We start from the raw sequence: 71,600 nt of genomic DNA on the forward strand, positions 1-71,600 counted from the left end.
GAGCCGCGTCTTACTCTGCACCGAGGGTGGGGTCTGCCTTAGGAGTGGGGGGCAAGCCCGCCTGCCCCCTGAAAGGTTTAGGGCCACAGATGGCCCCAGAGCCTGCTTATGCTGCAGTCATCATGCCTGGGGAGACACCCCCAGCACTGAAGTCGCCTGTGACCCTGAGAAAGCTGGGGGATCATTTCTAGTCCCGACTCTGAACGCAGTGCCGACCTATGGGCTCAGCTCTCTAGTTTACATGGAAGGATTTTTTTTTTTTTTCATATGTTCAGGAAATAGTTACACATGAGTCAAGACAGCACGATTCTGTTCTCTCACTCAGCGCCAACATCCTAGGAGTATCTTAAATGTCACTTAAAAATCTGTAACGTTCTTAAGTAGATTCCACAGTTAATCAGGCAAAATTCCACATCTCTGTGATGTGATCTAAGCATCCGTAATTACCAAGGCAGCCTCCCGGACCTCATGCCATGTCACCCTGCAGAAGACTGAAGCAAAGCCCTCGTCTTAACAAGGGCACTTCTTCCCAGGCACCTCGTGGGATGTGAGAAGGAATCATTGTGAAAACAGTTTCACCTCTATTAACAACTCACTCTATAAAGACAATGTCAGGCTTAATCAGGACCTGAAGGTGTGGGATGTTAAATCAAATGCATGGGAAGTCTCTGAATTCCCAAATGCTGCTCAGGGGAAAAACAACATTGGGTCCAGGAAAAAGCAAAGCACAAAGTGACACAAGAATTGATGACAGCCCTGAGCACGGAGCCCAATTACCCGCCGCCAGTCACACCTGCCGGCCAGCGGGTCTCCGGGGCCTGGCCGGCTCCCTTCAGCCCCGCCGTCAGCCCTGGCTGGGACGTTGCAGGAGGCAGACAGGCTGCTCAGGTGTCTACACTGCCTGGCTGGCTGCATGTCGGCCTTGGGAGGCTTCCTGACATGCGTGCCGGGGCCTCCGTTCATTTTTTCTCCAGTTCACTCGTTCCTTCAATCCGCACAGGACTGTGACGCCTCCCGGACGCCCGTCTGTTTCAGAGCCCTGCGCACACCTGGCGGAGCCGTGTTCCTACCATCACAGAGTCTGCAGTCCTGCGGGGGAGACGCAGACGCAAAGCACACTTTCTTCTATTTATTGAGCTATAGCCGCTTCACAGTGCTGTGCTGGTCTCTGCCGCGCAGCAGCCTGAGTCAGCTGTGCGGATCCACATATCCCCGTCTTGAGCCTGCCTCTCCCCCATCCCACGCCTCTAGGTCATCGCGGAGCACCGAGCGGAGCTCCCTGTGCTGTGGAGCAGCTCCTGCTCGCTGGCTATGTTACACAAGGTAGTTAATGTGGGAAGGAGGCAGGGAGAGCGCAGCAGAGGGAGGGTGTGGTTTTACACCTGGTGGTAGAGGCAACAAGGAAGTGAGAACACAAAGGAAGCCTTGGTGCCCCGAGGAGAGGGAACAGAGGGCTGCTGGGGGGTGACCAGCTCGGGGGTGGGGGTCGCCCCAGAGCATGGAGGTCCGTCTGTTCTCAGCCTGGAATGAAGGGGGGGTCCCGGGCTCTGTTCTCAGCCTGGGGTGAAGGGGGTCCCGGGATCTGCTCTCAGCCTGGGGTGAAGGGGGGGTCCCGGGCTCAGTTCTCAGCCTGGAGTGAAAGGGGGGTCCCAGACTCTGCGCTAGGAGCCCCCCACGGTGGCCACACTGGGAGCAGGTAAAGAGGTGCGGGTGGTGTAGGGGACCCCTGGGGGCCGTGCATGCAGCAGGCAAAGGCGGGAGCCGTGAGCTGAGCGGATGGTGGATTTCATGAGATGGCCTTGGAGCCCAGGCATACTCAGGGTCGACGTACCTGGGTTCCTGATTAGGGTGATGACAGAGAGGAATCGAGAAGCCTCCACAGCTTTGCAGACAAGCGGCAGGCGCTCCTGAGGGGTGGGCAGGGTCGGGCCTGCGATGAGAGGACCTGAACGGTACGGGAATGGCTGGGAAATGTCCTCTGTGAAGATGGAAAAGGACGGGCAGGCGGCTTGAAACATAAGACAACGGAGCTCAGAGGTGGACACAGTAACCTAGGTGCCTCCTGGGCACCCGCGGGGCTGTGGGGCAGATGGGGGTCTGGAGTCAGACAGAGACGCTGGGCAGAGATCAGAGCCCCTGAAGCCTGCGTTCCTGTCTGAAACCGGGAAGACACGCTTGGTCCTGGAGGGACCCTGATCCCCAGCGTCGAGAGGGGCGGGCAAGAGCCCCGAGACGGAAGAGGGCAGGCACCTCACGGTTTCATCAGACAGCCGCCCTGTGACTTTGCCGAGAAGGCAAACGTGAGTAGAGCTGCCAGGCTTGGTGAGTCTGGTGGAAGGAACTCAGCAAAACAGCACGCGCTCAAAGCAACCTTGGCTTATTTTAGAAAGTAACTCATAATGCACCGATTATAAACCAATTTGGGTTTAATAGCAGGAAAATAAAGTTATTTTTATTATTTTAAAGGTGGAATTCTACACCCTTATCCCCCTGTTTACTAGGCAGTGTGGAGATGTAATCTCGGTGAGCTCGTGATAAGACCAGTGAATTAATCACTCCTTCAATCTGCGTCTTGGTGCCCCTGGCCGGCGCCCTGGGTCTTCCTACCCTGAGTCCCCCCAGGGCTCACCATCCTGGGCGGCCGTCGAGACTGGGGACTTGATGGCCGAGCATCCTCTGTTCAGCAATACAGCAGGCGGTATTCTTGTCCGCACTGTATACTAAGCTTGATCCTGAAGACACAGAAAAGCTTAAGAGAAGCTTACGCTCCTGGCCACTGTGTGGCCCTCTGCTGGGGTCACGTTCATGCATTTCGTCTTTTCTCTGGAGCCGGCGGCCCTCCCCTCACAGAGCTGCAGGTGACCTTGCCCCACAGGAGCGCTGCTCCAGGACCACCCTGCCTCCTGTGCTGGTCTCTGGAGCCAGGAGTTACTTACTCCCCTATGCAGTGGGCCACCTCCAGGGCGTGCACTGGGCTACCGCTGGGGTGCGTCAGGCCACCTCGGGGGACTCTCCCGTTTCTTCCTGGCACCCCAGGCGGAGCGTACTGGACTCTGCCCCCGACGCCCTCACTCCAGGGCACTTTGCACCCATCCTGCTGGGACACTCCTCGTCTGCTTCAGTCTCCCTCCGCCCCTTTCCAGAGTCCTCTCTGCATCACAGGGGAGAAGACTGAGGTCCAGGCTTCTGGTGCAGACTCTGATTTAAGGGAATAAACAAGGGAGGGCCAGAACAGGAGTAAGTCCAGCTCCCCCAGGTCGCCCCAGAGCAATGCCTTTGCCCGTCCCTCATGGAGCTCTCCAGGCCCCCCGCACCTCAGGCGCTGTCTCACCCAGCAGGGCCATGAAACACTGCCCCGGCTTGGAGCAGAGCGGCTTCAGAAATCCAGAGATGGGGCTGGGGAGGGGAAGACTGGGGCTTTGCGGGTGGTAGAAGCAAACTATGACCCGTAAAATGGACAAGCAGCATGGTCCTACTGTCCAGCACAGGGAAGTACCTCCAGTCTCCTGGGATAAAGCATCGTGGGAGAGAATATGAAAGAGAATATGTCTGGTAGTCCTGGCAGCTCAGGGGGTAAAGAACCCACCTGCAGTGCGGGAGGCCAAGGTTCAATCCCTGGATCAGGAAGATCCCCTGGAGAAGGGAATCGCTACCCACTCCAGTGTTCTTGTCTGGAGAACCCCATGGACAGAGGAGTCTGGCAGGCTATAGTCCACAGGGTCACAAAGAGTCAGACACGACTGAGCAGCCAGGCACACACGCGTGTAACTGAGTCACTGAGCTGCACAGCAGAAATTAACACAGCATTGGAAATCAACTATACTTCAATTAAATAAATGTTTCTTAAATCCAAAGATGGAGGCTTCCCTGGTGGCTCAGTGATAATGAATCCCCCTGCCAATGCAGGAGACATGGGTTCAGTCCCCAGGCTGGGAAGATTCCACATGCCATGCAGCAACCAAGCCTGCGCTCCACAAAGACAGAAGCTGCCACAACGAGACGCCCCGGCACTACAGCTGGAGAGCAGCCCCCACTCGCCGCAGCTAGAGAGAAGCCCGCTCAAAGCAATGAAGGCCCAGCCCAGCCAAAAATAAATAAAAACTTTAAAAATTTTAAAATAAAATCGTTCTATATTAATAAAGTCCAAAGGTGGACCTTCGTGGTCAGTGTGACTGCTCATTCTTTAATGTTTTTGCTGGAAGGTCATTGTAGGTTCAGCTGGAGCTGTAAGACCAAACACAGGGCGATGCTCACGCCCGCTCCTGGGGCTCCCTCCCCACCCGGTGGGTGCACCCTGAGGAGCTGAGTCTATCAGAGTCAGCATGCGAACACCAGCCTGGTCAGGAAACAGAATATTGCCCCGCCAGACCCTTGGTTTCCCGTTTCGCACATGTGTTCACTTCCACCCTACCCACCCCCCTTCCTAAACCCAACCATCTCGTCTCTGCTTTATGTGGTCATCTCTGTCTCTATCCAGGACCCGGGGAGACATGACAATGTTCAGACAAACCCCTGGGCATACTTACCCCGGATGTCTTATACCGAGGCCCCCAGGATCACAGCCAAGGTCTGGGAGACAGAAGAAGCCTACAGGTTATCTGGAACGCTTCCTACTTGAATGGCAGGCTTACTCTGGGGAAGAGGTTGAACGAGTCGGGGGATTTAGTCTACCAGCTCAAGAGCTAGCAGGAACTGATGACACTCACCATCCGTCTTTAGAGCTGACGGCGCCGTGGACCTGGCGAGATGCCCCTTTTTACAGCGCCCCTTCCGTCTGCGACGTCGACGCGTGTCCCTGTAAGCACATGCGTGTCCGGAAGTGAGACGTCAGCTGCTTGGTCTGCGTGACTGTGAGTTTATGTGGGTTCCTGACCTCTTCCTCTCTTTTCCCTACAGCGCTTTCAAAACTCTCCTGCCAAACTTTGCCTTTAGGCAGAGTCTGTTTCTCCTGATTTCTGTGTTTGAATTAAGGCTCAGATTCCAGGTTTGATTTCATCAACAGACGAGAAGACGGCCACATCCCTTCAGCCCCCTCTTCTACTCCTGAACGCTCATCGGAAGCAGGGCATCCGAGGGGACTGGGCAGGGGGGAAATTTGCTTTCCTCTTACGGGTCCTGACTGGGAAGCCGGAACGAAACTTAGGGCAGAAGCTGGGACAGGTCTGGGCTGATGAACGCAGAGTCCCAGTGACCGCAGCGTGACGGGGGCCCTCCCGCCGGCTAGCCGGGCGACTCCATTGGTAACTGCGTCCAGCCTCCACCGTCCTCTCCCTGCTTCCCCTCCTGCGGCAACGTGAAACAAGGCTGTGCCTCCAAGCAGAGACGATCCCACCCTCTTTAGCTCTTTCCATCACACGTCGTTTCATAAGCCGTTTTCCGTCTTCACAAGCAGGCCCACCTTCCATCCTGTGAGACACGGTCCCCCACGTCATGTTCCCAGGGGCCCATATTCCACTTTATGAATATTGGTTCATGAATGAGTCTAATAGAGTCCTCGGGTGGTTTTTAATTTCCATTATTATAAACAACACTGCGATGAACAGTCTTACAGCCTCATCTTTGCAGAACACATTAGAAGAGCCATCAATACTTCCTCAGGATAGAATGTCTTGAGCATCACATAAGGAGATCCGCTGATGGCCTGAGACTGGTAAGACTCTCCTTGCACATGTTCAGATCTCCTCCCTGAAAATGATGTGAATCTGAACAGCACCGTGTAGGCCTGCACTTTTCTGAAAGTCATGCCATTCCTGGGTTTGAAAGAAAATAGGAGGAGACTGGCCGGCGTGACGGCGACCGCCCCCCAGGGCTGGCGCGGTCACCGTCTTTGTGGTGCCCCCGGCCCTTCAGGGCTTCCCTGCTGCTCAGACAGTGGAGAATCTGCCTGTGATGCAGGAGACTTGGGTTTGATCCCCAGGTCTGGAAGATCCCCTGGAGAAGGGAACGGCTACCCACTCCAGTATTCTTGCCTGGAGAATTCTACAGACAGAGGAGCCTGGTGGGCTACCGTCCACGGGGTCACAGAGAGTCAGACACAACTGAGCAGTTAGTACTTCCCGCCCTTCACTGCAGCAGTCAGAGGAGACGCCTCCCAGCCGGGACAGACCCGGCCCGCCTTCCCGACCGGGCCCCCCTCCCTGGGCTCTCCCCGCTTCTGCTCCAGGCTCACCAGCGGCCCCAGCTCAGCTCCTAGGGCCTCTGCTCAGACCTCTTAGCACTGGGAGTTCTCGCCCCCCCAGCCCACTGCCCGCCGCCCCCGCCCTCTCTCCACCATCCGCTCAGAGGTGGGGCCTGCATGCCAGGGGTTTGCTGGGCCCTCAAGCCCCAGCACAGTCAAACCATTTTCAGAGAGTCCACTGAGGGACCTGTTCCCCACCCCGCTCCGCAGGACAGGCTCCAGCGAGGCGGGTGCAACGTGCCAGCTACACGCCTGCTGGTGCCAGGTGGGGGCGCCCGACGGCCCGCCAGGTGCCTGGGTGAGGGGCCGAGCGGGCGAAGGGGCCTTTGCCAGCCTTTCCACTTTTCCGTTAGAGCATTGAAATGTCTCCCTTTCTTTTGAGGTGAACCAGGCCTTGTCTCCTCCGTGTTAACCCTTTCCCAGCTGTGGCAAAGCCATTTCTTCCTCGTTGTCTGCAGTCAGATTATTTTAGAGGTCTTTAAGCTTTCCTTATTTGTAAGCCAGAGTCATATTTACTGTTTTCAGTCAACAGGCAGAAAGATTTACCGTTTTCTGCCTCTGGCTCCATGCTTAACACCGAGTTGCCACCACAAAGGCTGTGCCGACAGCCCTGTCTTTCTTTCCGGTTTCTCTGTTTACAGCAAAATCGTTAATCCTGTTGGGATTTGCTCAGGATCCGGAGCAGGGGTGACTGCTCCTTCCTGAGTTTAATTGGATCCGTTCGCTCCGCCCAGCTGTCCCTGCAGCTCCTCTGCACACCCCCCGGCAGAGCAGGTCCAGAGAGGGAGCCGCAGGCACACCCCCTCTCCTTAACCGGCTGGACTCTCCGCGGCCACCCCTGCCCACAGCCAGGCTCCAGGCCTCTGCTCCTCTGGGACCCCGTGTGTCTGTCTGCAGGTGGTTCCCCCACCCCACCCACCAGAGCACAGTGGTCAGCGAGTCTCCCAGCTGCCCCGGGAACCTGGTCGCCAAGCCAATGCCCCCTGAGGCCCTAGTGTGGCCCCTTCATCTCAAACTACAGAGCACGCGGGCAGCTGAAAGCGCAGCAGCCAACCTGCCCTCAGAGCCTGTCTTCTCTCGAGGAGACCCTGAGGCCAGCAAGGAGCCTGCCCTGCAGGCTGTGGGGTCGCTAGGCCGGGGGAGGGGCTTCCCTGAGAAAGGCTGTCGGGGGGCCCCCTCTTTCCTGCTCTGGCACATTGGGCGAAACGCTCAACGCAACAGACTTGGCAACTTGCTTTCCAGACTCTGGTGTGTTTCTCCCTTTTGTGGTGGGTCTTCATCCCTCTCAAATGTGGTCTAGGTACCCGGCCAGGTTGAATTAAATATTTGGAAATTAACCTTTATCATTTAAAACAAGCTATGTGGTGGTTCCCATGGAGTACACACACCCCTTTTCTGGGAAAGCTTCTGGAAGACCCCAGCATGTAACAGGCTGCCGGAAGCCCCCACCGGAGACATCTGTTTGCCTTTGTGTGGGGTGAGGGTGTGCACGTGCCCCAGGGCTGGGGGCCCGGAGGCCCAGGGCCAGCAGGTGAGGGGGGTCTGGGGTGTCAGACCAGACCAGCAGGCCCCATGGGGGGACACTGAGAGTGGGCGAGCCCCACGGGGCTCCCAGCCCTGACGTGCAGGCCTGGGGCTGCCCTGGGCCCGTGACTGAGCCGCCGCGGGAGGGCTCATGGACGTGCTGACCGGGGCCACCTGGGGAAGGACAGAGGGAGGCCTCGCACACCTGCATGAGCCTTCCCAGGAACTGGAACTCAGAGAGAACACGAGACATCTCTGAGAAGGCACACTCAGCGACGTTGTTCGCGGATCTGTCTGACAAATGAATGGATGGATTGTTTGTACTTGAACTGCTGTGTGTGCGTCTAACAATAAAATTCTGGGGACATTCTAGGTCAGAAATATTCACCCAAAATATGCATCATCCAGCTGCTGTCCTAGGGTTGCACAAATACCCCAAACAGCCTCATCAATCACGCTGAGGCTCAACTAGCGATGACTTGTCAGCAGAAGCACCCACAGAAGGATCCAAGAGTCGGAACCTCCTGGCTGGGCAGTGAGGACGCCTCCTCCTCTCTGAGCTCCCAGAGCAGCAGGGGGGGCCCTCAGGTGCCCGCTGGGGGGTCCCTGCCCACAGCCCCTCAGGAGCGTCCCGTGGTGCCCCGTGTGTGTGACTGGTCCTTAATCACGCCGTCGCCAGCATCTCACCCTGCGCTTACATAAGCAAGAGACCTTAGTCCCTCCCAGACAGCCAAGAGCAAGGCCACCCCAGAACCGTGGCTCTGGAGGCCAGGCCACCCGGGCACCCTCAGGGCACCGGACGCACGGGCCCCTCTGTGCTGTGCGCCAACACCCAGGGCACAGGCTCCTCTGGCACCTTGAGTCTCCACGAGGCCGAGCTTCACAGGACCGTGGCTTGGACGTCACTCTCGCATCCGCCCCGCCCCCTGCCCCTGGTTCTCCTGTGACGGTGGAGTCGCTCGTCAGGGGAGGGGGGCACTTCTTGGGTGTGGACGCTGCCCCGGCTCTGGACCGTGGAAGATGAGCAGACGGAGGCGCAGCAGGAATGAGGGGCCTGTGCCCGACGGGGCGGGCTGCCCTCCCAGAGCCTGTTAGCCGCGAGGGCTGCTGCTCCAACAGATGCGCTGGCGCACTCTTGGCTGGCCACAGCAGCTGGGCGTCCAGTGAGTGGGAAGTCCCTGCCGAGGGTCCTGTGCGGCGCGGCTGAGAAACGCTGGGCGGCCATGTGTGCAGCACCCGCAAAGCTGCCACAGAGCCAGTGACCCCGGAGAGTGTGAGTCATGTGTTCCTCTCTGTCTGCTCCCTTCCCAGGGGAGACGCAAGCTCGTCACACCAGCAGCAGGGACATGGGATCTGGTGGGAAGATCCCTGGACCGAGGGACCAGCCAGGGGACCTTGAAAAAGGGCCCATTCCTGTACTTTGATATGGGCGAGCATAGGAGTTACTTCAGGCCCTTGGACTACTGAAAATAGATCAAGGGCCCCAATTACCAGATTTGCTAAGAAAATGGTGAATTCAAAGCAAACTGTTGTTCTTGTTCAGTCACTAAGTCATGTCTGATTCCTTGCAGCCCCGTGAACTGCAGCACACCAGACTTCCCTGTCCTTCACCATCTCTTGGAGTTTGCTTAAACTCATGTCCATCAAGTCAGCGATGCCATCCAATCATCTCATCCTCTGCAGTCCCCTTAGGCAAGATGAAATCTAAGCTCCCCTGTCTGCTCTAAAATTCTGTCTTTACAGAGAAAAGTCATTCCTTTCTTGGTTTTTACTCTTATCTTTCTTATTTTCTTGTAGATTTTTCTGTGGTTCCAATTGAATATATTTTACTACCTGTATTATTTACGGAGAACACAAGAAATTTCAGTCTTAGAATATTTATTTTAACTGTAATAAATTTTGAATCATGAACAAACTCTTTAATTGTCCTCTAAATCTAGTCACAGTTCTAACAAGGTTGATGTGAAGGTACCTGTCAGTATGGCCACAGTAACGCTGAGTATCAAGCCACCCTTCAAACCTGGAGGTTCCTGTAAGATGTGATTATTCTACACTGACCAGTCTACAGGGTGACTGCAGACTGACCGATGGGCTTGTCCATCGCTCATGTCTGCTCCATGAGGGATGATGCTGGGTCCAGAGAAGAGGGGTAGAGACACCAGGAGCCGGACCCGGGGACCCCAGAGGTTCCAGAGCCAGGACACACGTGTGTCTGCTCACCTCTGACACTCAACTGGCCACAGCAGACACGTGGCCAAGGCCAGATGTGCTGAGATGGAAAGATGCATTCCAAACAACGCGGCTGGATGAGCCGTTAAATACTTGCTGAATAATAATTTAATGTCCGTGTGTATAACCCACCCACACATCAGAAGAGGCAGATTCAGAAGCTTCTGTAAACAAGCCTAATGTCGGGAAGGAACCATGGGCCGAATTGACATCAAACCCCGAAATTACAAACTCTGACTCGGCGCCTCGTGGAGGAGAGAGCACCAACTTGTGCCAGCTTGTCAGTTTGCAGAACACACTCGAGTTACTGTGCACTGCGCCGTCCAGGCCTGGGCGTCCCTCCTCAGACAAAAGAAAGCCTCCGTGAAAACTGGAAATCTTCAACAATTGTGAGACTGTGATTATAGTCAGCATTAGTCAGACGGATCCATTTTCCCATGTACATAATCATTCTGAGATTATTATTAATAACCACTCAAGTTCTGTCGGCGGCTCTCTTCATTTGTCAATTACATTTGAGAGTTGAAATCTAAACAGGATTACAGTTCACATGTTGGGGAAGAAAATTAGCCCAAAGTCAACAGTTCAGTTCAGTTGCCTAGTCCTTTCTGACTCTCTGCGACCCCAGGAACCGCAGCACACCAGGCCTCCCTGTCCATCACCAACTCCCAGAGTTCACTCAAACTCATGTCCATTGAGTCAGTGATGCCATCCAACCACCTCATCCTCTGTCGTCCCCTTCTCCTCCTGCCTTCAATCTTGCCCAGCATCAGGCTGTTTTTCAATGAGTCAGTTCTTTGCATCAGGTGGCCAAAGAATTAGAGTTTTGTCTTCAGCATCAGTCCTTTCAATGAACATTCAGGACTGATTTCCTTTAGGATGGACTGGTTGGATCTCCTTGAAGTCCAAGTGACTCTCAAGAGTCTTCTCTAGCACCACAGTTCAAAATCATCAATTCTTCGGTGCTCAGCTTTCCTTATGGTCCAGCTCTCACATTCATTGATGACTCCTGAAAAAATCATAGCCTTGACTAGACAGACCTTTGTTGGCAAAATAATGTCTCTGCTTTTTAATATGCTGTCTAGGTTGGTCATAGCTTTTCTTCCTAGGAGCAAGCCCCTTTTAATATCATGGCTGCAGTCACCATCTGCAGTGATTTTGGAGCCCAAGAAAGTAAAGTCTGTCACTGTTTCCATTGTTTCCACATCTATTTGCCATGAAGTGATGGGACCAGAAATGGAACAATAGACTGGTTCCGAATTGAGAAAGGAGCGCGTCGAGGCTGTGTACTGTCGCCTGCTTATTTAACTTATACGCAGAGGACATCATGAGAGATGCCGGGCTGGATGAAGCACAAGCTGGAATCAAGATTGACGGGAGAAGGATCAATAACCTCAGATATGCAGATGACACCACCCTTATGGCAGAAAGTGAAGAAGAACCTCTTGATGAAAGTGAAAGAGGAGTGTGAAAAAGTTGGCTTAACACTCAGCATTCAAAAAACTAAGTTATGACATCAGTCCCATCACTTCATGGCAAATAGATGGGGAAACAATGGAAACAGTGACAGACTTTATTTTCTTGGGCTCCAAAATCACTGCAGATGGTGACTGCAGCCATGAAATTAAAAGACGCTTACTTCTTGGGAGAAAAACTATGAACAACTTAGACAACATATTAAAAAGCAGAGACATTATTTTGTCAACAAAAGTTCGTCTAGTCTAAGCTTTGGTTTTTCCAGTAGTCATCAATGGATGTGAGAGCTGGACCATAAAGAAAGCTGAGTGCCAAAGAATTGATGATTTTGAACTGTGGTGCTAGAGAAGACTCTTGAGAGTCCCTTGGACTTCAAGGAGATCCAACCAGTCCATCCTAAAGGAAATCAGTCCTGAATGATCTTTGGAACAACTGATGCTGAAGCTGAAGCTCCAATACTTTGGCCACCTGATGTGAAGAGCTGACTCACTGGAAAAGACCCTGATGCTGGGCAAGATTGAAGGCAGGAGGAGAAGGGGACGACAGAGGATGAGATGGTTGGATGGCATCACAGACTCAATGGACACGAGTTTGAGCAAGCTCCGGGAGTTGGTGATGGACAGGGAGGCCTGGCGTGCTGCAGTCCATGGGGCTGCAGAGAGTTGGACACGACTGAGCGACTGAACAGAACTGAAGTGAACTGAATAGGAATGGACACCATGATATTCGTTGTTTGAATGTTGAGTTTTAAGCCAGCATTTTCACTCTCCTCTTTCACTTTCATCAAAAGGCTCTTAATTCTTGTCAAAAACAAGAGGATTTCCAAAAACTTTGGCACCAACTTTGTTCCAAAGCCAACAGTCCTATATGAAAACATTCTGGCAAAATCACATATGAATCCCTCATAATTTTCAGGAAATACCAGGACCAAGCTCAGGCCAGCAGACCCTTGTTCCTGAGTCTTTGGAAACCGTCCTGCAGTTCGCAGTGGCTGGATCCGTCACTACCCGAGGGCTTCATGCTCCTGCACCCTGACAGCCCGGATCTATCGTCACTAACGGGACCATCTCAGAAGTCAGCTCGCCAGCTAATTGCAGTCAGAAGAGACAGTCTGAGTTCAATTACTCCAAAACAGGCATTTGGGGTGTGACGCCCTCAGCATTAAACTGGACTCTCTGGCAGCGCTGCCTGGTGGGTCAGCTCACTGTGGCCAGAAGCCCCGCACACACTGGCGTCTTCACACCTACACTTCCTCATTCAAATCACTCAGCGTTTTCCTTGGATACTTTTATTCCGAAGGGAAGCTTGTATCACTGTGAAGTTACAGGTTGGATGACCTTGTTATATATTTTATGATACTTCTGAAAATAAAATTATCAGAATTTAAAAATGATTCTCCCGTGCTGCCAAAACTGTCCCAGGTGCCTCCAAGAGCCTCCCATTTGGTGGACTGATCCGCCACCCACCTCAGGGAACAGAAGTCCTGCCTTAAACAGACCGCCCATGTCTGTCTCAAGGATGACAGGCTTCTGGGTTTAAGCCAAAGCATAGGTGGCTTCTCACCAATGCAGCAAAGTTTTAATCTCAAACAATTGCCTTTTGAGTTGGTGTGGAGGCCCCACAGGGCTCAAGGCCAGGGGTGCTGCCTGCAGGGGAGGGTGGGCCTGGTCTGCAGCTGACCGCCGGGGTAGCTGCCGCCATCGCCCCACGTGCCTGCTCTGGGGAGGCCACGCAGCTTCCAGCTGATGCTTGTGATGGAGAAGCACTGGATGGGCTTGCTCTTCAGCTTCATTGCCTGTTGTGATCAGCGGTTTATTTGTTCCTCCTTGGAGACTTAAAGCCCACCATCGCTCCCTGTCTATGGGCCCTCTTCATTCTAATCTGGGTTTGTACATTCACATCTTATACAACAGAGATCTCTGGAAACTGGGTCAATCTCTAGGAAAACACAAACAAACAAGCAAACACACAAACGCATAAACGATCAAAGTACAAAGACTGAACAGAAACCAACAGCGTGACCGTGGTTGGCGAGAGCGATCTGGGCTGATTGTCACCTGCTTCACATACCGTGTCATTTTTCTGGTTTCCCCAAGTGATTTCTCCACCTTAGCAACATTATCTGCCACATAAACGGGGAAGCTCCCTAGCTTCCAATTCCTGAGGGATGCTCAATTCTGTCTGACCCTTTGCGCTTGGGTTTCTACCTCCCAAAAGTTCACCAGTGTTTTCCTTTTCCTTTCATCCCTTTCTGGTTGTTTCCTCTTCAAAGGAAGCCTTTCATGGCCTCTCCTCTGAGCCCCATCCGGGGCCGACGCGCGGGTGTTTGTCTTCGGATGGCGTGGGCTCAGCGCCTTATGTGCGGACTAGTCCAGCCCCACACTTGGCAGGGATGGTGCGATCCCACCACCCGGCCGCCCGCCTTGCTGAAGGCAAAGTACAGACACCAACCCTGCCCTGATTCAAGAGCAGCTCCCAGTGTCGACGAACTAACACGTGTGCTGTGCTGTGCTCAGTAGGTCAGTCGTGACCCACTCTGTGCGACCTCTCGGACTGCAGCTCAGTCGAGACCCACTCTGTGCGACCTCTCGGACTGCAGCTCAGTCGTGACCCACTCTTTGCGACCCCACGGACTGCAGCTCAGTCGTGACCCACTCTGTGCGACCCCACGGACTGCAGCTCAGTCGTGACCCACTCTGTGCGACCCCACGGACTGCAGCTCAGTCGAGACCCACTCTGTGCGACCCCACGGACTGCAGCTCAGTCGTGACCCACTCTTTGCGACCCCACGGACTGCAGCTCAGTCGTGACCCACTCTGTGCGACCCCACGGACTGCAGCTCAGTCGTGACCCACTCTGTGTGACCCCACGGACTGCAGCTCAGTCGTGACCCACTCTGTGCGACCCCACGGACTGCAGCTCAGTCGAGACCCACTCTGTGCGACCCCACGGACTGCAGCTCAGTCGTGACCCACTCTGTGCGACCCCACGGACTGCAGCTCAGTCGTGACCCACTCTGTGCGACCCCACGGACTGCAGCTCAGTCGTGACCCACTCTGTGCGACCCCACGGACTGCAGCTCAGTCGTGACCCACTCTGTGCGACCCCACGGACTGCAGCTCAGTCGTGACCCACTCTTTTCGACCCCATGGACTGCAGCTCAGTCGTGACCCACTCTGTTGGACCCCGTGGACTGCAGCTCAGCCATGACCCACTCTTTGCGACCCCATGGACTGCAGCCCTCCAGGCTCCTCTGTCCATGGGGATTCACCGGGCAAGAATACTGGAGTAGATTGCCATGCCTTCCTCCAGAGGATCTTCCAAACTCAGGGACTGAACCCAGGTCTCCCACATTGCCGGCAGATTCTTTACCGTCTGAGTCACAAGGGAAGCTCAAGAATACTGGATCGGGTAGCCTGTCCCTTCTCCAGGAGATCTTCTCCAGGAATGACATACACATGCAGGACAGGAATTCATCACCAACCCAGGTTTACCTCCGTGGGTGAGCACTCTCAAGCGTGTTGCATCTCCCTAAAACTTTCAAGTATTTTAAGGGACACAGGCATCTTTCTTGCAAGACTTTCCTGGTGGCTCGGACAGTAACGAATCTGCCTGCAATATGGGAGACCTGGGTTCAGTCTCTATGTTGGGAACCTCCTTTGGAGAAGGGAATGGCTACCCACTCCAGAATTCTTGCCTGGAGAATCCCACGGACAGAGGAGCCTAGAGGGCTACGGTCCTTGGGGTCGCAGAGAGTTGGACATGACTGAGATAGTATCACTTTCACTTTCAGGGTCTTCCAGGGGTTTGAGCTGTCCCAAAGGTTCTTGGCCCTGACAGGCAGGCTCTCCCCAGCAAGTCCAAGGTCGTGCTAAGGACAAGGCATTGCAAGGCAGCTCCAACCAGCAGACGAAAATGGTCAGTTACTCAAGACACCTGCAGAGATTCCAGCATGAGGGACTGGAGGGTCTCCATTCAGACCCACCAACTTGACGTCATGAGCAGACACTCTAGAACGAAGCCTCGGCACTGACCGGACCCAACCCCAGCACGTGGAGGCAGCACTCCTGGTGTAGCTGGTGTGACGGAGCCTGGTGTAGCTGGTGTGACGTTTCCGGTTTAGCTGGTGTGACGGAGCCCGGGTGTACCGACAGCGTGTGCGCGAGTCGAAAGGAGGGACCAGAGATGGTGGCTCACGAAAGTGGTCAGACATCCGTACGTTCACTTAATAAAATTATACCCACACCTGCTCTGGGTGTGGATGACAAAAGCAGATTAAATGCGAGAGGCGTGCTCTCTGCCAGCCTGGGGAGAGGAGACGTGGAGAGACAGCTGTGTGGTGGAAGGGGAGGACACGGTGACCAAAGCATGGCCCGCAACCTCACTTTCTCTTCAAAGTTCCAAGCGTCTCCTTGCACCAGGCATCCTGCACGGGTTTATTTCTGGCTCTGCAGTGGTGCCAGGCTGGACCCCGACCCGACACTGGCCCGTGGAGTCCGTCACGTCCCCGGGCTGATTTCTGTGGCCCTGCCTCATCAATAACACTTTAAATGGCTTCTAAATTGCTTCATTTATTAAATATTCACCATGAGAATGGAAAATTGGGTGATTCATTTTAGTGAAAGGGCTTTTTTTTTCCCCTAAAAACTTTCTGGAAAAACATCCCATAATGATTACAGGCCTCAGGCAAGTCCGATAGGAGAAGAGAGAGGCATCTTTTCAGGCCATAAATGAGAGACTAGGATCAAGGAGGCATCACTGTCCATTAACAAGACAGGGACTGCAGGCTGCGGGGTGGTGGGACGGGGGGGAGCCAGGGAATTGCTGTGGCTCCCTCCCTTCCACCAGGGCCTCCAGGCCCTTACAAGGGTGTACGCCACGCCGCGATCATCCACGGTTCCTGAGGCCGTTGGCTGGCCAGAGACCCAGGTCCTCAAGACTGGATGAGGGGGGCATCTATTGTGCACACAGGTGCCTGGGCCCCAGCGTCGCCCCTGGGCAGCTCATATAAGCAGAGTGCCCAGCGCTTAAATGCAGCTGCCAAGCCCTGAACAGCAGATCTATTACCCACATGCTTGAACCCTTCATTAGGAAAACAGAAAATATATACTGTAAAATATTAGAACATTATGGGAAAATATCTGTGATCTCTGCGCCTGCTTGCTGGCACAGGGCTCTGAATTCTCTCGGAATTTCCTGAGTAATTAGCCCATTTTTTGTTCTAGTGAGGCAACTCCAGGTGGTCTTCCCGATGTGGCCTCATCACCAGAAAGACCAAGCCACGATTAGAAACTTGACCTTTCAGCCCCTCCCTCACCCCCAGGACGGGCTGGAGACTGAGTTAATATTGATCATGCCCGCGTGATGAAACCTCCACAGAATCCCAATGGTTCGGAGTTCAGGGAACTGCTAGTCTGGTGAACACATGCCGACTCCACGAGGACAGACAGCCCTGCACTCAGGACCCTCGCAGACCCCGTGATCTGGCTCTTCCCCTGGGTCCCTGATCACATCCTTCCCAAGTAATAAACCAGTAAATGTGAGTGTCCCCTGAGCTAGGGAGCCACCCTAGCAAATTATGGAACCCGGGGACGGGGCGTGGGAAGCTCTGACTTAGAACCAGAGGTTGTGAGTAACCTGGGGACCGGCGTCTGAAGTGCAGGTGGGGCTGAGTCCTCAGCCCGCGGGATCAGACACTAACTCCAGGGAGATGAGGTCAGAACCAGGTCACCAGCAGGAGGCCCAGCTGATGTCACGGAGCTGCCCGCTGGGGAAAGCTCGCGCATGTCCGGGGTCAGAAGTGGGCGGGTGCCCCGGGTATGAGAATAAAGGACACTCAGGAGAAAGACTGAGTTTTCCTGAAATAGAAATGCTTTCCATCCACTACCAGGCAGCAAATATTTTTATAACCACGCTTTCTAACTTTTGTTTAGAATTCAGAAACGTTTGCAAGGAACCCTACTGAAATCATCCGTGTTTGGAAAGGGAACAGGTACACACGGGTTGGTAGACCTCCCTGCGGGGCACCAGGGAGCGCCCTTCTTTTCCAAATGAAGACGCTTGTTTGCCAGAGACCCTTCGCTGTTGTCGGAGAAGGAAATGGCAACCCACTCCAGTGTTCTTGCCTGCAGAATCCCGTGGACAGAGGAGCCTGGCGGGCTGCGGTCTATGGGGTCGCACAGAGTCGGACACGACTGAATCGACTCAGCAGCAGCAGCAGCAGCTGCCTTACTGTTGTTGAGTCACTAGCTCGTGTCTGACTCTCTGTGACCCCCTGGACTGCAGCCCACCAGACTCACCTGTCCGTGGAATTCTCCAGGCAAGAGTACTGGAGCGGGTTGCCATTTCCTTCTCCAGGGGATCTTCCCGACCCAAGGATCAAATTCATGTCTCCTGCATTGGCAGGCAGATTCTTTACCACTGAGCCACCTGGGAAGCCAGACACTGCAGAGTGACCAATCATGAGAAGGATTAATCCGCACACATGCAGACGCGATGTCACTGAAATGATCAGACGTCAAAAACATCGATTAACTTGAAATGTTTTTTTCTCCAAAATATAATTCACACATCATACAGCTTGGTCTGGATCACTGCAGCTTCATAGTAAGCTTAGAAACGGGGAAGTTTTAGTCTCCCAACTTTGTTCATCTTTTTCAGGATTGACTGGGATTCTCTGATAACTTGAATTTTTACAAGAATTTTAGAATCAGGTGTCTATTTCTTCAAAGAAATCAGCTGAGATCTGACAGGCATTGCGTTGAATCTGTCAGTCGGTTGGGGAGATTTTGGAGATAATTCTTAATTGATTTTCTCCATTATTTTTCTACCTTTTCACATATTTCTTTCTGATACTATTTCCTTCCCTCTGCTCATTTTGGCTATAACCTAATCTTAAAGTGGAAGACTACATTATTGACTTGAGATCTTTCTTCTTGCAACATAGGCACTTACAGCTATAAATTTTCCTCTAAATAATGCTTTAGCTGCCAATGCTTAGAAGACTTCTTTGAAGAAATGGACAAGATGCATCCCTTAAGTTTCAGTATTTGAGTTCTTGCTTTGATTCGTCTCAAAGCTTTTTCTGATTTCACTTGCTATTCCTTCATTGAACCATTGGATATTTAAAGATGTGCTATTTAATTTCCAGGTAATTGTGAATTTTACAACTTTCCCTGTTACTGACTTCTAACTTTATTCTGCTCTGGCTTGAGAACACACTTTATACAACCCCAGACTTATCAACATACTGAGGATTGTTTTGTGGTCCAAGAGGCGGTCTGTGCTGGAGAGTGTTCCACACACACAGAGAGCATCTGATGTACATTCTGCCGTTGTTGAGTGAAATTCCATGTCATTTTTCTCGTTCTGTTGTTTTGAGTTGTGTTCTTAGTTCTTTTCCTGAAGATTACAATTAGTAATCTCAACTTCCTCGACTCTGGTTCGGATGGACACCAGCTCCTCTGCTCCTGTAAGCTGTCTCCCCAGCTCTGTGCTTTTATAGTCACATACTTTACACCTTTATACACTGATGGCTGTCAACAAAGATTGATAATTATTGCTTTATGCAATTATCTTTCAAGTCAGTTCTGTAGATTAATGTTTTTCATCAAATTTGAGGAGTTTTCAGCCATGATTTTATCAGATATTCTCTCTGACCCTTTAGCTCTCTTCTCTCCTTCTGGGACTCCCATTATGAGTATTTTGATATATTTCATGGTGGGCTTTGAGTCTTTCTTCATTTTTTTTCTTTCTTCAGTTCAGATTGGGTAATCTCAATCAACCTGCTTTGAAGGTTCCTCATTCTTTCTTCTGCCTGTTCAAATATGCTGTTGAACAACTCTGGTGAAATTTTCGCTTCAGCTATTGCATTTTTCAACTCCAGAAATTGCATTTCATTCTTTTTTTTATATAGCTCCTATATCTTTACTGTTGCTATATATTTGGTGAGACATGATTCTCACACTTTCCTGTGGTTTTAAGACTTGATTTCTCTTTCTCAGTTCAGTTCAGTCGCTCAGTCGTGTCCAACTCCTTGCGATCCCATGAACCGCAGCACACCAGGCCTCCCTGTCCATCACCAACTCCTGGAGTCCACCCAAACCCATGTCCATCGAGTCAGTGAGGCCATCCAGCCATCTCATCCTCTGTCATCCCCTTCTCCTCCTGCCCCCAATCCCTCCCAGCATCAGAGTCTTTTCCAATGAGTCAGCTCTTCTCATGAGGTGGTCAAAGTACCGGAGTTTCAGCTTCAGCATCAGTCCTTCCAATGAACACCCAGGACTGACCTCCTTTAGGATGGACCAGTTGGATCTCCTTCCATTTATCTCTGCTTAAGCTTATTTAAAATAGCTGATTTTAAATCTCTGTTTCTTAGGTCCACAGTCCGGGCTTCGTCAGGGACCATTTCTATCGATCGTCTGTTTCCCTGGATATGGTTCCTACTATTTTCTTATTTTGCTTGTCTCATCGTCTTTGTTGAACCTGGACATGTTGAGCACTATAACACGGAGATTCTGGGAGCAGAGTCTCCCCGCCCTCCCCCGGGTTCGATGTTGTTGTTTTGCTTGTTGCTGCTGTCATCGTTGTTTATTTAGTATTTTCCTAATTAATTCTCTAGATTTAGTATTCTTTGTCATGTTTGGACACTAAAGTTTCTGCTTGGTTAGCTGAGCAGTTAGCTAATAACTTGGTCGAGATTTCTAAAACACCTGGAATCCATAACTCTCCAGGTCTTGGTCAACGGGTTCCATGAGCATGTCGGGACCCACCTTCAGCACTCGGCCAGACAGCTGACTGTTCTCAGCCTCCACTTCCTGCTGTGCAAAGCCTTACGGTCAGCCAGAGGTGAGAGTTTAGGGTCTTCTCAGGTCTTCCTAAGTGTCCCTCTGCCCTATAATGCAGGTACTTCCGTGATTTCAGGAATAACCCTGATAGACATCTCATTCCCCAGATTTAAAGTTTTTTAGTTTGTCTAATGTTTGTCTCCACTATTATCTACCACCAGGTAGCTGCAAAGTCATCTATTTCCTCTAATTGTTTTTGACAAACACTTTCCAGGAAAAGGCGCTTTGCGTCGTGCAAGCTCTGAGTTAGGTTAGATAAAGACGACCTTGCCTGTGGAGCCCTCTGGGACCACCAGACAAGCCCACCCACGGCAGTCCTCTGCAGATGAGCCTTGGGAGGAGCTCCAACCCTGTTCGACCCTTTCTGGTGAGTGCTGACCTTCTGGGCTTCACTATAACGGAAGCTGTTGGCTTTTAAGGCTACTGCGGAGCAGCAAAAAGAAAATAAGAGAACAGGACAAAATAAAATGCTCCAAAGCTTACTGTTCTGATTGGGATTCAGTTGTTTTATTGAATAAATGTTCTCCAGATTGCTGAAAAGATTTGATTCATTTCAAGTTTCTGAAAAAAATTGATTCTGACAACTCTTGCAACTTTCTCATTGCTCTATGGAAGCGAGAATTTGGGGAGCTTTATACTCTGCTATCTTCACTGACCTCATTCAGCTTGACTTTTATTGTCTTGCATCCATCTCAAAGGGAGACCCACAGCAAGTCTCAATGGACAGAGCCCCCAGCTCGGGTGAGCCCTGGGGGTCATCGCCTTCTGCACAGCCTACAGGGCCAGTCGTGAGGGTCTCCCCCATCGACGTGGCTCCACAGTCCTTCTCTCTCATCACCGGTGACTAATGTGAGCCAGCCTGACAGACTGGCTCCCAGGAGACGGCTCTCACCAGAACCCCGCCATTCCAGCACCCTCGTCTTGGACTTCCACCCTCCAGAAAACTGTGAGAAATAAATTTCGTTGCGTAAAAACCAGTCCATGGTACTTTGTTACAGCAGTCCAGGCAGATGAGCACAAGGAGGGGGAAACGCAGTGGCCCTATAGATTCTGGGCTTGCCGTGTCTCATGATTGCCTAAGCCAATTCCTTGAAATAAATTGGTTATATATAAACATCTTACCGGTTCTGCTGCTCTGGAGAACGGTCATACATTGGGTATAATGAATTCCATCGTGGCTTCATTTCTCAGGACTGCGGTTGGAGTCAGTGAAGAAATGGAGGTGAAAGCCTTTGCAAATCTCAGGGAACAACCCAGGAGTTCGGGGAGATCTTCTTCATATAATGGGACTATCTCCCACCTTTTCCTCTAGTTTTCACACTGGTTTTAGCTATTGTTGGCATCAAACGAGGGATGAGTCTTCGAGTCCACTACTGTGGCCACACCCGGGAAGGACCAAGCTCTCTTTGGTTACAGGAGGGCTTCTCGCCTGCCTTCCCCATGTGACCTTGGCCAGGGACGTGCGTCAGGCCACTGTCTGATGACGAACCAGCCTGTGCCCTCACTGAAACAGGAACTTCCGTCTCAGCTTCTTAATAACTCGATCTGACCGAATAGAACCGCATCCCGCCAGAAGTTGCTGGCCTTAGAGAGTTGGGGGCGGGGGGCTACATGTAGAAATTAGCGGTGAAATGTCACAGACTTGAACTATATTCAGTAACTGTTCACTGGGCCTGGAGCCATCAAGCCAAATGCTTTTCCAGAAGCGTGTGCTTTTGTAGAAAAATTCAGTGGGAACCAAAACTACAATAGAAAATCTCCAGGGTTACGGGTAGGCTTCAGTACTGGCTCTAAAGATGAGAAAGCTTCCCGGAGCCCAGGAACGCTGGAGGAGGCGGCGGAACAGATCTGGCTTCACCTCCAGGGCATCAGGGTCCAGAGAGGAAACCAGCCGATGTCTTGGTTTCAGCCCAGGGAGACCGGTGGGGCTCCAGCTACAGAACTGTGAGATAATAAACTACCAAACACCTGCCATTGGCTGCACCAGATCGGGCAGCCCCCCTCGGCCCTCCCCCCGACCCCAATCTCAAGCCTGCTGCACACTCGCGCTGCCCGCACGCTGCCTTTCTGCGGGTAACTTTCTCACTCGGCCGTGCATCCCCTCTCGGTCTTTGTCGCAGCTACGCAGTGTTGCCCCCGTTTATTCACCCGGTTCCTGCAGGTGGGCAGTTTGCCATGTTGCAGTAGTTTATTTTAACTGCAAACCATGCCGAGGCAACAGGCACGTGGGTCCCCACGTCCCCTCAGCCATCCTCCGTCTGACTGGGGAGCTGGGTTTCTGCCCGTTCTCCCAGCGCTGGGGCAGGCAAATCTGCCCTGTGAGCTCTGCAGCTCCGTGTAATTCCAAAACACTCCGTCAGGAGCTCACACACGTGTCACCGCTAATCGCCTCATCTAGACCTGGATTCCTGCCCCCTTCCTCTGACGCCCAGGGAGGCAGGTGCCGTTGACTCAGGACCTTCCCCCCAGGCTCCTCCTCCTGCCCTGGGTGGGGGGAACCCGCCCCCCAGTCGGCTCCTCTGGAATCCTGAGGACGCAGGGGACCAGGCGTCCAGGGACGGCGTCTGCAGAAGCAGCAATTCAGTCTCAATCGAGGAAGAAAAACATGCATTTTCTCTCTGTCTCTGCCGATTTGGAAAGTGGAGAAAGTTGATTTCAAGGGGGCCTTTGGGAAATAAGAGGAAACAGGTTTTGGAATAACTATGGGGAGAAAGGTGAGGGAGTAATTACAGCTGGAGACAGCAGCGGTGCTCAGAGGAAAGAAGGTTGATGTCCACATGGAGGCTGGACAGGGCCTTCCACGAGCGGCCACTGAGGCGTCCAAGCCCTGAAAGCCAAGAGCACACTGCCCTCCCCACTGCCCGTCAGACGGCCCAGCTTGGTGGGCGATGGAGGCATAACCCATGTGGGTATTAGTGGTTCCAGCCGGCCCGGAGTCTCCCCAGGGCCAGGGAGGCAAAACACGGGATGCTGGCTGGTTGGCAGAGAGAGTCCGTGTTCCTTACCAGTCCCCAGGTGACGTGGGCGTGAAGGACCAGAGACCCCGGCTGGTCCACGTGGCTCCAGGGTGGGCAGTTCCAGCTGAGAAGGGACTGTCTTCCATTTCACTGAGCAGACGTGGAAGCAAAGAAGAGGTTTAGGGGAAGCACGCGGTGTCCCCCACAAATCACCGGGGACTGACCTTCAGTGCTCTGTAGCCGCTAGAATGACAAGGGAATAAAGCAGAGACCACGACGACATGGTTCCTGCCATCCAGCTGCACCCTGGGGCCTCTCCTGACTGCAGAGCCCGGCAGGGTGACGGGGACGTCGGCTTCAGTCCGCACCCCTGGTTCCCTCCCCTGGGGCTCAGCCAGCCTCCCGGGTCTGGGCAGTGCCGGGAAGCAGGATGCGGCCCCGCTGCCCTGGAGCCCCGCAGGCTCCTCCCTTTCTCCTCGCCCTCTCCTTCTGAAGCGGTCACCAAAACCCGCGCAGGGTGCACGGGGTCCACGTGATGGGAATGGAGCTCGGTCTCCTGGAAGGGGTCGTCCACGCAGGCTGGAAACTGTCCCATCGGGAACTTCTTTCTGCCCGTCTCCCACCTCTGACCCGTCCCAGGTTCTGGTTTCAAGGGTCAGCAGGGAGGGACACGGCCTGCGTAGCTTTCATTCTCACACGACGGCAGTGCCTCCGAGACTCAGATCCGACTGTAAGTCCCCGCCTGCCTGGGGCGGCTCCAGGCTTCCAGGCCAGGAGGGCTGGACCAGGTGTCGGGCCGTACCCGTGAAAGACAAACCACCAGGGCCTGACCTTCAGTGCTCGGGGGATTTCCTCAGAGGCTCCGGACACACAGACCAGGGTAGGGACAAGCCCCATCCTGGTCCAGAAGGCAAGACACCATCCTGCTTCTTGGACGAGGGAGACAAAGGCCGCTTCTTTCTGATCAAAACGTCTGCAGAAGCCACTAGAACGTGTGTGGTTGGCACAACTCAAGAGTCTGCCCTCGCCTGCCCAGAGCCAAAGACAACCGAGGGCCCACCTGCACAAAAGCATCACTTCCTTTCATAACTTGCAACACTTAGACTAAACGTTTAATACGGGTAAACGTGATTAAAAAGAGAAACATCCTTAAGTGCAGATTTTCACTGCATTCTCCCAGAGTCAGGGATTCCTCTTGCTCGCCTGAGGGCGTGGCCACCAGGACCCAGGCATCTGGACATGGGGGACCAGAGGCAGGAGGGGGGTCCCCAGGCGCTGACAACCTTAGTGTGTCACGCTGGACACCACGGGCACCGAGCCTGGTGGCACCATGTCCTGACTCCAGGGCTCACCACACACGGGCCTCTCTGCCTGAGAGGGACCTGGGCAGGCCCTGCTGCCCCGCAAGCCCAGAAGCCCCCCTCCCCACACAGAGGCCCCAGGACCTGACCCGCGGCCCTGTCTCCTCCAGCCACCACTGCATCAAGCAAGACCCTCGCGGGGAGGGCACTTGTTACCTCTCCTTCCTCACAAACCTCGTGAATCATTCATCAAAGCGCGGCCCTTGTCTGTAGGCGCCTGCAGCTGTGCTCTTCAACCTTGTAATTGCAGGATGCCTCGCTCTGCCTTGCTTTTGATCAGCTCCAACGCCGGGGGCAGGTGAGGGTCTGCTGGGCGCTTGAGCCAGGGCCCCCCAGGGAGGAGGGTCCCAGCCTGAAACCCCGCCAGGCAGGGGCCAGGCAGGGAGGGATGGTTTGAGGAGCCTGTCTGGTTACTCCGTGGTTTTAGGTCCACTGAGCTCTTTGATCAGAATCCCAGGCCGTGAGGTCCCCAGACACCTGCGTGCCTGGTCCCTGCAGGCGAGGAACAGGATCCAAAGAGAAGCCCACAGTCAGGGCCGCAGGTCCCTGCCCTGTTCCTGGCCACGAGCGAGTTTTCCCAGAGAAGAGAGCGTGGGGTCAGGGTGTTTGGCAAGCGTGTGGTTAGACCAAGTTGGTGGGTGTGTTTTCCACAGGATGTGCCTGGGCCTCTCCGGTGTCGTGAGCATCGAGGAGCAGGGGAGGGGAGAGCCGTCCGGCCTTCACGTCCATCTGGTCAGGGGCCCATTCACCATGAGCGTGCCTGCCTCTGTGGGGAAGCAGAGATGCCGAGAGAAGCCTGGAACACAGACAGAAGAGCTCAGGCGACCCCCCTGCAGTGCTCCCAAAGGGACACCTGGAACATGGACCCCGAGTGTCCACAGGAGGGAGGCGTGCGAGGAGGCAGCCCCACAAGCAGCCAGGGGCGGGTCCGGAGGACTTGGAAGCGGACTGGGAGGACAGGGAGCCGGAGCAGACGGAGGGCCCCAAGAACTGGGTCTGAGACCGGGGGATCCCAGCCCCGCAGGCGTGGACGGCCCAGGAGGAAGGGCTGTGAGGCTCTTGGGGTCGCACCCGACATGCACCCGCTCGGCCACGGATTTCGGAACAGACAAGGCCAGTGCCCTGTGGGTGCCAGCCCCTCGGGGCCAAATGCCAGCTTGGGCGCACAGCTTCTGTGGACGTGAGCGTCAGCAGGCACGGAGGGCCGTGCCCAGGGCTCCTCCTGTGGCTCCTGGGAAGGCGCCAGGTGGGAGAACTCCCTCACCCTGTCCACCTCCTCCCAGTACCCTCCTCATCCAGACCGCAGAACTCGGGGCTGCAGACAGAGACCGAACCTCCGTGCACCTGGCCGACCTCCCGAATGATCAGTGAGTCCCGTCAGCCTGGCCCCGTCGCCTGATGCTGCCCACCCCAGGCGTCTCCAGAGACCCTCAGGTGACCCCAAGCCTCTGGCTGTCTCTGCTGGGAGGTCCAGTCGATGCCCATGTGCACCTAATACACACATGTTAGACCAGTCAGGGCTCTGCAGAGAAGCAAGGCATACATACATACATACATACATACATATACACGGATCTGTGAATTGCTACAAGGAACGGGCTCACTGACTGTGGGATTGAGAAGCCCAGCACCTGCCATCTGTGAGCGGGTTCAGCACATGGGTGGCCTAGGTTCCAAGCCATGGGGAAGAAGAAGCCTCCCTGTTCCAGACCAGCCAGGCAGACAGGGCAAACCCTCCTGCCACCCAGCTGTTCTGCTCAGGCTTCGCAGGCAGGACGAGGCCTCCACACTGGCCAGGCGTCCACTTCACTCCGTCCTCTGGTTCAGATGCTAATCTCTTCCCAGCACACCCTCAGACACACCCAGGACCAGGTTCAACCAAATACCTGGGCACCACGGGGCCCTGGCCAGATGGCACGTGAGCTGGCCTTCACACACCGTGTTTCAACAGAGCCCTTACTTTCCCCAGCCCAGCCCCACTGCCCTGCCCACACCTCCCCAGGCCAGTAGACAGCTACCAGTCCCTGGGTACTAACCACAGAATCCTGGGGTCCCCTTGGTCCCCACACAAACATCCGTCCCACCAAGTCTGACTTCCCACACCTTCTGAGCATCCAGGAAATGGATGCGCCCTGCGTCCCCCATCCACACAGCCTCCACTTCCACTGACCACCTCCCCACCCTCCCACTGCACACCTGCGCTCTGTTGACCCTACAGCAGGCAAGCCCCTCCCAGCGCGGGCTGGGCTACCCCTCTCCACTGTCCCACATCTCCCCGGAGTGCCGATGTCAGCCCCTGGTGCCCCCAACAGGGCAGCGTTAGGGACCAGAGGGGCCCCGAGGGTCAAGGGGTGGGTGGCATCCTTCCCCACCCAAGGGGGTGGACGGCGCCCTTCTCCACCCGAGGCGTGGACAGCGCCCTTCCCCACCCGAGGGGTGGACGGTATCGTCCCCCTGAGGGACTCACGCTGATGAAGAGACAGAGGCGGTCACCCCGGCAAGGAGGTGGTGAGGAGGTGCTCAGGAGTCAGATGGGCCAGGCGGGGCTCACTCCCTCCAGGCAGGTGGTGGAGACCCCCACCCCAAGGAGGGGATGCAGGAGCCCCGCCATGTGGACTGAGGGGCAGAAGGACCCATGGTGACAGGACCGCAGGGCCCGCACGGCTGCGGGGCTACAGGACCCAGGGAGGGATGGCCTCCACAGCAACCGCAGGCCCAGTCTCTGATGCAGGGGCACAGTCAGGCGGCTCACTCAGCACGGCCGGGTGGCCACCTTTCAGCCCCTGACGGGTCCTCCCCACACCTCACTCTGCGTGTCTGCCTCGCCCCAGGCAGCGTCACGCGCAGGTAGGAACGCGGAGCAGCACTGGGCAACACCTGGGGGAGGAGCGTGGGGGGCCCCGCCGCTTCCGGGCTGGACCGTCCGGGGGTGTCCGCCCCCCGAGGGCAGAGCAGCGGCCGTGAGCAGAGCCACTGTCCTCCGGGGGCTCAGGCAGCCACAGCTCTGTGCCAGGGCCCCCACGAGAGGGGACGTGCAGTGGGCACTGCTGGCCCCTCAGCGCCTTCCCCGAGGGACAGGCCATGCTGAGTCAGATCCAGAGGCCGGCCTCCATCCTGGGAGGACCCTGACCCCCCAGACACGCTCTCACAAGGGCCGCAGGGCACTGACAAGGAGTTTAGTGCTGCACCGTCTTCCTGTTACGTCTATGAATTCGACTGCTTACAAAGGGAGCACTTCACCTCCCTCTCGTGTGCCAGGGAGTAAGAGGACCTGGGCAAATGCCCCACCCGCAGAGCCCCCCAGGGAGGAGGGAACCCCGGGAGTGGTGGCCCCAGGCGGCTGGTGGAGGGCTTGGAGCAAGCCGGGTGCTGCACCCCCTCCTTCAGGGCTGTGGCCTTCAGCTGCCTGGCCCGGCTCTCCCCTCCCTCCAGACACTGCTTCTGCCCCAAAGCTGCAGCTCATTAAAATTTCAGGCCGACTGGTCTACCTAGAGCCGCCTCTTCCATTTTTAATATGCCTTCCGCTTATCAAACCTGCATAAGGAGACTCGCCCATGGCCCACAGTCCCTGTCTTCTAGCAATTTGTAACTTTTTCCTGTTAATTTCGCAGCAATGGAGAGAGGACAAGAATTGGTCAAACTAAATGAACTTCCAAATTACATGGCTCTGTGTGTCAGGGAGGAGGGATGATCTCGGGACGAATTTTGCCCAGATGGGCTCCCCATCCGTTTCCTGTCAGGGGTTAAAGACTGAGCGAGACCCGCAGGAAGAAGATGCCAATCCAGGCCTGTGTGGGGACAGGGCAGCCCCCTCCCCAGCTCTGTCCCAGCTGGGAACCCAGGCAGAGGAGGTGTCTAGCACCCTGAACATGGTGTCCAGTTGCTCGAGCACAAAGACTGCCCCCTGAGACTTCCTGGAACACCTGATGGAGGGCTGTCCCCCTCAAACCTCGGGAGAGGCTTTCTGAGGGTGGGCAGGGACTCCTAGCTGAGCCCCCTGTGTCCTGGGAGGCTGGAACCTGAAGCAGACCCAGATAACCAAGCCAATACCACCTGGGCCTTCGGGGCCCCTCTCAGGAAGGAGAGTCACAGACCCAAGACACGAGGCGGGGTGGGCAGCTTTCCCCAAGCCGGCACAACCTCAGCTGCCCCGGCCCCCAAGTCTGGGGCCCGGGGAAGCCCCAGAGAGGCAGGGGTTCAGCGAGCCTCTGAGGAGGGTGGGAGGGAGTGAAAAGGGGGGTCCCCTCAGGGCACGTGCTCTGGGATCTCCAAAGAAACCAGCGGGAAACAGATCCTTTGAATTACCTGCTTTTGCTTCCTTTTCACGTTAACAAGTAACGGCCCCTGAAGAAAAACTGGGAACTGCTCACAAGAAAGAACAGGCCCTCTGGAGATACCTGACTCGAAGCAAGACCCACCCCCACCAGGCAGAGCGCCCAGAGGAGCTCACCTCCACCCAGAGAGCCGCCAAGGCCCTTCCCACCGCACCCAATGCAGACTCAGGAGAGGCCCTGTCCCCCGCCCCAGGGACAGGGCGGGGCGGCTGGACCAGCCTGCGGGCCCCCACCACCGGGTCAGCCCCAGCCAGCCAGCCCCATCGGGTCAGCCTCATCCAGCCAGCCCCATCAGGTCAGCCCACTGAACCAGCCCCATCGGATCAGCCTCACTGGGCCAGCCCCATCAGGTCAGCCCACTGGACCAGCCCCATCAGATCAGCCCCATCAGATCAGCCCCATCCGGCCAGCCCCATCTGGCCAGCCCACTGGACCATCCCCATCAGGTCAGCCTCACTGGGCCAACCCCATCAGGTCAGCCCTATCCGGACAGCCCCATCGGGTCAGCCCCAGCCAGCCAGCCCCATCGGGTCAGCCCACTGGACCAGCCTCATCGCATCAACCTCACTGGGCCTGCCCCAGCCAGCCAGCCCCATCCGGCCAGCCCTATCCGGCCAGCCCACTGGACCAGCCCCATTGGGTCAGCCTCACTGGACCAGCCCTATCGCATCAGCCCCATCTGGCCAGCCCCATCCAGCCAGCCCACTGGACCATCCCCATCGGGCCCTCTTGCACTCCCCGTGGTCTCTGCATTCCTCCTGCTCAGTTTTTCCCTCACGTCCGGGCCACTGGACTCTGGAGTCTCCAGGGGTCATTCCAGGCTCCAGGCTCACAGGTCTCCCAGGGATGGAAGGCAAGACGCGGGCGCCTGCAGTCAGTGACAGACAAGGGGAAGTTCTGAAGGGAACAGGCTGGGATGACCATCCCGAGCAGGGTCGGGGCCGGGAGAGCCGGCGAGGAGGCGGGGGCTGGCACCCCCTTCTCACGAATCCCTGAAGCTGCAGGTCACACGGCAAACACACCGATGTCCCACGACCCGGCTTTGAGAAGCAGCGCAGCTCAAACACGCGGAAAACGTGGGTTTTAAAGGAGGAAAAGTCTCTAGAATATCAAAGATAACGAAGCTTCACCTGTCCGGGCAGGTGACGTGGAGCCGAGTAACTAAATAGAACAGGGACCTCCCTGGTGTCCAGGGGCCGAGACTCCACGTTCCCAGCCCAGGGCCTGGGCTTCATCCCTGGTCAGAGGACCGGAGCACTCACACCAAGATGGAAGCTCCTTCAGGCTGCAGCAAAGACCGAAGGCCCCTCATGCCTCAACTAAGACCCCGCACAGATAAATAAATATATAGGTTTTTTTCTAAAAAACCACAGGCACAATTCACACATGTATTTCTCTTTACATTTTATCAAAATCACTAGATTTTAATCAAAATTCATCTACTTTATGCTAAACTAAAAATAATCAACTTAAGGTTTAAATAACAAAATGTGTATTGAAATTATACACATGATAGACACATTTTCATAAAAATGCAAGTGAAAGCTTAAGAGATTAAAATATTTTTTATATTATTCCCAAAATAGGTATTTTATTTCAAACTATTAAGGATTATCTATTAACGGTAGAAGGCAAAATGTAAATTATAATAATGAATGCCATGGGAAAACACTAGAGCAATAAAAGTCTGTTATTTGTCCCAAAGAAAATCTCAGGTGATTCAAAGAACACAAAACACACCGCCATAAAGTCTGAATTTTTACCAACAATCTTTGCTGAGTGCTTATTACACTTCAGTCACTGCTTATTTAGTTCTCACGACAACCAGAGCGTTTAAAGTACAATGATCTCAATAAGAATAAATCCCGGGTCACTTTTTTAAAAAGCGAGTTCACTAGTATTAAGTGTTAATAATAAACTGTTTGTCTAATGCTCTATGTCCCCCTAGTTGTCCAAACATCGTCACTCTTGGAAAGTGGTCCCGCGGGGCCTGGCGGGGGGCGCGGCGTGGGCCGGGAGGCAGGAGGGGTCACGCCAAGGACAGCAGGCCTGCCGTGCAGCAGGGCCCCCGGGGACGAGCCTGGTCACACCTGAGGTCCCTGCATCTCCCACACCCGTGTCCTGTGGACAAGGCGCCCTCGCCGGGGCAGGCTGGGACGGGGTCTCAGGAGGCGTGCAGCGGGAACGAGGCCCTTGGGGCCCAGTCTGCAGGTGGAGAGGGGGGCAGGGGCAGGTCAGGGGCTGGCGCTGCGCGGGGGCGTCTCCAGGCAGCGGCTGGGGCCCGGGAGCCCCTCACCGTCCACCCGAGGTGGGGAGCCCTCCCCAGCGTCATGTCGGGTCTTCCTCCTCCTCCCTGGCAGACGACCCGCATTCTCTGGGTCCTGCTTTGTCACCAGCGAGTGAGCACCGCGCCTGGTTTGTCGTTTGGAGAGCGAGGCAAGGCTGCTGGGAGGAAGCCGCCCAGCACAAGCGGCCCACACGGGGTTATTTTAGGAGCCGCGAGCTGAGAGCTCTTTGCCCCAGCAGAGAAGAGGCCAGAGAACGGCTCATGGGAGACTTGTGGGCACAGCGTCCTGGCGAGAGAGCCCGCTTGGCACACGGACACGCTGGGGTGACGACTCCTTCCCGCCGAGAGGTCCATGTCAGCGAGGAGCGTGGGGCATTAGGACTGACTCTCTGCAGATTGAGCGTTGTCTCTGCTGGGGCTGCAGAGTGGCCAGAAGGGGCTTCGCCCGCCCGGGCCCTGCGGTGGCTGCATCAGGCACGAGGCGTCTGGACGTGAAGGGCGATGCTGCAGGCTCCTCGATCCCGCACTGAGGGGCCCCGAGAGGCACAGCGTCCCTGGGAGGGAAGCCGACTTCCCTGCTGATAATTAGGAAGGAGCCAGCCAGACGGAGTCCCAGGTTTGGGAGAATTAAAGTCGGCATCCCATAGAGAAAGGACATCATGATTTCACTTGGAGAAAAGGGGAAGAAGCCGCAGAGTGAACCAGGACCGGGGTCCACGGGAGGGGCTGAGCGGCACAGTCAAGGGCACGGCCCCCCGGGGAAGATGGCCCAGACAAGCCGGGGAGTGGGGAGACTGGGGCTCTGACCCAGCTCCACCTCCGAGGAGGCACTGTGGGGGCCCGGCCGGCCACCCTGCTCCAGGGATGGACCCCTGCGACCTGTACTCTGCGCCGGGGAAGGCAAGAGGGGCGGACATCTCTCTGCCCCTCCCCTCGAAAGCAGGGCCCCCAGGGGCAGCGTCTCAGGACTGCAGATGGCGCGGGGGCTCAGGGGGACGCAGGGGCAGGTCTGGGCCGGCAGGTGCCGCTGAAAGGAGCGCGAAGCCCCCTCATGGCCTCCTGGCCGACCGGCCCCAGTGAGTCAGCTTGCAGCCCAGAGAGGCCCCAGCTGCGTTTCTGGAAGCTTCCAGCTCCCTGGCCTTTGACTCCCATGGAGCCCTGGTCAGGCGTCTCTGGCAGCTCGCAGACAATCGGAGCCCCAGAGCCGCAGCGGCAGCCTCGTGAGCTCGGGAGAGCTGGCCAACAGTGCCCCCCGGTGGCCACTGTCGCCTCTGCCGCGGCAGGCTGCCTTCCCAGGTCCAGCCTCAGGGTGGACACTGGGCAGCGGACACCCTCTGTCCCGGGCAGGCCTACGTGGAGGCTGGTTGTTTAGCTGAGCGTCCATGTGTCCATTGTCTGTCCCGCTGCCTGGTCACAGCAGCTCTGGGGACGCCCTGCCGTCCTGGGGGCACCCCCGAGGGGCATCTAGCCCGGCCTGATGGATGAGTTCAGGGAGGGCTTCCTGGAGGAGGTGGCCCGCTCTGCTAAGAATGAGCTGGGGGCTCCCGGGTGCCTAACTCGAGGGGAATCAGTGGGGGAAGGGGCGGCAAGGCTGGGCCTGAGATGGGGCAGCGTGAGCAGGACGGGCCTCTGGAGGAGGGGGCGAGGAGGCCATGGGGGGCGGGGGTGAGGAGCCAGCTCAGGCTGCGTCCTCGTGACCTTGCGGGTCACAAGTGTACCCGCCCACCACACCTCACACCTTGAACTCACACAAGGTCGTTGGTTAATGGTGTCCCAATCGAGCTGGGAAGAAGCCTCTCTGTGGAGCATTAATGGAAAGCAAGTGATACGGCCTGGAGCTGGGTTCGCGGTGGAGCGCCTGCATCCATGTCTCCCCGCCCAAGGTGCACGGTGGGCGTGAGGCGTGGCAGAGGGGTACCTGTGGAGAGGGGCAGGGACTTTCTGAGCCCTTTCTGTACGTTTCTTTAAATCTAAAATGATTCTAAAGTAAGAAGTGTTATTTTTTAAATCTACCTACCCGCTCACCCCCTCCCCAGCAAAACGATGGCTTTACTGCTGTTGCGTCTAGGGGGAGGGGTCACTCTGACTCCCCCGCAAGGAGGTGCCCTCAGCCCCGGGCAGCTCCCATGGGTGACCTGGGGGGACGTGCCCGACTCCAGGTCTTTCTGTAGAATGACAGGAACCACCGGTCACCAGAGAGATGCCTGTGATCCCCCCTGGGAGTTCGTCCAGGCATTATTGTGTTCAATGATGCTGTGACCTCTGCATAGAAAGAAAATATTCAGAACACATTCCAAATGAAGCAACTGGCCACACAGAACCTACTCAATCTTGCTGGAATTTAGACAGGAAAATGTGAGCCATCAACTCACTTTAATGTCAGCAAATGTTGGATAATTCATTGGTGATTCATGGGCACAAATCAAGCTAAATCCACCTGGCTCTGAGTGGCCTTGGAGGGTCAGCCCCAGGCCCGGAGCTGCCCCACTCAGCTGTGGTATTGATGGCATGAACAACGCACCAGCCACCCGGGTGAGAGGGCAGAGCTGGGAGCTGAGTCCCCACGATGGTCCCCCAGCGGCTCCCCTGGAAGGCCTGAATTCCCTGGACTCTGTTTGAGCCCGGGCACGTCCATTGCTTTGTCCAGGGAGAAGGTGCTGAGGTATTCGGAGGTGGTGGGGCCAGCACTGTGACCCCGGCTCCCACAGAGTTCGGGGCAGCCCGCCTGATACACATGGACGACGGCACAGCGTGGCCGGGATGGGCCCTGTGCTTGCCTCAGCCAGGCCGTCCCTGGGCACCGTCCAGTCAGCCACCCAGGCCAGCTTGGAGCTCTCTGGACATGAAGTGGTCTGGTCACCAAGTCAAGGACCCTCTCCCTGGAGGGACACACAAGAGATGAGAAGTGACCTGGTCACCACGTCGGGGGCCCCCAGCCTGAGGGACACAGGAGAGATGGGAAGTGACCTGGTTACCATGTCGGGGGCCCTCTCCCTGGAGGGACACAGGAGAGACAGGAAGTGGCCTGCTCACCAAGTCAAGGACCCTCTCCCTGGAGGGACACAGGAGAGACAGGAAGTGGCCTGGTCATCAGGTTGGGGGCCCCCAGTCTGCAGGGACACAGGAGAGACAGGAAGTGGCCTGGTCACTAAGTCAAGGACCCTCTCCCTGGAGGGACACAGGAGAGACAGGAAGTGACCTGGTCACCATGTTGGAGGCCCCCAGTCTGCAGGGACACAGGAGAGCATACTGTGGTGGGTTCCCAGCATCTTTCCTCTCTGTGGAAGGAGACAGGACCACAGAGGTGACGTTCCCTGGGGTCACGCGGGTTGTACGTTCCAGCCCAGATGTCCCAGCCCTGATGCCGAGGTAGCTACCCCGTGAACGCCAGCAGCTGCTGGGGGAGGCTGGGGACGCTGGGCTCTGCCGCAGACAGAGGGCCTGGCCTGGATGCCCTCTGCTGTGAGGGGTCCAGGGAGTCACATGGGGTCCCTTTCCTAACAGGGCTGATCCGTACGGTCCATGGCCTGGAAGCCTGCCTGTCTGCGGCCTCTCGGGAGGTCGGGGCAGGACTGCAGAGAAGGGAGAGCCGGGTGCTACAGCGGGGCAGGCTGTGGGGGCAGGGTGACCGGCACAGCCACCTGCCCTCCTCCGGCCCTCTTCCCTCCCACCCCATCCCGCATCCCCCACTGCCTCTGGCTCCGTCCCAGCGCCTCCCCACAGCCCACTGCCAGGGGCCCATGAAGGCACTTTTTCGCTTTCTTTCTTCCTCCTGAGTGCACGCCCTCCATCCGCCATACTGCCTCCCGACTCCTGTCCCCACTCTTCTCTCCCTCCACCCAGGGTCCCCGAAGGCCCCCTCTCCCGGCCACACTGGGCCCCTCCAGACTCAAGCTCCTCCAAACACTGTCTACAGCCCAAAAACCCATCCCAGGGCTCCAGGGGCTGCGCTCTAGACCCCAGGCTGCAGAGAGAAGGTGATTCATGGAGTGACTTGCCAAAAGCACTCACTCACCCCCATGTTACCATCTCCCTGGTTTGGCTGGATGCAGAACATTTAATAAATGTTTAATGGCAACAATAAAGGATCAGCTCGGCATGGCTGAAGACTTCTGTTCAGGGACCCGGGCTGTGCTCTAGGTCAGTAATAAAATGCATCTTGGCAGGGCGACCGAGATGCATTTGGCGGCCCTGGTGGTCTTACTCAGGGCCACGGCCAGCAAAGAGGCCTGACGGGAGCCAGCAAGTGCCTGTCTGTTCCGCCTGGAAAGCTCTGAGTGCGGGGCATGACGGGGACCACGTTGTGAAAGCCGCCCCTCGCCCACTCAGCTGGGTGCAGGGTCCCCCTCCACCGCCTGGGGCTGCCAGGAGCCGGTAGGGTGGTTGACAGTCATGCCCTGACGACCCTGTGATGAGGCCGGAAGGGCTCAGCCAGGTCCCTGGTCCACAGCGCTCAGCGAGGGCCCCAGGGAGGGCACCCCCGGAGGGCCGTGGAGGCGCTGTGTGCTCCTCGGGCAGTGTCTCCTCTGCCCTCCTCTAATGAACTGGGTGGGGTCAGCTCGGCACTGTGAGCCCTCAGGACCCAGAGGGAGCTCGGCCCTGGGGACGGGGGTCCGGGGTGGTGGGCAGAGTTGGGGTCTGGAGACGGCTATGAGAGGCCACTGAGGTAGTGGAGGGCAGAGGGCAGAACCAAGACTCCCAGTGCCGGGGAGCATCAGACTCGGAACTGTGTCCTGACGTCCCGGCCCCCACCCAGCTGCGGGGAGAGGGCAGTGCTGTGAACAGGGGGCCCTGCCAACCCGAGCTGCCGGCGCTCCACCGCCCTCCACCCCACCTCTGCGTGATCCCCACGTCGCCCTTCTAAGGGAGCCGGACAGACACCAAGGGTGAGAAGACCCGGGCAAAGGGCCACCCCTGGGGGAGGGAACCTGAAAGGACATGCCCCCGCCCAGACAAGGACGGTGGGGCCAAGCCTGCAAAAGGCTTCCAGAGGAAAGAACGAGCTTCAAAATAAAAGCAAAAGGAAATAAAGAGGGGCTGAATGGTGCGGAGGCCACAGCCATGCCACGAGGTGCGAACCTCAGCGCAGGAGCCGCGAAGCCAGGAAACCGGGAGACCAGGTGAGGAAGGCTGAGGATTGGGAGGGGAGGAGGGAAACCAGGGTCCGAGCCATTCGAATTCCACGGGAGAAAGCAGGAGAGACACCCCTGGGGAATAAATGATAGGGGGCCGACGCTGTGGAAGGAGACGGCCGACCTGGAGCGCTCAGGGCCCAGGAAGGTCACAGGGGCCGGGCCTGAGGCTGTCCCCGCAGAATCCCCAAACAACAGGGACGGGAAAGCGGTGTACTTTGGGGTGGAAAGAACAAAATTGTGACAAGCCCTGAGAGCGCACGCTTTGATCGGGCCTCCCACGGGCCACAGCAGAGCGTCTCCAGACACCAGCTGCGCAAGACCAGGACCCAAGCCCACGCAGAGAACGTCGCGTCAGCACAGAACGAGGCAGGCTCCGGACGCGTGGGTCGCACAGCACGCACCACCTGCTCGCCGCCTCTGCGGAAAACGCAGGGACACCCAAGTCGGACACAGAGGAGCGGATCTGGCACACTGAGACGAGAACTAACACCAGCTCCTCTGCAGGCAGGCTGGAGACAGCTCACCGCCCGCGCGTCCTTCCAGAAGCCAGCTCACAGTCCGTGAGCAGGGCAGCACGTGCAGCCCTCACACAGGAACTAAAATCGCTGCGCGTTACACGCGTCGTGCGGCACTCGGCTTTCTTCACTGAAGATGTTCCCACAGCAGGATATAAAAGCCTCCTCGTTGCGTTTAGCAGCTGCACAGAGTTCAGTGTCACGAGCGGCCCTCGGCTCACATCATCAGCCTCCTCCTGGCGGACACTAGGTTGTCTCTCGTGATTAGCTTTTGCTGACCACCCTGTACTGAGCACCCTTGTTCCTGTATGACTGCTTACATGTGAGTGTATCTGCAGGCTAAAAGGAACAGAAACGCAACTGCTAACTAAAACGGACATTCTAATAAAGTCAGATTTTCCACTTCTCAGCATAACCGAGAAGGCTGAGGAGGAGTGGAGGAAAAAGGCAAACTGAAACGTCTCATTTGTGGGAGAAAATTCTAGGAGGGAAGCACAGGTCTGGACCGTGTCGGCTCCCTGGGCAGAGGAGGAGCTCCACAGCGTTAATCGTTAGCATCGCGGATTCCCATTTCAGGAAAATAAATCCCCTAGAGGAAAATGTAATTTGCAGTAGACAAAAAAAGTGTAGTAAACAATAATTTTATGAAACCTGCAAGAAAAATTAAGTAAAATGCATAGAAAGTGTAACACATGCGGCAAACGATACACTCCAATGTGTAAGCCATCCCATTAACGTGAGTGGACCACCTTCCCCGTTAAGGAACTGTGACTTTCAGTTTTGATCAACTAAGTGTTGTGGACACGAGAGGAGCAGAAGTGAACCAATAAGCTAGAGCTGGAAACAGAGAAACAGAGCCTCAAGGCCACAGAAAAGGAAGCACGGGCCTCAAGAAAACGCAGCGATGAGAACACTGGCAAATTAGGAATAGCGGGAAGATATGTACTATGCAAAAGTTACTCGACAAAGGCATTCAGCAGTGAAAGCTGAGCCATTCAGGGGCATAAAGAGGGATGGACTCTCATGATGGGAGGCAAACTTTGTGAAGAAGTCAGGCTCTTCAGTCTGTGCCTCAGAAGGGTGGCCATGCTTGCTGCGCTTACAGCGAGGATCCACCAGGAATCCTGCCGTGAAGCTGGGGACCAGGGAGGGCGGGACGTGGATCCCCATCCTCCTCCCTATAACAAGGTCCCTGCCGCACGGGGCTCCTGTGAGGACCACAGCAGACCCTCTGGAAAGCCCCTAGCACGTGATGGAGAAACCCAGGGGCCTCGGTAAAACTGGCCCCACCGCGAGCCACCCCCACACCCGCTTCATGACAGCGCGGATCGAGTACAGGACGAAAGCAACGGTAAGCAGAGACCAGGGGAAATCGCACCCAACACCAATAGACTTAACCAAGCAGATTCACGAGGCACGAACAGCGTTCACACCGGCTCGGCGAGCGGCTCGCACACCAGCCTCCGACCCGGACAGAGAGCTGCTTGCCGAAACTGTTGACAAAAGTCAGTGACGGCTTGGCCTCGCATAAAGCCTTTCGACACAAATTGAAAAGTCAGAGCTTGGCTGGTCTGATATAATCTGATATAATCTGATTAGGAAACAGTAAAACTTGAAACAATAATGCAGAGATGATCAACAGTATCTTCAGGGCTTGAACAATAAGAAATTTACTTAAGACGGTCCTTGGATCCAAGAGTTAGGAAACAGATGATGGAGAGCCTCAGAAGCTTTGAAAACGAGAATGCTTTCTGCCAAAACCAGCTGGACACAGGAAATAGTCTGTTGAAAGAAAAATCACCTCTAAAGAATTTCGTTATTTTCGAGGAAAAATGAAGATAGAGGCATTAGGTACTCCGCTAAACATATTAGGAAACTAACAAAATGAACTGAAAGAAATCAGGAGGAATGAAGTCAATAAACATGCAAGTTAGAATAAAGATACAGTAAGCAAAGAGGTGGAGAGTACGGCTTAGTCCAGACACAGCTCTTTGAAGTTAAACCTTTAGAAGCTCTTACGGGGAAGGAAGATAGAGAAAGAGGGGAGAGAAAGCATGAAAGGCGGAGGGCGATGGGGGGTCGAGAGAAGCATCACACACGAGGGAAAAATCGAGAGAATTAGGATTATGAGGTAATGACACATCTTACTCGGTAGAAGCATATTTACAAATTTAGGGGGGGGGAGAGATAATTTCTTAGAAATGTAAAAAGTTAACTAAATGTATCCAGGAGGACGTGGAAGAACTTGAATAGGCCAATTACCGAAAAAAACAAAAATTTGGCAAACTGATTAAAGAGCTACCAGTGAGAGAAAATCACCAGATTAGATGCGTTCAAACTGCATTTCAGCCAATCTACTAGAGGAGAAAAAGACTCGTCTATGTCACTTAAAGCATTCCGGAACATAGAAAATATTTTAAAAGAGTAACTCATCTCTGAATTTCACGTAATTAGTAAAACTCCAAAAACAAAATTGCATAAAGATATAGCAGAATGATTGAAACTACCAATACCATTTATGAACATAGACACAAATTTTATTTAAAATCAGTATCCATCAACAGAGGCTTCCCAGGTGGCTCAGTGGTAAAGAAGCTGCCTGCCAATTCAGGAGACGTGGGTTCAATCCCTGAGTCGGGAAGATCTCCTGAAGGAGAAGATGGCAACCCACTCCAGTATTCTTGCCTGGAAAATCCACAGACAGGGGAGCCTGGTGGGCCACAGTCCACAGGACTGCAGATAGTCAGACACGACTGAGCAACTGAGCAGAGACGCACGCTTACATCAGGGGATCAATAAGAAGAGGAAGAGGAAGATGTTATGACCACATGCACACCCTATTCTCCAGGTCCACCTGATGTAATAAGTGGATGTTCTACAGAGACTCCAGAGTCAAAGTGCCTACGGAATCTATTTGGACAGTAGGTATAAGACCCCAAACAGTACAGAATCAAGGCTTGTCTTGTAAAGACAGACTGTCTTGAGCCTCCCTACTGATGAAGATTGGAGAGAGGATGCATTTGCCAAATCTATAGCCTGAAACAAGCAAATGCCCTTGTCAGCAGGCAGAGCTGTCGCTGGAGAAGACACTAGGCTGGTGCCAGAGACGGTGGATCTGCTCCAGGAAACACAACGGTGGGAACCTCAGCATCTGTGGCTGCTGTTGAGTGAAGTGCATGGTTCTGCCGTGACCCACAGCTTCAGCTGAGGACAGAGTGAGCAAGTGGGGAGCCTGCATGGTGGCCCTGATCTCTGCAGTCCTCCTGGGACCAGGGTGACTGCGGTGGGAGCGGTCGTCCTGGTAGCTCTGCATCTTGGTTGAGGGGGCAGCAGTTACAGGTGCCCCACGAGGTCCTTCCTTTCTTCAAGAAAGAAGAACCAAGGTAACTGGATTCATGCAACCAAGGCTTCTCCCACCAGTCACACACTGGGACAGAGCAAGAAGTAAGGTCCATGGACCCTCTGAGCATCTCTATGGTCCATTTCATCCATGAACCAGCTCAGCCCCCCACCGCCACAGCTGGAAGACCACAATGGCATTTCAAGTCCGTTTACATCTGTTTAGACTCAGATTCCCCTCACTAGAGAGACTTTTCTGTAGCTCAAATGGTAAAGAATCTGCCTGCGAGGCAGGAGACCAGGGTTCAATCCCTGGGTTGGGAAGTGCCCCTGGAGAAGGCAATGAGTATTCTTTTCTGGAGAATCCCATGGAGAGAGAAACCTGGTAGGCTACCAGTCTGTGGGATTGCAAACAGTCAGATACGACTGAGCAACTAACACAATCCACACACAGTCCCTCACTAGCCGTCTTTGAGAAGAACAGCTATTTCTCTCCTTGTTGCAGAAAGAGCCTGAGAAGTACCTACAGGACCTTTGGAAGAACTCTTGGGAACTTGTTCCCAAGGTAGCTCAAAATGGGCCCTGGAATCCTTGCTCAAGGAGAAGGCCTCTCTAGGCAACTGGCCCTGGACTTGGGAACTGACTCAGGCGTGTGTTCCTGGGGAGGGCTTGTGACTTTCCACTGTGGAGCTACTGTGAGATATCAGTTTCCATCTGTTCTATGAGCTGAGCAACACACAAGCGTGCCACTCTCTCTTACTCCCAGGAAGACCATGGTTTGTTGTGGCTCCTAGCAGTGACCCTGATGGTCATTCTGGCTTTGCTGCTGACGTTGGGGGCAATACCCACATTGCTATTGAGGAGTATTGATACAAGAAAATTGGCTAAATCTTGCAAAAACAGTAAACTTCATGGAATTTTAATTTATTCCCATCCTCCTCTTCCCAACTCCTAGGTAGTGTTAAAAACCAACAGCCTCACGACTGCGGAAGTGGTGGACGCCAGCAACCTGGCAGCCACTAGGGCAAAATTGGCCTAAAACGCAGAAACTCCATCCGACAAGAAATGTCACTGTTTGATCCACCTGTCAATTTCTGAAAAGCTGCACTCTGAAGATGTGTCTGTGACTCGACTTAGAGCTCAATCTGCTCAAACAATCCTATGTCTAGCACATTTGTTGAAAACAAGCAACAGCAATTATTTAACATTGAAGCTGCCTTCAAGGGAAAAGGGAAAAGCTGGGGGAAAAGATGCCTGCCGGGAGATGTGAAAAGCTCCAACATAGTCCTGAGAATCCAGAAGACCGCACACATGTGCAGGCCCTGATTACGCCCTGACCTCTGCCTCTGGCTCACCTGGAGGCTTTGCACAGAAGGAGAAGGCTGAGGCAAAGCTGTCACCTGCCCGCCTAGACGGAGCAGGGGAGCCCCAACACCGAGGAGCCCTCAGCAACCACTGGAAGGCGCTGGTTCAGGGACATCAGTGACTCTCCATCCAGTCATTAGCTGCTCTCTAAGCTAATCCAGTGTCCGCATACAATCAAGAATGCAAACCTCACAGGATTAGTGCAGAAAATCCCCAAACTAACACCTAGTAAGAGGGAGGGGAGAGAGAAAACTGATTCTAGACTTGTTACATTGCATCATTTTAAATATTCAATTGTCAACAAAGTATGAGGCACACAAAGAAACAGAGGAAAAAGCAGTTAATAGAAACTGCCCTTGAGGAAACTCAGACACTGGACTTACTGGAAAAAGACTTTAGATCTCCTATTATCTTGTTCAGAGCAATAATGGAAAACTTGTCTCGGAAGATTCAATAAAAACATGCGAATTATGTCTCACTGAATAAAAAATATCAGTAGGAGAAAGAAAAGTGAAAATAGTCAAATAAAAATTCTGGAATTGAAATATAATAACTGAAACAAAAAAAAATCACATCTCCTAAATCCAACATAAAAACCATATGTTTTTCAATAATCCTCCAAAGATTGTGTCTGCTTTAGTAACTGATGATACACTAGGGTCATCATAACCACTCTTAGCTATGGGACTAAAGTGTTCTACTTGATACTTTGTGATCTTGAAAGATGAAAAAGTAGAAAATGATTGCCAAATATGGTAAAAACTCAGATTTTTTAAAGTAATATGTTGACAGTATATAGTGCTTAACAGAGTTTGTTGTCTGTTATTTTGAGTAACCTGGTTTTTAAAATAGTCATATTCATAACCATTGCTGAAACAGCTGTCTTCTGATGGTAAACACGCTGACCCAAGCATAAACACATATGTGTGCACACACACACTCGGACACACACATACACCCGAGTGCAATGCATTCTGTTCATTCCTGGCACAGACTGAAGTTTCTTGCACAACAAGCTAATTTTTAGTGAACATTTGAGGGACTTGGCTTATGAGAGCCTGGGGACCTTCCTTGTATCGACCAGGCAGTATTCAGTCTTCCCCAGAGAGGACACACCCGTTTCTTCCCAATGGTGCTGTAAAAATGCACATTCCCAGGGGGTGGTCTGCCCAGGGGCTTCAACCCCCAACCCAAAGCTTCCTAGGGAGCCTGACTCCAAGCTTGAAGCTTCAGGGCTCTGCGTATGAAGGGGACCCAGTGCTAGGAGGCATTTTGTTGTGGTCGTTGAGGGCCAAGTGGAGATGCTGGATCTTCACTGGCTTGGAAGAAAGGCCGTGAGTGTTGGTGGCTGGACACGCTGTAAGCACGCGGGGTCTGCGAGAGGGAGCAGAGAGGCATCGGTGCTGGACCTCGGGCGGTATCCGGGGGCGCTGCCAGAACGCAGGCCCGCTGAAGGTTACCTCCACCTCACACTGAGCCAGAACCTTGGGTCGGACGTTCCAGAACCTCGAGCTGCAGCGGAGCGTAGGTCCCGACGAGAGCCTCAGGGGAGATCAGATTCCCATCCTGGGCAGGCAAGCCTGGGGCCTGGACAGCCGCTGCAGGAAAATACGCCTTCTTCTCAGTTTGGACCAGCCTCCCTGGAGGGAGAGGGTGTGGGGTCAGGCGACACGGGGCCCTGCAAGCGGAGGGGCGGCCAGGCCACCCCTCACCTGACGTCCGGGCCACGGCCACCCCAGCTCCCTCGGGGCTGGAGGCGCTGATGCGGCCGCGCTTCTCCTCAAGTTCACTCGCTCTGAACTGTGAGTGGTGCGGGGCTTCAGGCTGAACGTGCCCACGGCTGCTCTGCCCCGCGGGATGGGGCGAGGCCACATCCGCCTTTGTTCAGGCCTCTTTCTTTCCAACTGCCAGCCAGCTGCGTCGGGCTCACGACGGTGACGCTCGCCCACCAGGACCACAACACTCAGTCCCCGTGGGGAATAAAGCCAGTTCCTTCAAACCATCCATTAAGGTCTGGAGACACTCCATCTCTGCGGGCTTCTGTGTTTCCTCTCTCCCCACGCGTTCTTTTCATGATCGCTGAGTGCTGCCTTTCACAGCTCATCATCTGAAGGGGACTGCGGGGCGGGCCTCATTGCAGGGTGTAGCCTCCGGGCAGCGCCCAGCGGCAGGGCTGGCTCAGCCGCCCCCACCTCTGTCTCTGTTCTCAGAGCTGATTGACACCGAGGCCCCTCGCAGCTCCCAGCAGCAGGGCTGGCAGACAATGCCCAGCCTGACCGCTACTTCATGCTGGTAATTCCGTGACAAAACCTATTTCCTCACTTCCAGTGTGCTAGCTGGGGGTTCAGGGTGGATCTTCTCCAAGAAGCTGTGCTCCCCATGGCAAAGCCTGAGTTATTATCAGCTTTCCTGATAATAGTAACAATTATAATAATAATAAGTTATTATTCAGCCTGCCCTGGAGGACCATGGGGACCACTCACCGCATCAGCATCTCATTTAAAATGGAGACTCCTTGCCTGGGACCCTGAATATTCATTGGAAGGACTGATGCTGAAGCTGAAACTCCAATACTTTGACCAACTGATACAAAGAGCTGACTCATTGGAAAAGTCCCTGATGCTGGGAAAGATTGAAGGCAGGAGGGGAAGCGGGTGACAGAGGATAAGATGGTTGGATGGCACCACTGACCCAAAGGACATAAGTTTGACCAAACTCCAGGAGATAGTGGAGGACAGGGAGGCCTGGCAGTCTGCAGTCCAGGAGACAGCAAAGAGTCAGACACGACTTCGCAACTGAGTAACAACAGCTCTTGCCTGGGGGACTGGTCTGCAGGTCCTGAACCCTGGGGTGTTGTGCTCCCTCTCCTCCTCAGGACGTGCAGGGATGATGGAAAGTCTGGGGGATACTGTGCATATTCCCCAGGGATCCCCCAGAAAAGTCATCCACAGGGGTGAGCCTGGCTGCTCAGAAGACGTCTCCTCTTCAAACACGGCTGTTCTCAGGTCCTCCTTGAAAATGCGAAACACGCCCAGTAACCGTAACTTTAGGGGCGTGGCTTAGTTTTGCCACTTCTCTCTCCAGAAGAGTACGGTAGTGAAAGTCTGGCGTCTCTGAACGTGGGGGGTGACACAGGACACACCAGAAGTCGTTAGCAGAGTCTGAGTCTTGTCTTCCCCTCCCCAGAGCTCGACACCGTGTCGGGCACCTGTAGGCCCTTGGGAGTCTTCCTACGATTAAGTGAATGAATGAAAAAAAAAAAAAAAGTGAATGAATGAGCACTGCCAGTGTGCTTCCCCCAAGAGCACGTGAAGCCACAGATGGGCCTGGAGGAGCAGCCCCTCCAGCCAAGGCCACAGGACGAGCCTGACCTGATGGACAGAGGTTGGGAATTAGAGACGGAGCGTCTAGACCCAGGAGAGGGTCCCAGCCCCACAGGGGTGATCCGACAGGAGGCTGGACAGGGGAGTCCTGGCCCCAGACCACAGCCCCAGGGCTGGATTCCACCCCAAGTTCACTGAGGGCCTCCGTGGGGCCTCAGGGCAGGGGTGCGTGCCTGTGGTTCTGGTGAAAAGGTCATCCCTGGAGAATCACTCAGTGTGTGTCCAGTAAAGAAGAAACTCAGGAGCACTGGGGCTCAAATTAAGAAGACTCTTCTAACCCTGAGCTTTTCAGATACTTGTGGAAGATCTTAAAAATCCCAGTCACGAAGTCGTGATGCTCACGGGCTCTGTCTCCTCTTTCTCCCCTCCCCCTCCCCCTCCCCCTCCTCCCCTCCCCCTCCTCCCCTCCCCCTCCCCCCTCCCCCTCCTCTCCTCCTCCCTGCTCTGAGCATAACACTGGTGACAGAATTAGCATGCATGCATGCGGGCTTCTCAGCCCCAGCCGTGTAACTGGGCCGTGGATGTTGGGGTCCCGCCTCGCCATGTGTGATGCAGACGCTGAGACAGGAGACTTGGGTCACAGGGCACTTCCCCTCCCGGCTGCCCGGCTGTGGGGAAGGCGAGCATCTCCCCAGCTCAGATCTTCCTCACCCCTGGGCCCTGTCCACCTGGGGAAGCAGACGATTTGCAGAAAGGCTGTAATCTCTCTCCTCCCAGAGCAGGGCGGACCTGCCCCTTGCCACCCCTCACAAGCATCAGGGTCACATCAGCTTTGTCCCAAAAGACGACATTGTTCTGTGTGCCTCAACCCACGTGGCCGCAGGATTCTCTAGGAGTCCAGCACCACGGCCTGGACCGTCTCCACACGGTCTGTGAGGGTCTCCCTGGACCACATTGGTCAGCCCTCGGACAGGGCCGCCTGGGTCTCAGGAGCCTCACCTGGATGCCTGGACCGCCGTCTTCTCAGGCTGGGCAATGGGGTGAAGTCACTCACACCCAGGAGGCACCCCCTTGTCTAGATCGGAGCCAGGACATCTTAGTCCCGAGGTGGCTCAGTGGGAGAGGGGAGACGTTGGACAGGCACAGTGGACGCGGTAGGGTCAGGGCGAGAGGCCTGTGGGGCTGGGCGTGGCGCCTGGGGGCCCCTACTGAGGACCGAGTTCCCTGCTCGCCCCTCTCCCTCCCTGCCACTGCTGCTGGGGTGCAGGCCGGGAGCTGACGGTTCCCCCTGGTCCCCCTCCTCCAGCCCGCAGACCATGCAGGGTCCTCATGACCCCAGTTGGCCGGTTTATCAGAGGCGAGACCCCCGCCTGCCCCGTCCCATCTCCACGGGACACGAGCTGCTTACCTGAGCTAACTAATGGTGGCCATAAATCCCTGGCCAATCGCATAATGAGATTTAATATTTGATGTCAGATTATTAGAATATAATGAATTTGCCACTTTAATATTGATGAATAATCAGTCCTATTAAGGCGATGGGGACAAGAAGTTAGTGGGAAGAGAAAATTAATTGCTGAGTTAATAGCACGTGTCCCGAAGCGAGATGGCCTTCTGCTCCATCTCGACTCACAGCTGGCTTCCAGACTGCCCGCCAGGAAGCCCGTCGGGTCTCCTCACCTGGGTGAAAAAAGCGTGACTGTCTTGGGAGGAAGACCAGAGGTGAGGAGAAGTTCTAGAAAGACTCGACTGGAACAGAGCAGAGGTCATTCTCAGGGCTGGAGCTGCGTCCCTGAGGTTCTCGCGCTGAGCCCTGGGGTGACCGTATGTTAAGGTGGGGCCCCTGAGAAGGTGACGAGGTTAATGTGCTCCTGAAGGTGGGTCTGGCCCCGTTGGGTTGGTGTCCTCATCAGAGGAGGAGACCCCAGGGGTCTGTCTTTGTGGGAGAGCTGCGGGGAAAATCTGTGACCCCCACGTGGTCCAGTGTGCTCCCCACGCCCAACGGGGGCAGGACGAGTCCACACAGTGAGACAAGGAGAAAGAGGCTCCCGGGAGCGAGATGGGCCCTACATGCCAGGATCCCAGGGAGCTCGCGGGCCACACGGGGGTGAATGGAACGACCACAAAACCACCCAAGCCTCACTGTGACGCCAGAACACTGGGAGGGGTTGACTTGAAATCCAAGACCCTTTTCAACTAGAACATTAAAGTCCCGGCCGTACGTGCCAAGGCCCAGCATGCCCCTGGAGGTGGAGCATCCCTGTGGGGGGAAAGGCTCCCAGGGCAGGACCCGGTGAAGCCCACTCGCCAGAGGCTGGACGGGTGTGTGTGGCCACCGCCAGGCAGGAAGGACTCTCCTTGGAGCCTCTGGAGGGAGTGAAGCCCCTGCCACACCGAGCTCTCCCCACCAGGAGGGAGTCCTGTGTTCAAGTCCTGCTCTGATGCCAGTGGCAGGAGCAGCCAGACTGCCAGGACCCCCTCCTGCTGCAGGACCAAGGCCGTCCGAGGACAGCAGTGACCGGGGAAGGGAGGCGAGGTCTGGCCAGGCTCGTAGGGCGGGGCCTCGAGCTGGGACTCCAGATAGGCTGACCGCCAGGCCCTGGGTGCTGGATAGATTCACATCCTCGGCTTCCACGTATGGATGTATGGGCTGCCCTGGTGGCTCAGACAGTACAGAATCCACCTGCCAACACAGGAGACACAAGAGACGTGGGCTCAATCCCTGGGTCAGGAAGATCCCCTGGAGTAGGAAATGGCAACCTGCGCCAGTATTCCTGCCTGGAAAATTCCATGGACATAGGGGTCGCAAAGAGTTGGACACAACTGAGCGACTAACACTTAAGACGTTCAGAAGTAAGAGAACCAGGAGTCGCAGTCTCGCTGATGAAGGCTGTGTGTCAAGGCAAGTCCCCGTGGAGCTGCTGGGGGGCTGGCGGGGACAGTGGCCTCAAGGGCAGGTGTGAGTGCCCCTGGGTCACAGACGGGCTGTTCCAGAGGATGAAATATGCCTCCCGAAGCGACTGCCAAGCAGTCAAGACATAAAACAAAGCTACTTCCCTCCGCCACGGAGGCGAAAGTTCTAATCAGAGCTGCCAACTTTGAAGTCGCCCTTCACATCTCACTGCCCACCTAACAGCCGTCAGCGCTCAGGCCTCCGCCCGGCTCGTCCTAATCACTCTGTGCAGCTCCCGCTGTAAACAGCCAGGGACTCGGGCAGGGCAGGGGGACAGCCTTCAGCAGGTCACTGCCTGCTCGCTGACACACCAGTCTCATCAGCGTGCAGTCAGCTCCAAGGACACGAGGCAGCCAAAAGAAACGCCCTGATTCTCTGGGGATTTGCCCCGAAAGCAGCCAGGCTGCGCCCCCAGGGCTGCTGCTCCAACTGCCAACCCTCCAGTGACCACGGGGAGGCCCAGCTGTCCCAGGACCCGACCCAAGTCACACGTCCCCGGAGCCGGGTGGACCCGTGAGCGGGGCTTAGGAAAAAGCAGCTGAGTCTAGGCTTTTGCAAACTTCCTGCAAAAGTGCAGATAAGAAGTATGTACCGTTTCACTTTGCCAGCCACGTGGTCTCCATCGCAATGACGAATCTCTGTGGTTGGAGGGGACGTTTGCTGTCCGTTGCGCTCAGCCTCACCCCAGAGAGTTGGAGGCTTCACTCAGCCCCCAGTCAGGGCTTCACGGTTCCGCGGGTTGGAGTCCAGGCCCAGTTTAGCCAGGGCCCATCCAGAGTCTACCCTACAAGGACCTGACCCCAGGCTCCCCTGGGTTTTGGGAATCATCTCTTTCCTCCTGACTTAGGACTGAGGCCCCCGCTCCCTACTGGTCACTCTCAGCTCCTCAAGGCTTCCCCCACTTCCAGCCACGTGGCTGCGGCCCCTTGGCTGTGGCCTTCTCAGTGCCTGGGACACCGTCACCCAGGCCCAGCGGGGACAGCTTCCCCTCCTCACGGTCCGTCCACAACCGGCCGATCACTGTCCCCACCCCACCCTGGGGAGAAGGTGTGAAGGCCCCGTAGCTGGAGACCGTGACGTCTGTCCACACACAGCACGTGCGTGCTAAGTCGGTCGCTTCAGTCCTGCCAACTCTTTGCAACTCTCTGGACCATGGCCCACCAGGCTCCTCTGTCCATGGGATTCTCCAGGCAAGAATACTGGAGTGGCTTGCCATTTCCTCCTCCGGGGGATCTTCCCAACCAGGAATCAAAGCCGGGTCTCCTGCATTGCAGACGGACTCTTTGCCACTGAGCCAGCAGGGAGGCCACAGACACGCATCCCAACCAACATGCATTTTCACAAGCAGGCTGCGGGCCGCAGCAGGAGGGTACAGGCCTCTGATTTCCACCTGATCTTCAAAACAAACAGCTTTGAAGGCGCGCTCATTTTATCTTCTCTGTAGACCACGGCAGGTTGTAATTGGAGCCATAAGATGGTGGATGATCAGACTAGACAAACAGGAACCAGAGGCAGGTTTTGCTTTTAACCAAGTGGGTGAAAGGATGAAAGACCCCCTGATGTCACACCTGGTGTTTGCTACACGGTCAGTAAGAGCGTCCGTGCAGATGTGCCCAGGCGGCCTCACTGGCTCTGGCCGGAGCCCCTCTGTCCAACCCCGAGCCCCGTGGGGCTGCTGACCTCCTTCCCAAGGCTGTCTGTCCCGGCCAGCTTCCCCTCCCTCCACTTCAGGGAGCCCTCCTTCCGTTTCACGGTTGCCATTTCTCAGGCCCCAATGTGTCTCATCACCAGGTCGGTTCATCAGAGAGTTGTTCCCGGCAGGAAGTTTCCCCTGCAAACTGGGCGTGGGACGGGGAGGTGGGGTAGGATTTATATACGGGATGTTTGACCAGAAGGCCTCACATCTCAGAAAACCTGTAACATTCTTAGCTGATTCAGGCAGAAATAGAAACAGCAAGCTCTCAAATGGGGGGAGAACTCAAGTATTTCAAATTTTGAAATGACTCAGCTGAGCTGAGGAAAGAATGCGGGGTCTCCCCATCTGACGTCTTGTACGAAGACCATCGCTCCTGCTCGCGTTGTTGAAGCAGGGCCTTGGTCTGGCTCCGCGGGGAAGGGGCAGACTGGCGGGTGCAGAGTCCAGGCTGGCTCTGCTCCTGCGGATCCAGCCCAGAGCCAGCCCACGCGGTCCCGGAATAGCATCTGAGGTGCAAGGCCGCCGGGGGGACCTCTCCACGCACTCGTGGGCACGTTGATGCCCATTAATTAAGATTCACAGGGAGCCCGCGCTTCTCTCTGGTCTGGCCTGGGGCTCCCTCTGGGCGGGGCTGCCTGCATCCCTCCCACCCTGCAGGTATTCCCTGTGGCCCCCCACCACCAGAGCGTCCCCTGGAGTGCAGCCCGCTACCCCGAGCCCCTTCCTGACTGCTCTCTGTTCAGCTCAGACTTGTCAAAACCTCTCAGCTCCCCAAGCCTTCCACAACCTGTCAAATATATCCGGGGTCTGAGTCCCAGGGGCCAAGAAGGGCTCCCAATTTCTCCCATTCCCTGACATTTCTATTTAATTTCTGAAACACGAGCTGGAATCTGAATTCTTTCAAGGGCAACACAGTTTATGTTTTCCCCCTAATTATCTTAGAGAAAAGTGAAGCAGGGCAAAAGAGCAGACGCGGCTCCTGACCTGGGGCCCCTCGCCCACCCGGGACCCTGGCACACGGATCTGAGACAAGGATCAGGGCACCTGGCCTGCATGTGGTGCCCGACGTGCCAAAGGCCCTCGGGGAGGGCAACCCGGGCTACTGCTCAGGGTCACGGTGCTTCTGACAGAAGCAGGGGCGTGACCCCTGCAGACCAGCCTTGCAAGGCTGTGCTCACGTGCTCCCGACCACGGCTAGGGGCCGAGAAGCCCCTTCGTAACTCTCCTAGGAAGCAGGACCTTGGGTCAGGAGCCCAAATAAAACACTGATGTCCAGGCCCCGCACCCCGTTTCAGCCGCCGGCAGAGCTCTGAAGCCCCCAGACGGGAGCACCGAGGGACGCGGGGCAGCCAGTCCTTCCTCAGGCCAGGGTTGCCATGGAAACCCTGCAGGCTGCACAGAGAATCCCCTGCTGTCTAATTTTAAGCTGGGAGTCACCAGTAAATACTCAAGAGAAATCACCTTCTGTTTGGAAAGAGCTTTGCTTCCATTTGCAAATCAGGGAAATATTCTTTGAAGACTGTTGATGCCGGGGTGGGAAGGAGGACAGGGGCACACAGACCTGTGACCTCAGCCAGGGTCAGGCCTCGGGAAGGAGACACCAGTCACTGATCATGGGACTAGCTGCCCCATCCACATGCAGTGTCAGGGAGCGGAGAGGCGGGATGACACTTTGTCAGGAGCCCCCCCGTGTTGGGAGCTCCCCCACATCAGGAGCCCCCTGCGTTGGGATCCCCCCCATGTCGGGAGCCCCCCCGTATCGGGAGCCCCTCCGTGTCGGGAGCCCCCCATGTCAGGAGCGCCACCATGTCGGGAGGGCCCCTGTGTCAGGAGCCCTCCGTGTCGGGAGCCCCTCTGTGTCAGAACCCCCGCCATGTCGGGAGCACCCCCGCGTCGGGAGTCCCCCGCATTGGGAGCCCCCCTGTGTTGGGAGCCCTCCCTGTATTGGGAGCCCCCTGTGTCGGGAACCCCCTGTGTCAGGAGCTCCCCCCATGTAGGGAAACCCCCATGTCGGGAGTCCACTGTATCGGAAGCCCCTCTGTGTCAGGAGCCCCCCTGTGTCAAGAGCTCCCCCATTCGGGAGCCCCCTGTGTCAGGAGACCCCCGTATCGGAAGCCCCCTGTGTCGGGAGCCCCTCATGTCGGGAGCCCCCCATATATCAGGAGCCCCCTGCATCAGGAGTCCCCCCGCGTCAGGAGCACCCTGCGTCGGGAGCCCCCATGTGTTGGGAGCACCCCCTGTGTCAGGAGCCCCCCATGTCAGGAGCCCCCCCGTGTCAGGAGCCCCCTGTGTCGGGAGCCCCCCATTGGTAGCCACAACAGCCACAGGGGACAGGGGACGTGAGGGTGGAGGAGCGTGAGGTGGAGGAGGGTGAGGGTGGAGGAGCATGAGGTGGAGGAGGGTGAGGTGGAGGAGGGTGAGGTGGAGGAGGGTGAGGTGGAGGAGGACTCCCGTGCGTCCGGCGCCCACGTATGAGAGCCAGCAGGAGCCCCCAAGAGCATCCAGCAGGGACACTGTGGGTCCACATGTTTGTTCCCCAGCACCTCCTGAGGGCCTGCTGTGACCTGCCAGGGGTTGCACAGACTTGGGGAAGCCCCGGCACCTTTCTGGGGACTTGGTGGAGCCTGGAAGGTGGGGGGCCACGGGCCCCACGAGGTTGTGTGGGGTCAGAAGGCAGGTCCCAAGGGTGACCTGTGGGAATGGAGTCCCAGATGTGCTACGGAACCTGATGGAGCTGAGACTTTGGCCGTGACCAGGTCCCCACCTGTCCAGACTGCCAGGACAGCCCTGGGTGACAGCTGTTGTCTTAATCCCAGAAGTGGTCTCGTTTAGATGAGGAAGCTTGTGGGTATTTATGTGAAGAAAATGAGAAATTAACTCAAGAAGACGCCTGAACCCCAGCGTTCACATCAGTGCTGTTTACAGCAGCCAAAGCACAGGAGCCACACGTGTCTGCCGACGGGTGAACGGACAGGAAGATGGGGTACACGCGCGGACTGGAAACCGCTCAGCCGGGAAAGAGTGAGTGATGCCACTGGGACAGCATGGATGGACCCTGAAAGCACTGTGCGAGGCGAGATGAGGCAAACAGAGAAAGACAAAATACTGTACGATTTCACGTCTGTGGATCTGAAAAAGGTAAAAACAAAAAGCTCGTAAATACCGAGAACACGTTGGTCGTGGCTGCAGGCAAGAGTCGGGCTGGGAGGAATGACTGAAAACGATCAGAAGGTTAAAATTTTAACTTTTAAAAGCACATGGCATCCTCTTCATATACTGTTGGGATTAACTGGCTAAATCTGTTTTTAGAATTCTTGCCTCCGTGGTCACGAGGGATGCTGGCTTTTAGTTTTACTGTGACACGGCTGTTTTTTTGTCCCAGGGCAACACTGGCCCCGTGGAATTAATTGGGAAGTATTGCGTCCTTTTTAATTTGTTGAAAGAATTTCTATGGAAACATGACAAATTCTTCCTTACATGTTTGGGAGATTTCACTATGGGCGTCCTTTGGGCCTGAGGTTCCCTCCGTGGGAAAGTTTCTAAGCTCAGATTCAGTTTCTAAAGCAGCTGTAGGGATGTGTGCATTCCCTGTCCTTCTAAAGCGATCCTCAGCATGTTGTCTTTCAAGGAATTTGCCCATTTTGTGTGAGGGGTTTAATTTATTGGCATAAGATTGTTGATAATATTTTCCTATTTGTAGTCTCTGTAATGACCCCTCTTTAATTCCTGATGGTGGTGCTTTATGTCTTCTCTCTTTTTATCCTGGTCACTGGGGCTACAAGTTCATCAATTGCATTGATTTTTTTCAAACAGCCAGCTTTTTGTTCCAGTTATTTTCTGTTATTTTTCTGTTTCACTCATTTCTACTTTGATTAGTATTTTCTTTCTTCTTTTCATTTTTCCTTAATGTGGAGAGGGTGATCACTGATTTATGACTTTTCTTTTTCCCTAATACAGGCGTTTAAGGCTATAAAAGTTTCTCCTAAGTACTCCTTTGGCAATAGCCCATGCATTTTGATTTTTTTCCCATTTTTGTTCAGTTCAAAAGACTTTCTAAATTCCCTTTTGATTCATTCTTTGATCCATGGGTTATTTAGAAGTGTTATTTAGTTTCCAAATATTTAGAAATTTTCTAAAGATATATATTATTAATTTTTAACTTAATCCCTTTGGGGTAAGAATGCATAGGCATATTTTGTACAACTTGAATCCTTTAAAACTTATTGAGACGTCTTGTACAACCCAGAATATGGTCCACCTGGGGAAATAGTCTATTCAGGCTGGAAAAGAATGTGTGTTTTGCTTTTAATTTGGCATGTTCTAAAAACGTCAATTGGGTCAACTTAGCTGGTAGCGTTGTGTAAGTTTTCTGTATCTTTGATGATTTTCTATCCACTTGTTCTGTAAATTATTGCGAGAGGCCTGTTTAGACGGCTGGTTGCAGCCGTGGATTTCTGTGTGCTGACGAAACTCTGAGGCCGGGCTGCAACTCCGTTTCTGGGCGTGTGTTTCCAGGCTTTGTGTTCTCAGGTCATTACCCCCCTTCTCATCACAAGGTGACCTTCGAGTGTCCTTTTCTCCTGACTCTAACAATGTGTATTTTGGGGGCAGTTTCCGTTTGCTTTTGTCATCATGGGTCCTATTTTCTTGTATCTCAGGATCTTCTCTGGACTCCAGACATTGCAAAGTGTTCTCGTAGCGCGATGAATGTTCCTTACTCCTCAACTCATTGCCGAGCTTTGCTCCGAAGCGCACTTAAGTCTTTCGTCCCTCAGGTGTTGCTTTCAGGGTTTGTTGAGCAGGACTGAGCCAGTGTCTGACCTGCGGGTCCCGGGAGCGCCCTGCCCAGCGCCTACTGGTCTTCAGTCTGTCTCCCTGGCTCTGGTCTGGCTGGGGAACGCAGGTCCCAGCCCTGGGTGAGCACAGGCCTGTGGTCCTGCGCAGGGGCCCCTCCCTGCCCTCCGGCACTGTGTCCCCATGCAGGTGGCAGCCAGGACTCAGGTGCAGATCCGTGTGACCCCCCCTCGGAAAACGTCCCCGCCCAGGAGCCCTCCCTGGCCTCCCTAAGCTCCAGCAGCATCCCCTCAGCCCGGGTGCAGCCTGGGGTCCCCTCTGGGGGGTGCACTCCTGGCTCCCCTGGTCTGGCTCCATCTCTCAGCAACCTACATGCTTCATGACCATGACTGTGTCTCACCCACACGGTCGTGAAAATCACCGTTTCACTTCTATGCTGCTTTATGTAGGGGTCCGTGGTCCTGTGTACCCCACTTTTGCAGAACAGAAGTCCTCACCCCAAAACTAGTAAAGACTCCCCCTTGCTTATCAGGTCTGCTTTTTCTCCCCGCCCCAACCCTCCCTCTATTTCTCCTCCACCGTCATCTCCTTTCCCTTTGGCTCCCTCCCCTGAGTCTTCTCTCTTGGAGACAGAGGCTTAACGACTCGTCAGGTTCTGATCGTCTGAGCGGGACGTGTGTTATCCAGTGACTCAGCCCGAGCACCCCCGACCCCACCCCGACCACGAGGCGTCCTCCTCTGCTCCACGTCCCCCCCAGACCGTCCCGTCTGCACCTCCCACCCGGGGCCAGGTCAGGCCCTGCCTCTGCTGCCATGTTTCTCCAGAACCCGTGTCCCCCCACGCTGCCCCCTCCTGCCCACCAGCCTGAGGACCACGGGGCACAGAACATCTCCCACTTAATCCAATGAGTTTCACAAGAATAAACTCCATCACTCACCTAGCTGCTTGCCGCTGTCTCCCGTGTGACTCTCAGACCCGGCAGTATGTGACCTGGTTGGGTGGGTGGGCTCCAACCAGGAGAAGCTCCGCCCGCAGGCACCCCCAGCCCGTCCCACTGGGCTCACAGGGTCCGTGGGGACTGACTCCAGCGGGCTCTCCTCAGCTGATCCGCCTGGAAAAGCCTCAGCGTCCACGCTTTGAAACCTCTCATGTTTTTCCCCTGGAAGCGTTCCGGGAGCACTGGGACTCACGGGTCTAGGATTTTGTTCCAAATGGGTTTCTGGGGCAAATTTGCAGCTGCCGTTGGCTCGGGCTTGAGCTGCTCCGAGCAGTTCCCTTCCCCATGTGCCAGCCGGCCCGTTACTCCACGGTCTTCCTGACTCCCCTGCAAAGACTGGAGCAGGAGCCAGTGTCCTTCCAGGGCAGAGGGGAGACCGTGCTGGGTGCTTTCATTCCCTCTGGCCAGGAGCATTTCCTCGTCTCCATTTTCCAGCCCTCCTCTAAGGGCTAACTTTACAGCTCTTATTATAATAGACTTTACATCCAACAGTGAAACTTTACTGCAGCATCTGCCCATTTTATAGATTCACGCATAAACATATTTTAAAATCCTTGGAGGCTCATAATGCAATATGAAACCCACACTCTATTTTCTCCATACATTCATAAAAGCAGCAGTTCTCTGGAAAACGTTATTAAGAACTTTGACTCTAGGGTGTAGGGCGTCTGGGCTGCGTGAGCAGAATCAGGTGGGTGTCTGCCCCGGCTGTGCAGGGGACCACCCTCAACACCCGCAAGAGGCAGCCCGGGGGACCTGGAGTGGAGCTGTGAGGAGGGATGGGGGCAGGGGAGGCGGTTCAGCTTCTGTTCAGGAAATGAGCTGCCACGTCACAATCCCATATGGTTGTTTATCATCAACGGGAGATCTCCAGCCAGACTGGAAGGAACTGAAACAGCACCCCCAAATAATTCTAGCCCCGTTTGGATTGTCATCTGGTCTCAGGAAACCCCTGAGAACCAGCTGATTCTACCACAAACTGGAAATTTTTCCCAGGTCCAAACCCAGCAGGTCTGTTTTGAGGTTGCATTTGGCGGTGTGCACCGCGTCTGTAACGGAGCAACCACTCGGCCACTTCCCTCCAGGGACCTCGCCTCGTCCTCCTGGGGGCTTGCAGCCAGCGCCCAGGTGCCACGGCCACGGCCTACGGCACGTCCGGCTTTTCGGGCAGTATTTTTAATGATCACAGTCTTAGGTGAAATTACTAGCCAGTTGTTAATACTGACGGTGCAGACTTAAGACAGTTGAACTTACGGTTCTTTGACTCTGTGGTGGTGTGAAAGGGATCGAGTAGAAACCATACTCACCTTTGGAACCTGGATCTTTTCGGGGCTAGCCGTCCATGGCCCAGTCCTCTCTCTCTGGGGGCCCACAGGGCCAAGGCCCATCAACAACTGACACTCAGAACCACTCTGGACCCAGACAGCCATCTGTATTCCACTTACAGTGAGAATTAAATTCACTACGTGAGCTACTCAGCATGTTATCATAAGACAGGCTTTGTGGCCACGGCTTCACCCACCTTCCGGGGGCGTGAGTGTCCAGGCCCATGGGAAACGGCCCTGGCCATGGCGAGGCTGTGGTGCTGGGCAGCTCAAGGGTATGAGGCACATTTCCAGCCCATGGTGCCTTCAGCTTCCAGGGGATGTCGTCGGGATGTCCTCCCCCGGCATTGAAGGGGAGGGTCTGTATCCAGCCCCTGCCATCCCTCTGAGACGTCATTCAGCCCAGTCTGTTCCTAAGTTCCTGTGGGGCCAGGGTGGCCCACACACCTGGGAGTCGAGGTCACAGAGCCGCCGCCCTGGGAGGACACAGCAGGGAAGTCGTGACGAGCTCTGCTCCCGTGCCCCGCGCCCCTGAAGGGACCGAAGCTCGGCCCAGAAGACAAGAGCTGCGTGATGACTCGCCAGGCAACACCTTCAGAGGCTCGTCATTAAGGGGCGGCGGGGGCCATGCAGGAGGTCCACGCCGGGGACATGAGTGCAAAGCCGGCCCCAGTCTTGGAGCCCCGACGTACCTGCAAGGCTCAGACCTCGGCTGACACACATGCCTCCCCCGGGGGCTCCAAGTGCAGGAGGCGGGACCTTGGCAGGATCCACAGGCAGACTCTTCCCTGGGAGAGGTCAAAGCATCGGGGCCTGGGCTGACACCACGGCAGAGCTAGGGCCGCCCCCCCAGCAAGGCCATCGAGTGACAAATCACGAGGCTGTTCCTCACTCGCTCTATTCACAGAGTGAGATAAAACCTTGAAGGGTCATTTCAGGGAATCATGAGGGCGTCTCCACGGGGGGTCACAGGGCTCTCACCTCCACGGGGGGTCACAGGGCTCTCGCCTCCACTGGGGGTCACAGGGCTCTCGCCTCCACTGGGGGTCACAGGGCTCTCGTTTCCACTGGGGGTCACAGGGCTCTCGTCTCCACTGGGGGTCACAGGGCTCTCGCCTCCACTGGGGGTCACAGGGCTCTCGCCTCCACTGGGGGTCACAGGGCTCTCGCCTCCACTGGGGGTCACAGGGCTCTCGTTTCCACTGGGAGTCACAGGGCTCTCGCCTCCACTGGGGGTCACAGGGCTCTCGCCTCCACTGGGGGTCACAGGGCTCTCGCCTCCACTGGGGTCACAGGGCTCTCGTTTCCACGGGGGGTCACAGGGCTCTCGCCTCCACTGGGGGTCACAGGGCTCTCGTTTCCACTGGGGGTCACAGGGCTCTCGCCTCCACTGGGGGTCACAGGGCTCTCGCCTCCACTGGGGGTCACAGGGCTCTCGCCTCCACATCGGGTGGCTGAGGGCCACGCATTGTCATGGTTACCTGGCGCATCCAGGTGAGTCCCGGTCTGAAGATTCGCACAGGACCTGAGACACCTTCTAAGGTGGTATCTGCTGGGAGGAAATCCCTCACAAGCTCTCAGGGAGGAGAACCCAGGGAAACAGAGACTCGTTAGTCGGTCTCCCTCCCCGCTCCTCCTTCTCTTCCGCCCTCTTTCAGAGCGTTTCTCTCACCTGCAAGCGGTGTGGGGAGATCATAAACGCAAGAAAGGTAATCAGAGGCGGTGAAGGTGTCGCTGCCGGAGCAACGAGCCCAGCAGACACCCGAAGCGTGGAAACGGCCGCGCCCTCCTGGGGCCCCAACTTGGTCACGTCTCTGAGCTGACAGTGTTATTACCTGCATCACAAGTGCAGACGGGCGTGGCTGCTGCTTCAGGCCTGGGCGGTGCTGTGACAGGCAAGATGCGCGGAGCACAAGCTTATTTACAGAAGCCTGGGCACGTGCACCCAAGTAGGCAAACTTTCCATGTCCTGTAAATGTTTACGAATGCTGGACCACGTTGGAGCGGTGCCATCGGCTTAGTGGAGGGCTGGGGACCCCGGCTGGAGCTGGTGGGCGATGGTGGCCATCGGGGGGTAGGTGACAGGAAGATGCACTGTTCCTTTTATCCGGACCACGACCAGCTCAATCCTCAGCTGCCGTACCTGGGCACCGGGGCTCAGCTCCACATAATTTTATCAACAGTCGGACTCCTTTGGATTTTGTCTGTAAGAAATCTCATATTTTTCCAATTCAGAGACAAGACTTTAATGCACTGAGGAAGCTCACGATTGATCATCAAGCAGTGATCAGGCTCAGGGAGTCAGGACGTCGCATTTGTCTTGAGGGAACCCAGACCCTCAAAGAACGTGAGTTAAAGAGCCTTACAGGACCTGTCCATCCTTGTGAGCGGCCTGTGTTCCAGCCCAGCTGTTAGCAGAGTTCTGGACGCCCATGACCACGTGCCTTCACCAGATCCCAGGAGAGAGAGACCACGGGGATCGTGTGTCTGTGTGTGTCTGTGTGTGTGTGTGTGTGTGTGTGTGCACGGACGTGGGTGTGTGTTAAACTTCGACCACAGGAAAGAAAAAGCAAAGGAAAGGAAATATGTGCATTGGGGAGAGACGTGTGTGAGTGACTGATGTGTGTCTGTGTGGATGTGTGTGCTTGTATGAACACGCGCCTGTGAGGGCACGTGGGAGAGCAGAAGCCGAGCACACGGGCAGCACTGTGCCTCTTCTTTACGGACCGTGAGATGAAGCCCCCTCGCCAGATGCCACGTGTGCGGTATTTCACAGGAGGATCCAAACACGTCAAGAGGCACTCATCCGAAACAGTTTTTGAGGATTTCACGCAACTGCAGTCAAACATCAATGGGTAAAATTTAACTAACATTAAGCTCCCACTCTATACTATCCATAAAAATCCATTTCTGATACATAAAATCTTAAATGTAAAAGGCAAAATGCAGAAATGAGACTGGAGAATATCTTATGATTTAGGATTACGATAGCATTTCTTAAGACAGAAAACTCCAAAGATGAATAAAGCTGGCAATAATAAAATTAAAATTTCCCACATCAAAGAAAAAGTATAAATGTTCTGAAAATATGATACAGTCAATAGAAACATTTGCAATGCACAAATTCAAAGAGAAAATGAGATGGGCTCATAAATTCTTAAAAATCTGTTTTCTTCCTAATTAGCTGAAGAAGGCAAATGAAACTCAGGATGAGATATCGTTTCACACTCAGCCGACTGACAGAAAAAGGCTGCCCAAAAGTAACGGGAGCCTGCACTCACTGAGCCAGTGAGCGGAAGCTGGTGCTGCACACACCTGACGACGTGTGCAGCGGGGTGACGGCCTCAGTGTGTCCACAGAGGAACCCCCAAAGCTGTCGGTGGCTTACGTCACGACAGAGGGGAATTCACACAGAGGCTGGACTGTAGGTTGAGAGTCAGCTGACATTAAAATGGGGAGACGACCAACCCTGGGTTCCCCAGGTGGGTCCTGAAGCGCGGGGAGAAAGTCAGTGTGCAGTGATGCGGAGGCCAGCCCTGGCCACCTCCAGTTTGAAGATGGAGAAAAGGTTCACGCATCCAGGGATGCAGGCGCTTCCAGAAGCTAAAAACGGCAAGAAAACGTGTTCTCCACGAGAATCTCGGGAGCAGTGCGTTCCTGCCCGCACCTTGACCTCAGCCCGTGGGATGGGTCTCAAACTCCTGACCTCCAGGGCTGTGAGGGGATAGACGTGGGGCATTTTAAGCCACTGAGTTTGTGGCAAGCTGTTAAAGCAACAGGACTCAAACACTTGAAGTCAAAGGGAATCGTGCGAAATGAGCAACTCCACTCTCAGAAAAATGACTCTGAAAAGTCCCCACAGACGTGACAACCCAGCCAGCAGTGCGAGCTGTTGACAGCTTCCACGGGGTCTAACTAAAACGCAGTAAAGAGCACAAATCTAAGCAGTGCTTGCCCACGGACTCGTCAAGCACCATCGGGACGGCGTTCAAACGCAGAGCCCCAGGGTCCCCCCTCCCCTGCCCAGCCCTGTTCCCTCCCCTCCCGAGCACACTCTGGTCCGTCCGCACGCACTGTGAGTGAGGCCGCATTTCCCAGAATTTCACGTGGATGGAATCGCGCGGTGCACACTCATTTTCCTCTGGCTCCCCTCCTTCAGTTCCATCACTCTGAGACCATCCCTGCGGCTTCCCACGTCCGTGGTCCATTCCTTCTTGACGCTGACCAGGTGTTTAACGCTGTTTGGTTCCCGTTTAACGCTGTGTGGGTGTCCTCTATTTCTGACCTTCCACTAGGATCACTGTTTTTTCATATGTGTATGTCAGTTGCTCAGTCGTGTCTGACTCTTTGCGACCCCTCGGACTGTAGCACACCAGGCTCCTCGGTCCATCGGATTCTCCAGACGAGAACACTGGACGGGGTTGCCACGTCCTTCTCCAGAGGATCTTCCCAACGCAGAGATCGAAGCCAGGTGTCCTGCTTTGCAGGCAGATTCTTTACCATCTGAGCCATAGGGAAGTCCCTCTTTTCACCCCCAGCCACCAGGGCAGCCCTGACCGCTGCTTCTAATCTTGTGTGTGGTAAATACTGTGGCTTTAATCTGTGCTCCCCAGTGACTGATGTCCTTGAGCACATTTTCAGGTAGTTATTTGCCATCTGTATATAGTCTTGGTGATGTCTGATTAAATCTACCATCCATTTCTGTGAGATTCTGGGTTTTTTATTATTGACTTGAGCCGGTTCTTTGTACATTAAGATTTCAGGTTTTGTATGAGATGGCTGATTTGTAAGTTTTTCCTCCCAGGCTGTGGCTCACATACTCACACTGCTAATAGTATATTTCAAAGGCTGGAAGGTTTGTTTTTGATGAATTTTTATGACATTTTCTTTTGTAGATCATGCCTGTGGTTTTAGGTCTAAGAAATGTTTGCCAAATGCAGGCGTGAATATCTTCTCCTCCGTATAAAAGCTTTATGGTTCCATTCAGACCTTCCACTTGGGTCTGGGGCCCATTTCGAGGTGATGTTTCTATCAGGTGTGAGTTACAGGTAGATGTTCATTTGGGCAACACTGACGTGCGTTCAGTTGTGTATTCAACAACGTTTGTTGAGAAAACTGTTTTCAGCCTACTGAGTTACCTTTGCGCCTTGAGGAAAAACCAGTTACTGTCTCTGCAGGGTCTTTCCCTGCCCCGGCCTGTCTGTTCCTCTTTATGACAGGGCTTTATTCTGTTCTGTTGACCCATTTATATATGTTTATACTGGGATCACATTGCCTCAGTTACTGTAACATTATAGAGTTTCAAAATCAGGTAATTTTAGCTTCTAGTTTTGTTCTTTTTAAAACTGTCTGCTTATTGACGGATTTTTCTTCCCATGTGTCATATTTTTCAATTTCACTGCACGCACTTACTTTTTTTAACTAGACGCTGCGTGTTATCTTGCTGGGTGCCAGGGGCTTGTGTGTTCCCAGTCCGGGAGTTTTGTTCTGAGCTGCAGACAAGACACTTAGGAACAGTCTGCCCCTTGCATTTTGCTTTAGGGTTTGTTCACAGGACAGTCACACTTGGTCTTGGATTGCTCAGCCCTCTTCTTAAGGAGACAAGACCTCCGAGTCCAGCGCCGTGATTTGTGAGACTGTCGGGTTTGGCTGCTGACGACATGAGCTCACTGACCCTGCCTGAGCATCGGTCGTGGTTCCCTCCAGCCCTTCCAGGAAGTTCTTCGCTCAGTGTCTGCCTCTGATAAGTGCCTGAGGGACCCCTGTAAATCCCCAGGCTTATCTCTGCCCGTCTCTCTCCTCTCATCTCTAGGCCATCGTGTCTGGTGAAATTTAGACGCAGAAGTCTCTTCAGACCTTCACTCCACTTCCTCAACTTGGGGGCCTGCCAGCTTCCATGTAACCTCCTGCCCCTCAATCCATCTCCCCAGCCTGCAGTCCCCCAGGCTCATATCTGGGGCTCTTGGAGTCCAGCTCAGCTCTGAGCAGAAACCACACTTTGTTGCCTGGGGCCCAGCTTCTTGAAAAGCATTGTTTCATAGATGGCTTCTGCTCTGTGTTCTCTGATTATTTTTAAGCATGAAAGTAAATTTGGTGTCTCTTCCATCTTGATTGAGTACTGTTTTTAATATGCAGAAGGTCTGAAAACACCCTAAATGCCCATCAGCAGCAGAAAGTACAGTGCCCGTAACAACCACGGGGCCTCCCACAGGGCGCTGGAGACACAGAGACACAGGCTCGACCCCTGGGTTGGGAAGGTCCCTTAGTAAAGGGCATGGCAGCCCACTCCAGTATTCTCGCCTGGAGAATCCCACGGGCAGAGGAGTCTGGCAGGCTGCAGTCCACAGAGTCGGCAAAGAGTCAGGCACGACTGAAAGGACTTAGTGCAGAGACATGCAGCGACCACTACCATAACGCGGTGGGAACGACGTCTGTGCTTCAGTGTGAACGAATCTCACAAGACAGAACTGCACAAAGGGCCGATCCAAGAATGATAAACGCAGAGCTGCTCCATTTAATGCTCAGAGTGGACAAAACAAAGAAAAGTCCTGCTAGGCATTCGCCGACAGGGGGGCCCATGAAGAAAAAGGAAGACGGTGAACCCGCAGTTCAGGAGGGAGTCTCCTCCAGGTGGGAGCGGGTGTTGGAGTAAGAGGGACACAGAGGAGGCAAACGCGGTCCAGGGAACCCAGCATCTGCCAAGCTGGGTGACGCACCGCCTTGGTACTAACTCTATGACTACCGCCTTTTATTATCCAGTCGCTCAGTCACGTCCGACTCTTTGCGACCCCATGGACTGCAGCACACCGGGCCTCCCTGTCCTTCACCATCTCCCAGAGCTTGCTCAGACTCATGTCCACTGAGTCGGTGATGCCATCCAACCATCTCATCCTCTGTCGTCCCCTTCTCCTCTCGCCTTCAATCTTTCCCAGCATCAAGGACTTTTCCAATAAGTCAGTTCTTCCCATCAGGTGGCCAAGGTATTGGAACTTCAGCTTCAGCATCAGTCCTTCCAATGAATATTCAGGACTGATGTCCTTGATGATTGGTTGGATCTCCTTGCTGTCCAAGGGATTCTCAAGAGCCTTCTCCAACACTACAGTTCAAAAGTATCAATTCTTCGACGCTTAGCTTTCTTTATGGTTCAACTCTCACATCCATATGTGACTGCTGGAAAAACCATAGCTTAAAGGTGTTACTGTCTACATAAAATCTGTTTCTATTGTGGACATATATGAACACAGGCTTTCCTGGTGGCTCAGTGGTAAAGAATTCGCCTGCCGGTACAGGAGACATGGGTTTGTTTGATCCCTGCATTGGGAAAATTCCCTGGAGAAGGAAATGACAGCCCACTCCAGTGTTCTTGCCTGAGAAATCCCAGAGACAGAAGAGCCTGGCGGGCCACAGTCCACGGGGTCACTAAGAATCAGACGTAACTTAGCAACTAAGCAGCAACATGAAACACACCCCACGTTTTACGATTTACAATATTGTTTTAAAATTTAAAGAACTGTTCTCATTAAAGTGAAACTTTGTTCATAGTGTAAGAAAACAAAGCTCATTTATTTGCTACTTATAAGGGAAACGCCTAAAACAAAATATAAGCATTTTTAATCACCAAGATTAATAGGCAAATAAATAGAAGAAGATTCAAGAGGACACACACATACACAGTATTATGGGAGACACTAACCCACATATTTTTGTATTTGGTACAACAAATAGATGTCAGACTGTAGAAGTGCTAACAATATAAATAAGAAACAATTAATTCATTTTAACTGTACTGAAAAGATTTCAAAAAATAAATAACTAATATGCTATATATACAAATAAAACACAGTTCAAGAACATGCAAAATCAGAAATTATATGGAAAGTGTTCTCTAATGATGTCAAAATAATAATAGGGGACATTTGCAAACAAAACTGTAACTAAAAATGACAATCCTGCAATTGAAGAAAGAAAGGATGCTTCTTCTCTTCAACAGCGATCTTAACATTTTTATTAAGGTTAAGACCTGTGAGCTTAAGGGTATTTTATATGTGTTTGTCATTCATGAATGCTTATTTGAATTACTTGGCAGCAGAGGATGAGATGGTGAGATGGCATCACTGACTCAGTGGACATGAATCTGAGCAAACTCTGGGAGATGGCGAAGGACAGGGAGGCCTGGCGTGCTGCAGTCCATGGGGTCGCAAAGAGTCGGACACGACCGCTCAACTGAACAACAACAAATTTTTTTCCCACTCTTTGTTAGTTGCATTGTGTTGTTTTTGATTTGAAGTGTGTATATTTGAGACAGAGAGAAAGGGGGGTGTTTATCCAGGGAAGCCTTAAGGGTCTAACTGTTCGGTTCTATTTAACATTAGCTGATCCTGCCAAGGACCCATCACCCCTGCAGGGCAGAAGTTAGGGCTCTGGGCTGCTCCGTCCCCCACCGTCCCAGGGGGGCCCCCTCTGCTTTGGGGGGAGGGGCACTGAGGAGGCTGCAGAGGGAAGAAGGAGCATGTGCAGGCTGACCAGGTGGCGAGCGAGGGTGACCGCGGGAGGTCCTTGTTGGGGTCACCTCCCTTATCTTTCTCAGCCTCAGATACTGATGCGGGGAGGCACCCCCGGCCTTCCTTGAGCATGAGGGCAGTGGTGCCCACAAGAAACTCATGCCCTTAGGGGAGAACTCCCAGAAAAATGAGGCACTGACCCCTGCCAACAGGAAGGCCAAGGGCATGTTAGATGAGATGGGAAGAGAGGGGAGCTCACTGGAGAGCAGCCAGCAGAGATGGTGCCACAAAAGGTCAACTCGAGACGTGACACAGGTGAGGAGAAGGGGTCCGGTGGGCACAGCTGGGACCATGAGCTGAAGACCTCAGGGAGGACCGTACCAGAATCAGACGGCACCGGGGACCGTGCAAGCACCACGGGCAGAGAGAGGCTGCAGGGCTGCCTGAGTGAGGAGCTGCTCAGACGGCCGCACCCGGCAGAGGTCTCTACCTGCAGTGCAGCAAGTGGCCGAGAAAAGAGGCTCCAGTCCACACGCTTGTCACCCAGTCGTGTTACTGATGTGTGAGCAAAGAGATAAATAAATAAACTGGTTTTTTCTTGAAGTGCAGTTGACTTACCATGCTGTCTTAGTTTCAGGTATACTGTTGCTGCTGCTGAGTCGCTTCAGTCGTGTCCGACTCTGCGCAACCCCAGAGACAGCAGCCCACCAGGCTCCCCGTCCCTGGGATTCTCCAGGCAAGAACACTGGAGTGGGTTGCCATTTCCTTCTCCAGTGTGCGATAGTGAAAAATGAAAGTGAAGTCGCTCAGTCGTGTCCAACTCTTAGTGACCCCATGGACTGCAGCCTACCAGGCTCCTCTGTCCATGGGATTTGCCAGGCAAGAGACTGGAGTGGGGTGCCATTGCCTTCTCAGAAGTATACAGCAGAGTGATTCAAATATGAATACATATATACATATGTATGTTCCTTTAACAATTATTTTTCCTTACAGATTGTTATAGAATATTGAATATAGTTTCTTGTGCTATACAGTACATCCTTGTACAAAGAAGTAAACTCTTAAATTCCTCAAATAAGATCAGCAAGCGCAGGGAATTCACAAGCTGTATGAGGAATAGGTTGACCTAATATCTAGGTGCTATTTTTGTCTTAACATATGAAAAATAAATTAAGCCAAAGAAAGGGAGAAGAGAAAGAATATGCATGACAACCCAGCACAGAACCCGACGCGTCCAAACTGGTGTCTCCTTAGAGGGACGAGATAGAAACTGACAAGGCAGACGTCAGCGCAGCAAGGGAACAAGAGTGTGAGCTCAAATGCAATCACGTGTGCGATAGAATAGAGTACATAACCCCAGAAAAAAGACAAAGCAAATAAATGGCTCGGTAATACATAAATACGATCAATGGAAAACAGAAAACCAAACGGCAGACGTTCGGTCATGTCCGACTCTGAGACCCCATGGACTGTGGCCCGCCAGCCTCCTCTGTCCGTGGGATTCTCTGGGCAAGAATCCTGCAGTGGGCTGCCATTACCTCCAAGGGATCTTCCGGACCCAGGGATTGAAGCTGCGTCCCTTAAGTCTCCTGCACTGGCAGGCAGGTTCTTCACCACTGGGATTCCCTGATAGCTCAGTTGGCAAAGAATCCGCCTGCAATGCAGGAGACCCTGATTCGATTCTTGGGTCAAGAAGATCCTCTGGAGAAGGGACAGGCTACCCCCTCCAGTATTCTTGGGCTTCCCTTGTGGCTCAGCTGGTAAAGAATCCGCCTGCAATGCGGGAGACCTGGGTTCGATCCCTGGGTTTCGAAGATCCCCTGGAGAAGGGAAAGGCTCCCCACGCCAGTATTCTGGCCTGGAGAACCTCATGGACTGTATAGTCCCTGGGGTCACAAAGAGTCTGACACTACGGAGCGACTTTCACTTTCACTATCTTTTCACTTTACGACTAACACCACCTGGGAAGCTTAATACCTAAGTATGAGAAATGGAAAACAGAAAGCCAAATGGCATGAGTCCTAACACAAAACCCTTCAAAATAAAGTGAAAGGATTTACACTTGCTAGTTGCAGACAAAACAACTGACGTGAATGAAAAATAATAAGATGCAACAGCACAGCGTCTACACTCAGACTTGAGTGCAGGACGGTTGGTGCTGAGAAGATGGACAAGGCGTACGACCTGAACGGGGACCCAGGGAAGAACGGCTGCTCGTCGTAACACCAGACAGAAGAAACTGCGACTGAAACATGCCCTAATGTCAAAGCGGGTTCTAGGGCAATTCATCCCTAACACATATGCACCTGATGATACAGCCTAAATATTTATCAGTAAAAACTGGAAAAAAAAAAAAAAAAAAGCCCGCTGGATGAGATGCATAAGGCAGATACTGTGACTGGCAATTTTAACTCCTCTGAAAATCCTGTGGGTCCAGCAGCCAAACACACAGAGAAAAGAGAGACTCCCAGAGAAAGGAGGAAAGAGAAGAAAAGCTTGAATCAACAAGTTCAAGACACATGGAATAGTTATAAGCCTAGACATATAAAGTCTCAATAATTCCCAAAGTTTTAATGTTATACAAAAAATCCATCCCAGCTAAAATACAATCAATTTTGAAAACAATTACAGAAAAGTATCCAAATTGCCAACATGTTTAGAGATGAAATGACACCTTATTTTATGAGGTTTGAGCTGTAAGGGGGAAGAGACCTAGTTAAAAAGTGACTGTGAATAAAACAGTACATGCAAAACCTGTAGACTGGGCTAGCGCAGCACTTACTGGGGAATTTATGGCTTTAAATATATTAGCCAGGAAACAAGGGAGAGTGAAAACAATCTGAAGTTTCAACTCAAGAATTTGGGAAACCAAAGTAGAGTGAGCCAAAGAGATAAGAAGTGAACAGACCAGATAGAAAAGGGTAAAATCCGGTGAAACAGAAAAGAGGATTCGAAGAGAGACACAACCAGAATTTGACTCTTTAAAGAGAGTAGTGAACCAGCCTTCCACACATCTGCAGATGAAAAAACTGGGAGGGCAGAAAGGAGACATTCGTGCCTCAGAAGGGTGGGGACAGAGATGCTCCAGGGGCTCAGAAGAGCAGCGGAGACAGACACACGCCCAGCATCCCACCCAGGATGCACCAGGGCGTCTGAGAGCCTGCACGAGACGGGTGGAAGGACCCGACGCAGAAACTGGCTGAGGAGCAAACAGGGGAGCTGAGTGAACGGCTACTTAGTAAAGAAATGAAGATTATAGCCAAAGACGTCTCTCTCCAAACATCCTGGAAAATCCTGCCGAAAAGGGAAGTCTATCACACTTTCAAGGAACAAACAGTTCCCAGAACAAGTTGTTCCAGAATATTAATATATTACCATGCAATATAGTATAGCACAGTATAAATATCCAGCTAGCCTTATGAAACTCGTGGAATATTGGCTTCAAAAACAACAAGAGTTATAAAGAAAATAAAAACGTGTCTTCTTCAGTGATGAGCACAGATACCAAAATTACAAACAAAATGACATCGGTCACAGAACACGATACTGTATTTAAGCAGTAGATCCTGAAATGACAGACACACAGGACACTCCACAGAGGAACCTGAGTTGCTTTCCCTTTAAGACCAGCTCAGCACCGCTGCTCAGCATCCCCCGGAAAAGAAAGTGCAGGAGGGGTGGGGGGTCACCATCATCAGTTGCAGATGCGATGATCATCTTCCCAGGAAAACATAATCAGCGGAAGCCACAGACACGCTCAGCCCATCAGCATCTCTGGAAACGATGTCGGCGTATAGAGCCAACGGGGCTTCCCTCACAGCTCAGCGGGTACAGGCTACAGTCTATGGGGATGCAAGAGTCCGACATGACTGAGTAGCTAGGCGCATATACAATTAACTGCATTACCTGGACCTGCAATAATCAATAGAATATATGATAAAAACAAAAGGTCATTCACTACATCTGGGACTAAACTTAACCAAAAATGCAGGGGCCCTCCCAGAGAGTTTAAAACTCTAATAACAGATAAAGAGGACCATCTGAATAAATGAAGAGGTGAGCCACCATTTAGAAGGTACTTGTTTATTTTAAAGATGCCAATCCTTTACAAATTAATCTATACATTCAATACAATCTGAGTTACGTTTCTAATTGGAGCTGTGGCGATAAAAAAACAGAATTATTTAAAATTTTCTGTGGATGAATGAATGTTCTCAAGTGGCTCCAGGAAACCTACTTTTACTTCGAGCATGTGTTATGATGTACCACTCGGGTGTGGACCGGGAGTCAGAGACGGCTTCGTGCACGGGCGTCACCTGCAGGGAGATTCATGAAGGGAGACCGCAGGGCAGCCAGAGGGCCCACGACGGTCGGAAAGCAAAACAGCGGCCTCGCCTGAAAGTGCAGGGGCAGCCCCAGCTGCAGAAGAGGAAGCCACGATGTTAACCGATACAACGCAGACTCATATGCTTCGCCACCCACGGGGAGCGCAGGCCAGGAGGCCTCAACCAGCCGCGTTTGATCCTATTTGCACTTGTCTTGCTCTCCTGTGGCTGCCATGACGAGTATCCACCACGCAGGCGTATTAGTGGACATTCCTAGAGCTCGGGCCTGGGCAGGGCTGGTCCTTCAGGGGCTCCACGTTCTCCTGCCACCGTCCTCGGCATATCTAGAGGGGGCCCTTGTCTCCCCAGAGACAGCAACAACAAATCCAGATCTCACGTCGCGTCCCATCGCCTCCTCTCCGGGCCCCTCTCTAAATTCGGGGTCCTTGCTGATAGAACCGGACACTCTCGCAAACTTAAGGTCAGCCACTCAGCAGACTTGATTCCCGGTGTAGCCTTAACTCCTCCCCACCCCCGTGCTGTGCTAGGCAGCACATCCACAGGCTTTGAGTGTTATCACCTGCATGTCTTTGGGGAGGGTTTTATTCTGTCCTCATTGCATTATCTTTTCAGAGATAAGAAAGCCTTCTTCAGCGATCAGTGCAAAGAAATAGAGGAAAACAATAGAATGGGAAAGGCTAGAGATCTCTTCAAGAAAATCAGAGACACCAAAGGAACATTTCATGCAAAGATGAGCTCGATAAAGGACAGAAATGGTATGGACCTAACAGAAGCAGAAGATATTAAGAAGAGATGGCAAGAATACACAGAAGAACTGTACAAAAAAGATCTTCATGACCCAGATAATCACGATGGTGTGATCACTGACCTAGAGCCAGACATCCTGGAATGTGAAGTCAAGTGGGCCTTAGAAAGCACCACGAACAAAGCTAGTGGAGGTGATGGAATTCCAGTTGAACTATTCCAAATCCTGAAAGATGATGCTGTGAAAGTGCTGCACTCAATATGCCAGCAAATTTGGAAAAATCAGCAGGCCACAGGACTGGAAAAGGTCAGTTTTCATTCCAATCCCAAAGAAAGGCAATGCCAAACAATGCTCAAACTACCACACAATTGCACTCATCTCACACGCTAGTAAAGTAATACTCAAAATTCTCCAAGCCAGGCTTCAGCAATATGTGAACCGTGAACTTCCTGATGTTCAAGCTGGTTTTATAAAAGGCAGAAGAACCAGAGATCAAATTGCCAACATCTGCTGGATCATAGAAAAAGCAAGAGAGTTCCAGAAAAACATCTATTTCTGCTTTATTGACGATGCCAAAGCCTTTGACTGTGTGGATCACAATAAACTGTGGAAAATTCTGAAAGAGATGGGAATACCAGACCACCTGATCTGCCTCTTGAGAAATTTGTATGCAGGTCAGGAAGCAACAGTTGGAACTGGACATGGAACAACAGACTGCTTCCAAATAGGAAAAGGAGTACATCAAGGCTGTATATTGTCACCCTGATTATTTAACTTATATGTAGAGTACATCATGAAAAATGCTGGACTGGAAGAAACACAAACTGGAATCAAGATTGCTGGGAGAAATATCAATAACCTCAGATATGCAGATGATACCACCCTTATGGCAGAAAGTGAAGAGGAACTAAAAAGCCTCTTGGTGAAAGTGAAAGTGGAGAGTGGAAAAGTTGGCTTAAAGCTCAACATTCAGAAAACGAAGATCATGGCATCCGGTCCCACCGCTTCATGGGAAATAGATGGGGAAACAGTGGAAACAGTGTCAGACTTTATTTTTCTGGGATCCAAAATCACTGCAGATGGTGACTGCAGCCATGAAATTAAAAGACGCTCACTCCTTGGAAGGAAAGTTATGACCAACCTATATAGCATATTCAAAAGCAGAGACATTACTTTGCCAACGAAGGTCCGTCTAGTCAAGGCTATGGTTTTTCCTGTGGTCACGTATGGATGTGAGAGTTGGACTGTGAAGAAGGCTGAGCGCCGAAGAATTGATGCTTTTGAACTGTGGTGTTGGAGAAGACTCTTGAGAGTCCCTTGGACTGCAAGGAGATCCAACCAGTCCATTCTGAAGGAGATCAGCCCTGGGATTT

Source organism: Bos javanicus, chromosome 5 (assembly GCF_032452875.1).
Source record: "Bos javanicus breed banteng chromosome 5, ARS-OSU_banteng_1.0, whole genome shotgun sequence".
NCBI lineage: Eukaryota > Metazoa > Chordata > Mammalia > Artiodactyla > Bovidae > Bos > Bos javanicus.